This window comes from Apteryx mantelli, chromosome 1 (assembly GCF_036417845.1).
Source record: "Apteryx mantelli isolate bAptMan1 chromosome 1, bAptMan1.hap1, whole genome shotgun sequence".
Taxonomy (NCBI): Eukaryota; Metazoa; Chordata; class Aves; order Apterygiformes; family Apterygidae; genus Apteryx; species Apteryx mantelli.
The window spans coordinates 49,534,023-49,606,111 of record NC_089978.1 but is presented as its reverse complement, the minus strand read 5'-3'; the positions used below and the strand labels follow the sequence as shown (position 1 = coordinate 49,606,111).

Genomic DNA, 72,089 nt, shown 5'->3' with positions numbered 1-72,089 from the left:
GAGCAGAAGGAATCATCGTAGAAGGAGGAACAAGAAAGAGCACATTCCCATGAAAAACTGAAGTCTGCATTAAATAGAGAAGTGGATCAGGGTATCTTCTTCCCAGCTATAGAGAATAAAATAAGAACTCTGCCTTTGTGACAGGTCCCGTCCTTAAAGTATGCAAATGCTGGGATAATTTCCCCAGCTAGAATGCAATTTCACAATCTACTTTGTGTCACTAGATGAACAGAGGTGTGTGAGAGGGAAAGAGAGTGCAAACTTTAAACTTAGAGTTTACTCTAGTAGTTTAAACACCAGAGACAATTTTTGGTGAAAGCTGTTCAGAGGCTGATAATGGGAATCAGGCACCCACTGCCTTTACTTGTAGGAACATCTGTGTGAGATATGCACGTGTCTCCTGACACTAGTGACTGGAGGTAGTCAGCGTCACCTGGCTGGCACTGACAGCACTAGTGCCATGCTGCTAAGAGGGCAGAGGGAAAGACGTATAGACATGCTGTAAGGATATAAGAACCAGTCAATGAAATCTTAATATTCATACTTGCATAGCTGCAGACCTATGGACATAACATTTGTTTTTATTTCAATATAATTGCTATGTTCAATTTATTCGGATGTGTGAGACAAGAAAAAAAATCTCTCGGAGGTTTTTACCTCATAGTTAAATATAGTGGTGAAGCAGTTAACATAGTTATGTATCACCACATTGGCATGGGTTTTTTATCTTTTATTGGCACCATTTTATCCCTGGAGACAATAGGAGATTGTTCTTGCTGTGTGTAAAAAGATCTTGTTCTGGTAAGTAGGGTTTTCCCAGTCAACAAGTTTAAAATCCTTGGTAAGGGAGACATATGCCTTGTTGGAACGGGCCTGTTAAGCATCTCTTCACAGCAGCAATCATTTCACCATTAGCTATTCCAAAGGCAGCTACAAAACGGGAGCCCATGTATGCTGTCAAACAAGGCAGATAAGAAAGTGTACAAGTTGCCCCCTACTATACTATTATTACAAAGACTACGAAAAAAAGGTTGATTATTCTTCTCTAGACATAACCTATACTGTAACTGTTAGAAACTATATGGTGAGAGGAAATTCAACTCAAAACCGAATTTTAAGCATCTAGAAGACATTTCGTTTGCTAAAAATACAAAATCCATGTGAAAATAAGGGCTCTAATTCCCTGCGGCAGAAGTTTGTGTGTGTTATATACAGGACTTTCTTTTTAATTCATGTTTTCCTGATTGTATAAATAGTGCAATGCATAATTACAACAGTTGGAGACATTAGGAATAAGAAGGTATTTACATCAGAGATGTACATGCAAGATTATGTGTCCAGGGTAAATTTTTATCTCTGTCTTTAAATAAATATTATGTTTCATCCACACCCAAAGTTTTGAAAGAAAGCTGTTTCAGTGTAAACGATTAACTTCCTGGCCAATTGTTAAATTATTTGATGACTTGTTGCCGAGAAGTTCAGATTCTGCACTGTTGCATACACCTTACAAATTTTGATCAGACAGATAACCCGCCCTAGATTCATCCAGACATTGTGGCTTATTTGTAGCTGTATCACAGTGTTTGGCTGGCCTAGCATTTCAGTTGTTCTCATCTGCAGAGGCTATAAAGTGATTTGGATGCTACCAGATTTGTCAGCAATTAGAAACATGGGCATGAACGATGGCAGACCTTGCTGAGTATTATTTCATGAATGCCCACAGTTCAGCCCTCCTGCAAAATATGCTTTCAAATCTCAGATTACATTGAAAAATAAAGTCTCTAGCAGTTGGAGTTGCAGAGTTCACTTTTGAAATGTTTACTGAGCATAAGGCAATGCAACAGTGATTACAAGCTAATCAAACCAACAAATTCCTGGCTATATGAACTACCCAGAAGCTCATAGCTGAACTGTGATCCTATAGCCATGACTGCTGGTATTTTTCCAGATGCAATGAAATTCATCATTTTGCGGCAGACGGAAAATGAAACGTTGAAAAGCCTTGCCCTGCAGGGATCAGCCTGCAGCTGCATTTTCCTCTCTGTATTTTCTCTACAAGGCCCAGTTAGTTATAGATGCGTGAATAAATTGTTTTTTGTTTTACTTAAGCTGCGGAAGGAAACCATTGAAAAATTTAAAAAGGCATTTTTTTCCAAACCAGAAAGAGACCCAAGGAGAAGGATTCCTACTGATGTTAAAACAAAACAAAACAAAATAAAAAACCTGTTTCAGGTCAAACAAAATGTTTCTTTCCTAATTCTTCTAATGGCTAGGCTTGGGCATCATTTGTAACATGAAAGCAGCACTACCCACATGTAGGATTTGGGAGATATTCATTCAGTGTCTTTTCCTACTGGGATTTGAAATCCGCAACAGCCATGTCTCAGGAGAGGATCCTACCCCATGTCAAAGCAGCTGAGCTTTGCCAAGCTCTCTCTCTGGAGCTGATCCATCCCTTTGTATGAAGTAATTACTTAAATATACATTGAACAAAGAGAGAGGGAAATGACTTTCTGGCCTATCAGTTAGGGCACTCTACTGGGAGGTAAGACAAACCACTGATTAATTCATTAACGATGTGATTATTTCAGTAACCCAGTGATTTTTATTGAATAAGAAAAAGTTATCATGGGGAATTAGGAAAATAATAGCCCCCAGATACTCTATTACTTTTGGGGGAGATAAGTGTCATGGTTCAAATCCCTTTCAGGAGAAACCAAGTCTTGAAGCCTCCCCAGACAGGTGCTCTAGTGCCAGACTTGTTGGACAAAGTGGAAAGTGTTTTTCAGAGGCTTTTTAAATTCACATCTTAAATTATAAATACGGCAGAAGTGCAGAGATCTCAAGCTAATTGTTTTTAAAAGCACTTTATTTGCTTTATTCATGGGCTCTGGACTCTGGTGGGAGGTTACCTCCGGGTGTCCCTGACAGCCAGCCTCTCGCTGGAACCCAGATGCGGCTCCTTTGCTTCCTGCCACCTCCGCCCAGGAACAGCCGGAGGTACTGCCTGGCCAAATAGACTGCCGGAGAGCAATTTAGACACTGCAAAAATCAATAATCAACTCCCACATTTCCTGATATACATGAAAGGAAGAAGACTGAGATGCCTGAAAAAAACACATTACAGGCTCCAAGTCTTGCAGAACAAGGACAACTGGAGAATGTAGTTTAATGAACCAAGCATCAGCAGTAGTAGTGATTGTGACAATGTCACGAATTTTATAGCCATGATATTTTCAGCTTTAAGTCAGAGCCAAGTGAAGGGAGAGTGGCCCATTATAAAAGAGAAGTTATTGGGATAAAAAGCATGTTGCTGTAGAATTTAAACATTTCTGATGCGGAAAGAGGTTGCACTGTGCCATGAGGAGAACTCCTCATCCCACCTCCTCTGCCTCCTGGTCACGGGGAAGTCTAGCTCTGACTTTCAGAGCCTGAAAACTTTGCCATCTGTTCTCGCTTGAGGAAAATACTCATTGCATCTTTTCCATTTGTTTTAAGCTGCTTTTAAACAGGAGAGGCTCAAAATACAGACTGTGTGCAACAGCATATGACACAGTTAATTTCTCTCACCATCTAATGTTAACAACATATGGAGACCGGCCTGAATTGCCAAGGACATAAATCTATCCCTGTCTCTTGGTTTGCTCACTGAATCTCCACTTTTTATTACTATACATTCCTACATTGAATTTCACCAAAACACCTGGTGGGAACGTTCAAGAGGAATGAAGCTTGCTGCCCAGAAGAGAGTCCTCTTCCCCCCTCCTCAAAATCCCATCTCCCATGAATCTCCTTTCGTCTAAAACTAGCTTCACATTTCCATTGATAGAGCACATTTCAGTAATAAACTTGATTAATCTTTACAGTTGTAGACAAATGTCTACAATGTGCTGGGTGTTTCTTTAAAATTATTTGATTTGTGGATCACTTCAGAGTTCATTACAGCAAGGGACATTAGTATTGTTTAGAGTCAAACCAACTGTGGGCAGGTATTGTGCAAGTTTCCTCACCAATTTGCCAGCTGACCTCATTCTTGACCTGCAAATTCTCTGCTATTCCCTTCCAATGCCAAACTATGCAGTGGTTTTGAGATGCGCACAAATAAACTATCAAGCTTTTCCCAACATACTGAATTAACCAGTATTTGAACTCAAGCTTCAGGCTGAAGACATTTACACAAACCTTGGATTGCACTGAGACCAAAATTTGGCATTTCAAGGCCGCTTGTTCAAATGGATGTTAATCTTGTACCTTTTGTTAGTTTAGTTTAGTTAGTGTAAGAAAAATACAGGCATAATAATGGGAAGCAAATAATTACGAATTTTTTTACTGAGCTGCAAATGGGCCCACAGTGCAATTCACTGGAAACCACTGTAACAGAGCCACACTGGGGACTTGGAAATGAGCATTTTTCCTTCACTTTCTAAGTACAGACTCAAGACAAACGTGGATGCTTTTGTCCTTCCTATATATAGCATTAAACTATGCGCTTGTAAGCACTTGAGACCTGAAAGATGGACTCTCTGATTGCAATCAACACATAGACTTTATAAGAAACCAGATGCATATGAACCCTAAAATAGGAACAAAGTCCAATATGTGAAACCCACATCTCAGGTGAAACCAGATGCTAATCGTTGTGTTTATTCTGCTCTCTATGTATCCTGCCTCTTCACCATGTAGGTAATGCATAGATTTCATTTTCATCGTAGCCATATGAATATCTTTTAAGTCTGTCAGAGAGTAAGTCTGTCTGACTAAGCTGTCATCATATGAAATTCTTCGTGCTAAAATAAAAGTTACAGAATTAAAGTTCACTGGTGAGTTTTTTTTATGAAGTTTTAGCTAACTGTCTCTGGGACAAATCTGGATCAGAGTTCTCCATAGAAGTTAATTTAGGAATATTTTCATAAAAAACATCTGGCTGCATAACCTTGAGCAATAATGTTGTTTTTCAGTATTTATTGGCATATCATATGATGAGCTAGACTATTAATTAGAAACTTCTTTTGCTGTGTTGTCTCGCATAGCGTGAAGGCATCTGAGTTTCAAACAATGTATATCAGCACAACTTTTCCACTTTCAATGACTTTTTGTTAATTATTTAGACCATTTCAGGGGGTTTTTTTTAGTTCTAGTTCTTAATCCCCTTTTAGGGAATATATTAAGCCTCAAGACTATAAACACGCAATAAATATCATTTCAAGAAAGTGTCTTTTCTTTGTATGGAGAAATTAATCCAAAGTTGCCTATGTTTGGAGGAAAAAAAAACAAAAAACAAAACCCTCTGGCAGTCAGACGAGGAGGAGGAAGGAGTGAGCATTGTTATGCCCCATCCAGACAGACATTGAGATCTTTCCTTTTAAAGTACAACGTGCCAGATCCAAATTCATTGCTTTTTTGGAACTAGGAGTCATTACACCTTTCAAAAGCAGTGAAAGAAAGCACACTGTATGCTGCAAATGCTCTTTTATCGTTATGTCAACAATAACCCAGGCCTCAGCATTCAGCTTTAGAGCTATTTACTTTAGGCCTGAAAAGCCTCTCATCGGCTGAGGTGGACAGTACGCAACAGCCACTTTCAACACACGGTGCCTATTTTTTGGTGGCGTTACAGCAAGGTGCAGAAATGTTGTGTCCAGCTGTTGTCAACACTGCATTTCACCGCCGTGAAATTTACTTCAAGCTATTTCTGCCTTGGTCATGTTCCAGCTAGAGGGGACAGGGAGGAAAGGGAGGTTACGGCACAGGGAGCATGACAAGCTCCATATCAGCTCCATTTGCCAATCCGGAAAGGAGTTTTGCAAATAGGTCACTCATTAAAAGTTTATATAGCTGAATTCAGGAAGCCTCCTCTAAGTAGAACAACGGTAAAGAAAAAAAGGGTTTTATTGAGCCTTCTGGGTGGGCACAAGCATCAGGCAGAATCCAAAGCCTACATAAAGCGCTACCTTTCAGATACTTATCAAGCCCCTCAGTAAGTGGTCAGTTATTATTTACCCTTGTGTAAACAACTCAGTAATCAGTTTTGTACCTCTTTACAGAAACCCAAAGGAGGAAAATTTGACTACAGTATTAAACAAGTCACATTTGCTGTTTTTTTTTAACCAAAAAGATTAAGTGAGATAAAAAAAAGAAAAAAAAAAAACCCTAAAAATTAGTCCTACAAAAGAGGCCTCTCTTCTCAACTCCTCCTCTCTTTGAAAGCAAGGGGACTACTTACAAATGTAAAGTGAAGATTAGGTGCTAACGTTGGCAGGATTTGAGACCTTACAGCTTGTGAAACTATCTGAACTTGGTCTCTTTGGCTGGGCAGGGCAAGTGTATTCTGTAACACACCTTCCTTTCATAATTGTTCAGATCCAGGGATATTTTCACAGCTCGCTGCAACTCCCTTCCTTTGTACAGAAACCAACGTGCCAGAGGATGGGACGCAGAGCAAAATCAGAAGTTGGGAGGCAGTCCTACATCTTACAGTATGAAAAATTAAATATTAATATGCATCTCCCGCTACCTGCCTGGAATTCACACAGTTACAGCATTTTAACTTATATAATGGTGGGGAGAGCAAGTTTGAGCTTTTGAGTTATGGTAGACTTTCCAGTTCCCCACTGGCTGCAATTAAAGACTCCTCAACTCCTTCGGTTTGTCACAGTATGTTTTGGATCACTGCTCTTTTCATGCAGGAGATGAAAATGTTGAGACTTGACCTTTAAATTCACAAGCAAATCCTCCTTAGCTGTAACTGGATCAGTTTCCAGGAGCTGCAGGAGAGAATCTCTGCATTTTCTTAAGTTGTATAGAGACTTGTTCCAAATTTATCTGATTGAGCTCGCAGCTAAGTAAATTTGTGGGATAATGAAAATGGTTTTAAGGTTACGTCCATACTGCTAAATAAAAGAGTCAGGGATTGAATGTAAGCACCAAAGCCCTGATCTTCTGCACTGTTTAGTCATTAGGTCATTCCCTGGCATTTGGACTGCTCTAGCTAAGCTCTCCCCATGACCAAACTTGGATGCAGTTCTGGCAAGTATTTATTCCAGAAGAGGCTCCCAAAACACAACAAGACTGCACCAGGTTTGACTCTTTTTCCTCTACTACTAGCTCAGTCCTCCAGCACTCTCTCAGCAGCACTTGTACCCTTGAGCACTCCCACATATTGCAAACCGTCTGTTTCCTGCTAGAAAGGCATCACTGAGGAAATGCCACATAGCCCACATTTCAGATGCTTTCAATCACAACACAAACACAAGATAATAATTTTATCTTAGGACCAAACAAAAGCTAGGGCCAAGTGATGTGGATGTATGTAGTGTAGATGCAGCCAGTCTGCTCCAGGTCTGCTTGGTCTTAGTAGTATAAGAGGAAGCCACTCTGCACCATGACCTGAGGGCCAAGGATCCCTTTCTGCAACTGTAAAATTAGGTTAATTCATGACAAGCTGTGTAACTTCTGAGCCCTCTCTTGAAAGTGTTTTCTAATAGTTAATGGCTGTCTTGCAGTGGGGTTTGTTACTCTTCATGACATTAAGACTCAGAACTGGTAGAGCTCTTGGCTTCTTGGGAGGAACATGCAAGAATCAAAAGAGCCTGTAGATCTCTGAGTATGAGAGAATTCTCAAAATCTCAAAACCTGTCAATTAATCTTGAAATAACAACCAAAATGCGATTCATAAACTGGATAGACACACTGGGAACATGACAAATTTTGACTAGCAAATGGCCACTTTGAACTTTCAGCACACCATACCAGCCTTAGCATGAAAACATACATGGCCATTCACAAGCCATACTTGAAAGGGGCCTGGCCATGGAAATTTCTCTCCTTTCTCTGGTCTTTGCTAAGTAATTAGCCACTCTAATCACAACAATATACCAAAATACTGGGGAAAGGAGTCTCACAGCTCAATAACATGTTTTGTGAAAAAATTCCCCATCTGCATACTTGCTTCATTATGTTCCCCTCAGTTCTTGGAACAGAAGACAGTGAACAGCAGATCCATATTTACTTGTGAAACAAAGTCTGTAGGAAAACAGGATTTCACAAAGCCCAAACCATTTCATTTGAAACACCACAGACTGAAGTTTATTGCCAAATACAAGGCAGGATTCTGAGAGAGCCTGGGGGATTGGCAGCTCTGGAAGTTGTGGTATCAGCCACAGGACAGATGTGCCCTAAAGGCCAGGGACACTGGGAGCAGTGGCAAATTGCTCAACAGAATTTCAAAGAAGAAAAGTCAGTTCCTGTAAATGAGAAACTTTTCAGCAAGCACCAGTGTGACCAAAAGGTATCATTTTCTTAAGAACCTGCAGGGCACATTTTTAAAAGGTGCTTAAAGATGCAGTTTGCAGTCTAAGTACTTTTCAACACTGATTCAGTTGCCTCAATTTTGGATATACGTCTTTGGATGGAACGAGCATCTTTTGCAGATGCATCTCTTCTTATCTGACTACAGAGTGATCCTTGGTGACTATCTTAGACTAGATGACTACACTTTTAGGTAGATTAAATTAGATTACATGAATTCCACTCCAAGTGATTTAGATACTTAAACCTCAATTCATTTAAAAGCAATTTTTAAGTGAGGCCCAAACAGGACAGACATGCTTGGTGTTGTAATACCTAAAGTTAGTCTGAAACAGGATTCACAGGAGAATACCTAAATTCCCATGTATGGAGCAAGAGGCCTCCTGGTAGCGACAATGTTAGGAACCATTAAGAGAATTCACAGCATCCGGTGCTCTGAGTGCTTAAACAAGCTGGCAGAAAATAGTGGAAGAGGGCCTGACATCCTTTTTTAGGCTTGGAAACATATGCAGTTCATTAGGGATTGGATGTTCTTTCTCTCTCTAAACAAGAGAACTTAAAACACTTTCTCCCCCCTCTTCACTCAATAGTTGAGCAGTTTGCATTGCCACTTAGTAATTGAGACATCTCGGTTCCAGCCTTCCTCATGCCAAAGGCCTGGGATTCATGTGTCAGGAGAGAGTTCAGAGCTCCAGGGTACTGTGGAAGGAGCCACTGTGTACATCTTTTGTTGAAACTAGGTCATTGACAATCATGAATGAGGATAATTAAGCATTGAAACAAGTTGCCCAGAGAGGTTGTGGAATCTCTGCTCTTGGAGGTTTTCAAGACCCAACTAACAGTCCTAAGCAATGTGGTCTGAATTCAGCATTTGGCCCTGCGTTGAACAGAATTCTGCACTAAATGACCTCCTGTGGCCTCTTCCAACCTGAATGACTGACTCAGTGAATGCAGAAATCAATGGTCCAAAGAAAAGCAGGTGAGAGGACACCTAGCTATAGCACTCAAATAGGAGTTGGGATACTCAGAGGAGGAGATTGTATTTTCCTTTACTCTAAACATAGAAACAGCCCTGAGAGTGGGATCTCAATGTCTCCCTGTTGTATATCTGAACAGTACATCTAAGTTCCTGAACCTGGTATTAAATTGTGACATACAGAGCAGTTTGTTACTCTTTTGTCACTATCTCTCCCCCCCCTCCAAAAAAAAAAGAAATCTAATTAACACAGATACTTAAGATGTGCTAAACAGCATGATGCTGACACTCAGGGTGGCCCAAAAGGCATAAGCTTGAGTCTGACTGAACTTGGGTGACCTGAGCTGGAACCAGCCAAGTCAGACCCAAGCTGGTTCCACACTGAAATTTCTGAACGATATTTGCCAGAAGTCCAGATACCAGAGACATACCACAGGAAACCTAGGATGGCTCTGTATGCAGCTAGCTCAGGTACAGAGGGCTTATTAGCTCAGTATCATGACATACAGAGGCAGCTGTACCATTTCCAAACTCAAACCTAAATCAGTAGTCACTGCCACATAGTTGCCGTGACTAAACTGCTGAGTACAGAGCTGGCAGCCAAACAGGACTAGTGCAGGTATCTGTGGCATTCATTGATTCATAATGCAGATAATTCTCAATTATCCAGAGGTAGTTTAACTGCATGGTAATTTTCATTTGAAGGGCTAAACAATTTTGAACTAATTAGGAGCACTAATACTAACAGATTCCACTATATCTGTTTCATAAGCCCTCAATCTGGATAAAATCATATGCACTAGGTGCTTAATCGCTGCTGTAACACAGATATATAATTAGAAACTCTAAAAAAGATGTGGAGCTGGAATGTGCCAAGCACTGCGCAAGGGTTAACGCAGGCCTCAAAGAGACCAGAATAGAAAAAAAACCTGGAGAAATAAAGAAGCAAACATTACCATTCTCACTGCATCTTATACTTGACGGCTGAGAAACAGAAGTAGTAAATCATCTGCTGAAACTTCCCAAGCAAACAAAGCAAAACTTATCAGTTTTACCGTGTTTTAATGCATACCATCTTTCCTCTTGATGTCATTGCAGAAGTGTACGTAAAATAAATTAGTGTACGTAAAATACATTAGGTCACTTTATAGGTATGGGCCACAGATACAGATCAAATTCTATATACAGCACATATATAGCCAGACTATCATCATGAGAAAGAGTTTATAAAAGCCACGGGGAACTAACAACAAACATGCAGCAAATGTTTTGTGTAACATTTACTGACAGCAAACTAAGGAATTATTTCCAAGTTCTTTGAATCTGAAAGTAAAAAGCAAATGAAGAACAATATATCTGCTTTTGAATCAGTTTTCCATATTCTAAAATTATTCATTTTTACTTTATGCTACAGAGCATCAAGTCAAAGCCAAAGGTTCTTCTCTGCATTATGGCTCTTCAAAAGAATTGGGGAAAGCAAGAATTATGCATCAAGCACCACACAGACTTGGCTATGTTATCATATATACCCAGTCTTAAGAACTGCACCCACTTCACAACATCCATTTGTAGAGTCTGATCATGGAAAAAAAATGCAACTGAAGACATTCCTCAAAAAATGGCAGGTGCATAAAATTTCAAGTTACTTCTTTTCACAGGACAGGTACTTTCCTTGACCTACAAAATGATAAATTTTATATGTAGGCCAAATTTTATATGTAGGCTATAGATAGTTAGACAGATGGATAGATAGATAAAACAGATTATACATGTTATCTGTGGGAAGACTAAATACAAATTCATTTGCAAGACTGTGACTGGAAGCACACCCTCTTCTGCTGAGTTTTTATTAATGCTGATGATTTGCAAGGCAAGATCTTGCAGAACTAAAGTTAATTTTACAGGACTGGCTGTGTTGAAAGTCGAAAAGCTGAAAGAAAAATTTTTCTTTTACTTTGTTTAATTTTTTGGGTGTGCTCTCTGGATCAATATGATTCTTAAATTCCTGACAACTCACTGGTCATGAAACCTCCCTAAGTAATTTTTACATTCATAGTTCAAAGAAGCACAGCCTCCTAAGAGCAACCAAATTAAGTGACCAGCATTTAAGAATCCTAACATCCATCCTTTAGTCCTTTACAACCCCCAAAGAAAAAACTTCAAACAAATTAAATGTAAAAATCAAATGAAGTTAGAAGCAAGTGAACAACCACTCCAACAAGAAAAAGTTAACATGCTACTTGAAACTTTTCATTTGCTCAAGTCATGTACGATATTAGACACTATAGAACTGCTGAGTGTTCACACAGATACAGATAGATAATATTTCTAGTAAGCAGAAGTTTCTTTTACAAAGTGCAAATTCTGTAAGCAAAATAGTAGTTCCTAAGAATCCAGTCATGAATCACAGTGCCCCCTGTGTACCAGGTGGTACAGTGTCAGTAAGATCAGTAGCAAGTGTTCACAAATATACTGCACCAATTTACCGAACCTTAAAAACTATGCTGGGAACATGATGTTTGTCACTTTCTAAACTGAAGCTTGGGTAGCTACCAAACTGAGTAAGTTAGAGTAACAAAAACAGTAAGTTACCCAACATCACAAGATTTGTGACAAAAACATAGCTGACAACACTGATTTCTGTGTTAATGTAAACTTTGATATTGCAAGATTGAAGGGGCTGCATATGCCATGCAGACTGTATAATTGAAGACAGGGCTGAAAATTACATTCTGCCTGGCAGGGCAGGGAAACAGCCAGAAGCATTTCCCACAGGCCAGGCTGGGCTAACAACTGTTGGCCAAATGCCTCAGCAGGCAGCCATCTGGGACCTCCTTCTCTCTGTCAAAGTGGAGAAGAATTTGCTATTTCAGTAGTTGTCTCCAGAAGGCAAAAGTAATACTAAGGGCAATTTCCACAGAATAAGTATGTATGCAAAAGGGCTTGGGCACAGCCCATGTCAACTGGGGAGAAAGGGAATGATATACACAAACGTGCTCACATCATAGTGCCAGAAACACCTGCTAAATCAGCTGCTGCAAAAGCAGAGTTAAAGGTCCAAGCACTCTTCCTTCCCTTGTTTCTCTCACTTTCTTACTCCTATCAGTAAATCCATGCTTAACGTGCAGTAAAAGAACACAGAGCAATTTCGGTTTGATCCAATGATGGCATGTCTAGAACACACTGCATAGCAACACTCGTGATCCTTATTAAGCAAGGAGTCAAGTACAGACCTGAGCTAAGCAATATGTAACCTACGGAGTCCAACAAGTCACATCAACTTTCAGTCAGATTTCAGAAACATTAAATCTCTCCTGAATGTGTACGCTTAAAATTTTTAACCATGGGATTATACTAATAATATTTCTTGTGTTTAACATGTACCCATGTTACAATGAATACCAACAGAACTGGCATGTGTTCTGAGTTTCCTATTAAAAAAAAAAAACCCACCAACAACAGCAACAAAACTTGACTCCTCAGGAGAAAAATATCAGCACTTCAGAATTCAAAGAAAAGTAATATTATAATTGACTGACTGTAATTTATAAAAGAGATTCCATTTCAGGTAAATATAGCAGTATTTGACTTATCAATTTAATATGCAAAAGTCATTTCCAATGTTCTGCGTGAGATGATAAGGCTGTCTTCAGAAGTTCATTGCTGTTCTGAGAGGTACAGAGACAAAACTGATCTATCAAATACAATCCCTCATACTTTAAGACTAAAATCTGCCTACAGAGTTTCCAAGAAAGATGCAAGGAATATTGTCAAGTGCAGAAGTTAGCAATTAGAAATTGGTTAAAGAGACTTCAAAAAAGAGCTGACTAGCTGCGCAGTAATCCCAGTGGCACTCCTACTAACAGTTATACCATGACTAGCACTAGTGTTATTCCAATAACACCTCCAGGAAGATCTGCAGACTTCACTCAAACACCTAGTCAACACTAATGGAAAATACATGTAAAACTTCAGAATCTAGCAGTGAGTTCTCATCTGATGAGCTCTCATCTCAGTAGCAGCAGAAGTGGACTTATGATACATTAATGAAAAAAATAAAATATTTATTGAAGCCAGCAATGCAACTGCAATTATATTAAACTAAAATATTCATTTGAAGAACATGTGCAAGTGCAGTTTGCTATATAGTTATTTTACTAATAAACAAATTATGCCAGCAGCAGTCTGTTTCACATGAAACTGGGCATTTGGAACTCACAGTACTACACTAACCTAGCAAATTAAGAAGGATGGGCATCTGTCCGTGCAGGCATGCATAATGAAGAATAAATGAACAACTTGCTGAGTGCACAACAAGGACATAAAGAAAGAAGAAGGGATAATGAAAATGGAAAGGATATGGTAAGTGGAGAAGATACAGAAGGTAAAAGTATCCCGGGAAGTTCAGAGGAAAAAGATGATAATCACAAGAGGAACCTGGGGTGGGTGAAAAAAACACCACAGAACAAACACAATACATGGGACTGGACTGGTTTGTGGGTAGCTGTGCACATATTCTAATCACCTTTTAAGGTAAGTAGGAATTTTTCCCTTGTTGACAAATTGCTATATCCAAGACTAGAGATTAATCATACTCTTCAAAAGTACAAGCAGCAATGGTAAATTCATGTGATGAACTTGCAAGCAAACAATGTTAACAACTGCACAAGAGGACCTAATACAGAATATTATGGGAGAACACTCTCTAAATGTGGAACAGAGTTAAGAGTCTTCTTATGTTAGGATAGCACATTAATAAAACCACCTCCCCACCTGTTGCCATCATCCAATGGGAACGCAGTGGAATCCAGGAAGAGTGGAGTGCTGAAACAAGGTTAAAGGGTTTTACAGGATGAGGATTACATCCATACTCCAGGTGAGACAAAGCGAAGGTTGTCTCCAAGCTGTCTCTCCTCAAAAGAGTCATCTGCACGGGAAAAGTTAGTGATGGATCATTTCCAAAATGTGTTAGTAGAGCTGCAGACTACTTGAATCATATTCAAGATGTCTGTCTTCCTGTGGCGTTCACATCAATGAAAATAGACAAGGAAAACTACAGAATTCATGCAATACATTCAATTCATGCAAGTTACACAAATTAAATGGAATCACCCTCCACCATTTTGCTCCAAACTTCAAAGTTTTATTTGCATTCATACAAAATCTGTTTACAGTCAACTCCACTGTGATACTGGGGTGGGGTGGCGGTGAAGAAAAGGGTGTTTTGTTTTTTTTTCCTCCCCTTCCTCTCCAAGTAAGACACAAAGCAAAGCTGGCCAGGTGTCTCTAAACCACAGAGCCAGCTGCTCCTAACCAAGCTCACAGGAAATAGCAAGGAAAATATGAAGCATTTGACACATCTGGAATAGATTGCACAGTCTTTGAAAACAGTATCCCAATTCCCTTCCTTCTGCTGATGAGATTTCAGGCTACCAAACTGCTGCATCAACTATAGAGGATTAGATAACATGTAAATTTTTAACCCTACATATTCTTTCTGTCTGAAGGAGAATTCTTCCAAGCTAGCCCAGAAAAAAACAAATATCTGGATGAAGCACTCTGTAAAGTGTTAGTGAAGCAAATAGAAATAAATCAACCGAAGACTGCTAATTTGGGAAAAATTCATACAGTTGGAAAATAGTACTAGCTGACCTTGGTAAATATAGAAAAGGAAATCAATATTGCATGCCTGGCACACTTGTATTAACTCATTAAGAGAAATGTCCTTACAGTATGCTCCAATAAAACATGAGATGAAAAGGAAAAGAGAACAGAAGATTGGTTAGCATCCATTTCGCCAATTTGTTTGTAATTCCATGTTAACACAAATATTGCAGTGTGTAGTTTTCAATGCGAAGTGCAAAAAAACAAAAAGCAGAAGTCTTAATTAGCAAAACAAAGCAATGTTTTATTATTTGCTTCTTTTTCATAAGGACAATGAATGCAAAAGAACATAGAAAAAGAACAGGTAAGTACAGAGGGAAATTCCAATCAGATATTGAACATAATACTGAACTTTTTTTTCCCCCCATAAAAAGCTGAGAAGTGGAGGTGCCCCTTAAGTTAGTCTATAATCACTTTTAATATCTCTGAAAGATTAAGAAAATGAATAATGTGACCAGTTTATATATGCATTTTTAAACATTATAGATACAAAATTGAATACAGCACTAGCTTAATGACAACATAAACCTCATCATTTTTAATGTTAGTAATAAAAAAGCAGAATTCTAATATAAAAAGAAAAAAAACTGGAGGAAAGTATCTGCATCTTTTTCTTCCCCAAAGGTGCAACCAATAAGCAACGTATTTTGCAACTGAGATTCCAGTTGTACAAAGGATTGAGAGATGTATTCTCCTACCTAGGGAGAAGCATAAACTTCACAAACATTTAAGGAAATTCAATGTGCATGAACAGAAGAGAGTACCCCTTAAGAGATGATATTTTTAAGAAAGTAATGGTATAACTTAAATGAGTACAGGGAGAAGTGCAACACAATTTTTCCACTTTCAGAGTCTTAAAAATATGATTCCCCTCCCCATAGATTATTTCCAAAATTACCTTGAATTTAAACTGGTTTATTCTTATGAAATGACAATATATTTACCCTAAACAAACATTGTAAGATACCTGTATGAACTTTTTTTGAGACGACCCTCAAAGCGGATGTTGTGTTTGTACTGAACTCAAGACTTTTAAATAAAGCCAGTGTTTATAAACCAGGGAACGCATGTGCAATACTCTGTTTTAGGAACAAAGGTGAACCTAAAAGGATCCAACTGCAAAATCATGGATTAAGGATATACGGCTGCCCATCCCTGCTAACATGAATAAATATCATCTTTTAACAGGATTATGCATATGAATAAGGACATTCAGGCTCAGGCCAAAACCAGTTAATAGAAATTCATGTGAGCAAACTTAGGATGAGACAATTCAATGCCTTTACATCCAAAATTCTACTTAACAGTAACTATATCCCTAATAGCCATATCAACAACAACAAAAAATATAGGTAGCTCATATGAAGATTAAACATAATTTAGAGAATATGCTGTTACAAAATATATTTTGACTTATTTCCTAAGAAGCAATTTAAACAGTAATTTATGCAGAATTATTTACAGGGGACTCAAAGTGATGTATCAGTTTTAAGCAAACCAGTACATTGGTTTGAATTTGATAAAGTACTGATGAATATAAGTTTGTGATAAGAAGGAACTTCAGGTTTTAGTAAACTTAAGAGTTCTACATAATCATTAGATGAATCTAAATTATATAAAAAATTGTGTCTGATCTGGTTAATCTGAATCATTTGATGCATTCCATTTTTACTCAAACTTCAGCTCAATAAGTCAGTGGTACATACATGCTGTAAAACAAATTACCACATAAATCTTTCAGATATAACAAGCACAGATTAACCAAGTCTGACTATACTTAATCTATACTAACAGATGGTTTGTTCTTACTTCAATACTATCCTCAAAGCACATATGCAAATGTGCTGAAAGAAAAGGCAGTAATTATAAATATTTACTAGAATGACCAGAACTGGCACTTGACCATAAACCATCCTGTCATTCATTTCTGAAGCTGTATCTTCACTAATTTGTCTTCTGCTTTTAGTAGTCTTCTATCCTATTAACTTGGAGAGTTACAGATCATCTGGAAATTTCACACTGGTATAGGAAAGGAATGTCTGTTCGATGCAGTCTGGAGATAAAAAAAGAATTGTACTTCAGTTCATCGGAGTGATTAGCTATAAGCAACACTGCTAACTGAGATAAGAACTAGAAGCAGTAAAAAGCAGCTTCCCCTCCCCCTGACCCTGCTATGTCAGGATGGCAGAAGAAAGTGAATGCTGTATTATTATTTTCTCAAAGTTACATTCCGAAAGAACACTTGCGAATATTTTATAATTTTAGAGGTAACATTTGTTATTTCATAAAATTAATAGTCACTGGACAGGACTTATCTGTCTGCATAAAAACAAAGTCATTTAAGCTTGGTAGAAATTAATTTGAACTTCTTGTTTACATTTAATACTTAAGATACTTCAAATAATAATATTTAGGCATCCAGCTCTCTAAGGAGACTCCACAAATCTTGTCAGCCCATACAGCACAGGGATGAGAAATGCTTTAGCTAAAGGACCAATTCAGAAGCCACTGAAGTCAGATGGGACAACTCATTAACTTCAGTTGATACTGAATAAGGCATTAGCATCTTGTCCTAAAGCAGAATTTTAACTCCAAGAGATCAAAGAATCACAGACTGCATCATCATACATTCTCATTAATCTCTTCAAGCTTCAGTTTGCAAATACCAGTTAGTCCCAACAGTTATGTTTAAAGTCATATTTTTTTTTATTATACTGAAAGCTAACATTTAGATAAATACATATATGTTTTCATGCAGTCTCTACCAATTTCCTTATTCTGAAGAGGTCACTGTATTGCTAAGAAAATGAAAGCTATGTTACTGCTGTAAAAAGGAAATGCTGCAATGTAGACACCAGTTTAGGCTGATTACTAAAAGGCAACATAATTCTGTTATTTAACACTTGAACTTACTGCATAGTTTTGACAAAATGGCACAGAGTAAAAGCATATTACATTATAGTTATGTTCACTTAACAGTTTTATTCCATGATCAAAAACATTACAGTATAGCGCAAGTATTGAGTTTCCATATTTATCATTAGCCATTTGTTTAAACGTATATCACTGTCTTAAATAAAAGGAACCATCCTTTCTAGGTAAACACTGTCTCAGTTTTTTTCAAACTTCCAATAACGTGTTGCTGGTAACTTCGCATTGATCCTTTGGCCAATCTTGAAAAAAAAGAAGTTAAGAAAATTTGCTTTATTACAGTAAACATAGCTTCTCAGTTAAGCCAAATATATCATTTAAGCATTTTAAGTAAATTGCAGAGTAATGAAGATGCTACAGTACTCGTTTGTGGATTGAAATTTATCTAGTCATGCAGTAAGGTAAAAAAGCTTAATACTAACGAGACCGCTACTTTAAGTTACATAGTGAAGTCCAACAGATCCACCTAATGGATAAAAAGAATAAAAATAAATAAATAAATAAAGCGTGGATATGTGCCAGACTGATTAGTCAGCCTCCTGAAGGCTATATAAAGCACACTGTTGAATACGCAATAATCATCCTTGTACATGACTATCTTAAGACAGTCATGTAAAGAGAGGCAATACTTATCTATTGTTTGCATGTTGAGACCCATGTTAATCAGATTCAATATGCAGGCAGATCAGTGCTTCCTAACTTGCTGACAACATGCTGACTACTAAAGCCAGTTTCCCTACATAAAGGACAGTATCCAGACGGGCAGCAGATACTGTTTCTTGCTTAGGAAGAATAACAGGTTTTACTGCGTTTTCGTTTCTCAACTTTAGTTCCAGGGAGGACTGGGAGTAGCAATGAGGAAACAGGTTTACTTTCAACTGCACAATTTCAAGATATTCTAGGTATTTCCAAGCACATATAGAACATAGGCAACATTCATGACAGATCTTTGGAAACTATGCAACAGTAAGAAATTCTTGCTTCATGACTGAAGTTTGAAATTTTTTTGATATAAATATTTAATTTTGCTTCTCAGAGTTTTCCTGGGAGAGATAAGATTATCTCATCACTAAAAACTGCTTACCTTTAGTACAAGAAAAAAAATCTTGTCCTATGAGCAGCTGCCATACTTTCAGACATATTTCTGACTTTAAGATAATTGACAAATCCTCGAAAGAACAGGAGGAGTCCTGAAAATGTCAGAAATGCACAAAATGAAGTATATCAACATGTCAAAGTACACAATAAGCTAAATTAATTTTTATCAAAATAATTTTTAAAAGCCCGGTTATATAAAACACAGTCAGCAAGGCCTGTATGCATTATTCACAAACAAGTTCAAGAGGCAAGTGTTCTGCTTTTAGCTTATAGGTATGATAGATATATCCTTACGGAAGGCTTTTCAGAAATTTTACACTCATTCTGGGTTCAATTATCACCCACTAAAAGGATTACGTGAAAGATGTTTAAAAAAGAATACATGCTCTAAAAAATAAACGCATACTATTTTCAAGAATTTATTTCGAGAATTTTTAGAAGTTACTACTGTGTTAGAAGACTGCCTGAACCCCAAGTGTACTTCAGAAATGTTTAAGATCATAAATGTATTGCCAATGAAGGACAAAAAAAAGAAACAAGACAGTACTGAGTGTTCCAGCACCAAACCAGTAACAAATTATAGTAGCTGATGGCTTGAGATTTAGCCATCCAGTAAAATGCACTTGTCCTAATGGAGGAAAATCAGATGTTGAGTAATCTTATTTGAATCAACTAATGTTACGACTACATTTATTACGCTCACCTCCACATTTTAAGTGATTTTTAAATGTTTAAATTTAGCCATTTTTGAAAGAATATTTCAGCTCTAATAATTTACTGAACTACTATATGAACAAGAGATACAGAACTGTCACACAGAAGTTACAGTTGTAACAAAGGAAATCACTCACATATGTTGTCATCATCATTCTACCCACTGAGAGAATCACTGGACCTTTGAACAAAAACTGGGGAACGGGGGGCACTCCACATACCCCACAATGTTGCACAGTGGAGACAGCTCTTAGATCTATTCTTCTTTTCACAGAATCACAGAAGGATTGAGGTTGGAAGGGACCTCTGGAGATCATCTAGTCCAACACCCCTGCTCAAGCAGGGTCACCTAGAGCACGTTGCACAGGATTGCGTCCAGGCGGGTTTTGAATATCTCGAGAAGGAGACTCCACAACCTCTCTGGGCAACCTGTTCCAGTGCTCTGTCACCCTCATAGTGAAAAAGTTTTTCCTCATGTTCAAATGGAACTGTCTGTGTTTCAGTTTGTGCCCGTTACCTCGCGTCCTGTCGCTGGGCACTACTGAAAGGAGTCTGGTCCCATCCTCTTGACACCCTCCCTTCAGATACTTGTACGCATTGATAAGATCTCCTCTCAGCCTTCTCTTCTCCAGGCTAAACAGGCCAAGCTCTCTCAGCCTTTCCTCATAAGAGAGATGCTCCAGTCCCCTAATCATCTTTGTAGCCCTTCGCTGGACTTGCTCCAGTAGTGCCACATCCCTCTTGTATTGGGGAGCCCAGAACTGGACGCAGTACTCCAGATGTGGCCTCACCAGGGCTGAGTAGAGGGGGAGAATCACCTCCCTCGACCTGCTGGCAACACTCTTCCTGATGCAGCCCAGGATACCATTGGCCTTCTTGGCCACAAGGGCACATTGCTGCCTCATGCTTAACTTGGTGTCCACCAGCACTCCCAGGTCCTTCTCGGCAGAGCTGCTTTCCAGCAGGTCAGCCCACAACCTGTACTTTTGCTGAGTAAACTTCAGCAGATTATTCTACTTCTGTTGGTAGGGTTAATGTGCCCAGAAAGTTGGGTGTCTAAATCTGAATTTCACATATGTGGAAACAGAAGTCTAGAGGGACATTATTTTCACCCTAGAATAGGTAAGGAGCACTGCCCTCAGCAGGTCCTCTGCCCCCGCGGGTTAGTGAGGTCCTACTGCCAGTGTCTCAGGCATAGAAAATGAACTCTTACATCTTCAAGGCAGAGCAGAAGAATACACATTAGTTTCTCTCAAATTAGAAATATGCTATCCATTTGACAACTCATTTTTAATTCTGACATGCATCAGATAAGTACAGTAGGTTTAAAGTATTATTAAATGTTAAAAAAAAAAGAATGAATACAGCCCCTAACATTTAAAATTTTCAAACATTCAAGATTGATTTAGATGCTGGCACATTAAATCCTTGTACTTTCTAACAGCACATCTGTATGGTGCTTGCTCTTACAGAAAAGGAGACACCAGCTAAGATCAATCCTCAGTTTGATCCAGACTGGGAAAGCCTACATTTAAGTTAACTATATATCTTTAGGATCAGCTTTGCTTCTCCAAAAATGAAGTTAACCATTTATGAATCTGAGCCAGGTAGCTCAATACCAAGTGCATCATTACACAGAAATTAGATTCATCCTTTTTTTTTTTTTTTTTTTTTTAAAGGACATTGTAGGTGCTTTGAAGATACATACATGTATGCATGTGACAGATCCCAAAGGTTCAAATGAAAATCTAAACTAAAGCTTAACAAGATTAACAAAAGATTTCTTCATTTTCTCTTACATCCTAATAAACTCTCTCTCTCTGGTTACATAGATACTTTGCTATTTGATGCACTTTTTTTTCCCTGTTGTCCTTGCCAAGACCTTGTCCCCTGCCCCATGCTCATTTCTTATCCAAATGTTTTTTGTCATTTTTTTTTTCTTTTTTTAAATCAAAGCCTCATTAGGATACAAAAAGCCAGAGAATGATCCACTAATGGCTGGATCTTTGACTGAAGCCAAATACATTTTTGTGATTAAGGTGAATTCTGCATGGAGGAGAAAGTACTAAGATCTGGATTAGAAGTCTACTACAAAAGCTGCTAGACAGATATTACCAGAGAGAGTCCCAGGTTCAGCTGGAAAAGCAGCTGAAACAGCAAAAGGTAAGTAGGCAGCTTTCAAAATGCCTGAAAGCACTTTTTTTTTGCATTACACACATTGGAAAGCCAATCCAAGTTCAATCCATATTTTATATTTCTCCTTTGGGGGTGAGGAACTTTCCATTGTGCTCCTCAAAAAGAAACATTGGCTAACATTTAAATTAGAAAATTAGAATTGTCTTTCTCTTCAATTTGTTCACTGTACAGCTCTGGAAGTAGACCATTTCACTTTTCCATAGAGTGCGAACACATTTCTCCAGGCTCCAAAAGAGGAGAAGGGAGCAGAAGCAGACAGGTGAACACTACAAGGGAGAAAGGATGACAACAGGTGGGCTCAAGTATGTCAACAGACTATCCAAAGACAAAGAATCGAATTCAGTTTATTCATTTTTAAAGAAATACAGGATATACTACTTAGCGTATTCTAATTGGAAAGTTGTCTGAAACACTGAGATAAAGATCTGTTTGGCAGAATCGCCATGACTTGATAATGCTCTTTCTTTCATGTCCTACTAAGTAGTTCTACTGGGGTAAATTCTTCTGTAGCATTCTAGTAATCTCAGCGTATTCATTTCATCAGTTTAAAATTATCGATAGCATATTTCAGTCAAAACATTCCTAAGACAAGGGAATGTCACTTACTGGATATATATTGCATACCTCGTGATGCCTTTCATTTCAAGGTATATTATAAACTTTGTGACTTGACGTAAAAGAAAATCTTCAAAAGTCAAAGCTGAAAATAAAGCTTTCCTAAATATAAGTGGCCTAACTTCCGAATGAGCAAAGTGCCCCAGAAGACTAGTACAAAGAAGAACTACAAATGCACAGCTCTGACAGGGTGGAAGAAGATGTTAGGGGAAGAACATACTGCTTGTACACAAGTGAAAGTGTTAAACCCCAGTTTCAGGCACCACAAAAGGCTTGTTTTAATTAAAAGTTTATCTGGAGATGCTTGTATGTGTAAAGAGCCATTTCACTTGCTAGTTGAACAGTCACCTCAGAGTATGAGAGCATTCAAGGGGACTGGTTCTGTGAAGTGTTAAACATTTGCAGTTTCTGTATACTCCAAGCAACAAAGCGCACAAGAGTAGAGCAAGGTGAATATTAAAAAGTCTCTGACAAATGCCCTCAAGCATTATTAAAAAGAGGATGCAGAAATAGTCAGATAACTTTGCTATTTATCCCACAAGTAATGCCAGAAACCTTAGATAATCACAAACAAGATCTCAGTTTTTATAATTTACTTAACATTCATCCTAACATTTGCTCTTAGTCATTAGCTTACTTGACTCAAAGGAAAGACTGCCACCTACTGAATCAGCAGCAGTTCACTAAGTTTCCAGGGACAGAAAATAAAATGGATAGTAGCATTCATCACTGTAGTAAAAGTAAACTATTTCAGATTTCATATTCAAATTATAAAATCCACACTAGGAAAAAGGTATAACGGTTGAGGTTTTGTACATTATAATTAAAAACAGACAGAAGAACAGAATCAGAAGTGCATAAAACTTTGAACCTAGGCAGACAGACTTTTTAAAAGAGAACTGACGTCATGGAAGCACTGTGATCAGAAAGCATGAAGCCATTCTCTTGTCTGACTAACTACTAATGCAGTATGCATTTCAAAGGACTAGAAAAGGACATTTCATGACCTGTGTACAAGACAACAGATTCCACCTTCTTAGGATCAGTCACATTTCTTAAAATGTAAAATCTGACATACAACTTTACATATGTAAACATTTATCACTTACTTCCACTATTTTTTCCACATAAAGCCCAGAGGTTTCTTAAAACAGTTGTGTACAACTGTTTTACACAGTTTGTGTAGAAAAACACAAATTCCAAGTCTCAGATATGTGCATAATTATATGTGCAGAAAAAAATTCTGAGTTGAAGGTTAATCAAATAGTCTGCAGTTCACACAACAACATGATAGTAACCAATAACCTGGTCAACACTAAGGAAATAAAAGCAACATACAAAACTATCAATAGCTAAAGAAAAACACACAGCTAAATACATTATAGAACTCTACTTACAAGGACATGATTCATCTTTAAGTACTTCCACATAAAAACACAAATGTTTGCAATTGCCACTTACCAAGTACAAGAAATATCCACCAAAGCCAGTACTGTCCATTGAAATATCCAGTAAAGTAATCTGAGAACTGAAATACATTCACAAGACTTAACTTCAGTAAGATAGGTGACTAAGACATATTTAATGCCTATTTAAATACAGAAAGGATAGAGGAAAAAGCAAATTTGAATAAAAATAATATATCAGGGTAAAATACAAAACTGTTATTTGTGCAGCAATGGACTACACCCGATACTGGAAGCATTATTTGTATTCTTCAGCAAAGTTATTTCAAATCCTCTAAAAACCACTTAGTATTACTTGCTGGAATCATCTGACGTTTTCTGTTACAATGAATCACCATTGTCAATTTTTTTCCCAATGCCTGCCATCCCAAACACATTACAGCAGCCTGCTGCTTTAGATATTAACACCAGAAGCCACATTAGTTTAATCTTATCAGACAGGGATGTTCTGCTGACCCCTCAAAAGAAGAGCTTTTGACCTGCTGTATACCCCCTACTGTTAATCGCTGCCAAGAATACCAGCCCCATAAAGACCCCCAACTCATTAAAGTCTTTTCATTTTCAAACCAGTATTCAGTTCCCAGCAGTGAGCTGAACGCAGCTAAATGAACCTTGAAGTGGCATTTCAACTGTTCCTGTTAGTGACCATGGTAGACAGTTTTGTCCTTTCTGTGATGTGGGAGGCAGCTGGAGGGCAGGGCGTGATGGTATTGGAGACAGGTATCCTTGCCTTTACCAGACTCCAGACTGCACGCTCCACTGATAAAAAGGCTAATCAAATGTCTCCAAAGTTCACATTGGAAATAGGAATAGAGATGTGTGAAAAGTTACCAGAAGGAATAAAATAACCTATTTAGTAGCAGCAATACTGCCCATCCTGCTATCATGTATCTTGCCACAGTACCTGCCCATTTGGCATTTCTAGCACATTTCAGTAGTGTCAACCAGGAGACTAATTCAGACATTGCTTACTCTAAAAAGAGGATACTGGGCCACAACTTCAACCAGATAAACATCACTCTCATTTAATAAATTTCGGATGAAAACAGAGCATAATTCATCCTTTTCCCCTCAAGTGACTGTCTATGAAGAGCCACAGATATTTTCTCTATAATAAAGCCAGATCATATGCATTCTTTAAAGGCCTAATCCTGTAGTCATATTCATTTCTATGAAAAATGCATGGAAAATAAAATAAAAATCAAGCAATAGAATTGCTAAATTGAATTAAAATAATAAGTACTTATATTACCCCCACATAAATACTAGTATTTCTATCATCGAGCAGAGAAAGCATTTTGTATGTTGATGGTTCATTAAAATAACAGATGAATACTTGATTCCCAGGAATTTCAAAGCATTACTAAAATCCTATCTCACATTATAGTCAATACTTTAAATTCTCTAAACACATCTACCAATCCATTTTCTTTGAAATTTATAATTCCATTTAATTGGGAAGAAAATGTATTAAAACCAGCAATCAAGCACTGGCCTATATGTGTTACTCTCACACTTTCTTTAGGCAAAAGAAATCATTGTTGCAGAATTTCCCCAAAAGCAAAACTGTATTTTTATCAGTTTTTACTAGAAGGGAGAAAAAAAAAAAATCAGCTAACAGAGAACATACATGAACTAGGATAGTTTAGACACTGTTGCATTGCATACCACTGACCCTAAGTGAGAAAGGGTGACAAAAGCCTTCTGAAGTTTGAAACAAAGGAACAGCACAATATCATGCATGTCCACACCTGCGCATCACCAATAAGACAGCATTGTCAATATATACCCAATGAACTTTTTGGGTTATTTTCTCTTTGCAAAGGGGGACAACACAGGGAGATGATAATCTTCGCTACAAAAAAAGCAGCCCTGAGGTCTTGAATCGGTCAGCTCTAGTATTTTAAATCGGCAACAGGTTATATATTAGAATTTAAATATCAGCTACAACACAGTAATTCTTCAAGGAAGTTTAGTAGATACTAATTTGGGGGTTTGTTATAAGAAAAGAGCACATTCCTGTCTGCTTGACAATAATAAAACTGTCACAATGATTAAGTTCTGCTCTCTGCTTAGTATGCCTCAAGGAAAGTTGAGAATAACCCCAACAGATACATAGTAGAAAAATTCACATCTTCTCCCCCATTAAGACAAATTCCATCCCAAACCCTGAATTCCAACTAAATACACCAGAATCACCTCTGGTCCAGGAGAATTCCTCTGCCCTGGGGAACCAAAAAACCCACCCTCAGCTGTAACAAGGATGCAGGGCATATCCAGGAAGGACCAATCTCTTTTCTACAGTCTCTATTTGATTTTGACATGATTTAGTACATATGTATCTTATAGGGAGAAAATACCAGATCCTCCAAGGGAGGATAGTTTAGCAAAACACTTCTGAAATGTTCTTCTGATAGGCAGAGCCATTTATAGTTGTTCTTATAGGGCAGAATTTCTGAATAGTACCAAAACCTTTTTGGTACTCTCTCCATTTTTTCCTGTATGTTTTTTAATATTTGTTCAAAGAATGAGTCACTCCACATTTATTCTAGTGAAAACAGGAATCTAAAATGATAAATCTAAATCAGATAAAAATGGTCTAAGCTTCATTAGTAACGTACAGAAAGAAAATTCTCTAATAAAATGGAAAGTCAGAACAAGTTCTAGGCATTTTTAAGTTTTTTTTAATATACTAGCATTTTTAAATATACTGTGTTTTTTTAATTCCATTATTATCTATTTTTAAATAAGTTTCTATGCTTTCGGTCTACAGACAAAAAAACCCATATAGTGTAAATCAAGAAACATACCCGTACAATGAGAATCCATTTGATCAGTGAGAGACCAAATCCACAGATCGCACCATACCTTCCAGCTATGGTATTTGTTATACAGAAGGATAAACAAAATCCAATCCAGTTGAAAATAAATGCCACTATAAAATAAAAGAAACAGTAGCTTCTGTTAATCTGCATAGCTAGGCAAACACTTGACATTAGTTTCACTTATAAACTAATAAGGATATGCTTACATAGTCAGAAGTTCCCTGCTAATAATTCAAGCTTTTAGAAATTTAGCTTGAATCCAGACATTCCCAATGGTGTATTCATTTAAAAATAAAGCAAATCACAAATAGGTTGGAATCTACTGCTTTAAATGAGAACATTCAAAAAATAAAGTATTACATTGCTACTGAAATCTGACTAGATGAAACTAGACAAGAAGGGTAATGTAAACAAAGGACTGCAACACACAAGATTTGGCTTAAAACAAAGAAAAAACCTTGCTACACTTTTATAGCCAAGAATATAGTTATTATGCACACATATGTTCATATATCAAGGCTGCATATGCAGCTTTACCCAGTTTGGATAGAACAGAATGAAAGTATCTGATCTTGTTCTGTACACACATTATAGAAATGAAGATAAGTTGAGAAGCTGATGTTTCATTGGTTACTGTCTTTTCTTTTACAAGATCTATATCCAAACACCTGGTATCAGAAATCTTAGACATTTTGCACAAAAGCATAAGAAATCAAGCAAAGGACTTTGTGTATAACTACTTCTGCTACCTCATTAATGATCTTACACAACTCATAGTTTTACAATTTAAATTTTCATATCTGCACATGTAGTTGGCAAACAACAATAATATCTGTATTGACTGCAGTTTCAGTAGATTAGGTCAAAGCATGGGAATTCTGATTAGGTGATGTTCCAGTCAGAATAAGTGAGGGCAACTTAAAATGAAAAAAAAGGTATACGCTGGGGGGGAAGATAGCTATTCTATTAATAAGAATATTTTAATCTGTACATTCAGATATCTCTCCAAAATAGAGAAAAAGTATTTATATTTGAGAAAGATTGGATAAATTGTTCTGAAGGTAGGATTTCCTTTTGTCTTTTTAAGCAAGCTCTCTAAACTCACCCTACTGTTAGTTTTTACAAACTTCAGTAGCTAGTTCTTTAATGCATCTCTGCTCCTGACTCAGCACAACAGTTTACTGCTCTCCCTTTCTCCCTGCTACTCAGGCTAGAGTGACTTTGATAATGGCTCCAGTAATAGGTATGCTAAAAAGGTGAGAAGACGGACATGTTTCTAATGGACTATACATACTAGAGGAATTCCTAGGATACTTAAAATTTTAAAGGTTATATAAAAAAAATTAAGGATTTGTATACAACCTGAACTCAGTTGTGTATCATTCAAAATTTATATTTACTCCCTATATCATAAGACATAGGGGGGAAAAATGAGTTCTTATATTCAAACTTGAACACAATGACAGTTTTACCCTCCTTTCCATTTTCTCTAAAGGAATATTCAAAATAAATCCAAAGTCACCGGATGAGAATTAGGTGGATATTTAATACCTATTTATTTGCCCAACTCCTGAAAGACAAGAAAACAGTATGTTCTGATACTGTTCACAACAGCTTTCTTCCCTTAAATCAGTGTGCTGGTCCAGCAAGTTTTAGGCAGACAATGAAAGTGAGAAAGAAAAAGCATCAACTGCAAAGTTGTAAACTGCAAGTTCACACATCTCAATAAAACTGAGCCTTAAACAGAAGAAAAATCTCACTACTTAAGTTTCTATTTGTATCTATCCACTAGAAGAATTGCGCTGTGGGTACCTGATCAAAGTTCAGCAATGAGGAACTTCCTACTTCCGTCTCTCTCAATCTTAATCATCATCTTAGGAAGCTTCTCCAACATTTGCTTGATGTCACATGAACTTAATATGGTCAACATCAAACTCTTCTCTTCATTCTTTCCCCGTTGCTTCTGGCTCATCTCCTCAGTATCCTACTGCTGTTCCTCAGATCATCTTAATTGTCTCACTGTGGTAACAAAATTCTTTCTTTCCTGTCACAAATGCATCTCCAGCTTCTGAGCTGACTGCATCAAATGAGATTTTTATCTATATCCCAACTGTTTTCCTCTACCTAAAGACTAGCCTTATCTATCTGTCTGTATCTTTTTCCATCAGGATTTCATGTCCAGGAATATGCTGTCAGTCACCCAAGTTCCCTGAGCTTTGTGGCCCACACCGCATCTGGTAAGAATAACCAAAAATAATTGGTGCAATTCCTGTCTGCCATAAGCCTTGAGACAGTATGGCAATAAAAGGTGTCCATAATTTTCATCCCTATATTGCTTTAGAGAAGCCATAGCACAAGTTTCTTCCCAAAGTTGAAGGAAAAAAAAAAGAGAGTGGGGAGGGCAGGGAAGAAACTAGTAAAATGAAATATGCATCTACTACGCAGAAACAACTTAGTTGTGAGAGTTTCCTGCTGCTACCAATGAAGCCCTTCACTTTTGGCCTGCATCCACTCAAAATTTAAATGATGCTGTTCAGCTATTAAGGAGACTATCTTTTCCTTCATACCACTTACACTTTCCAAGGCATTCTCATACAGACAATATTCCCGATCAGACACTAATACAGGTTATCATTAAAGACGACTGTCATTCTCAAAAATGAGATAAAGTCTGATGAGCTGCTGCAATCACATCTCTGTTTTAATTTAAAAAGTATTCTGTACTTCTGTTTGCTCACCCTCTTTACACAATCAGATCTTACATTCATTTTTTTAGACTCTTGCTGTAAGACTCAACATTTTGCAACAAGAACTGTTTTCTGTCCCAGAGATCACTAGCCTTTGTGCTCATATTTGATGTAACAACTTTTAACTATTGTCCTTTTTCCTTTAATAAATCAAGACATTTAGTTGAAACTCACACTGAGTGCAATGGAACCATTACTTGACTCTACTTCTTTACTACTCTAACAATATGCAGACAAGAGGGACTGATAAAAGTAGGCCTTTCAGTTTTATACATTCCTGAAGCGATGACAAGAGGAGGAAATGAGATGGAAGGAACAGTTTACAATTTAGCCTAGAACTGTTCTCCTTAAAGTGTTAAATGTGGTTTTCTGCTTTTTTTTTTTTTTTTAAAAGAATACACATGCATAAATGTATATTAATGTAATTCACATAAAGAGAACGCAGCCAGTAAGATTGCTTCCTAACCACAACAGAACTCATAACGAACATGGAGGAAGAAGTTGCTTGGTGATGGGGGTGGGAGGGAATAGACTGAAGGAATCTTTATTAAAAAACTCTTGATATCTGATGTAGTGGTCACAATAATTTTGTTGGACTTTTATTTCTCTTTACAGTTTGCAATAAAATAATCCCAGCTGAAACATAAAAACACAATATTCCAAACATTACAAGTCTAATATGCTTATAATCTGTCCATGGAAATAAGGCTACCCATGAGCTATTTCCACATCCAAAACTCTTCTGAGAGGCAGTGCTCAGCATAGGCCTTTTTTTTGATATCAGAAATCAAAGTTTGAAATCAAAAATCTTTTATCCATCTGCAATTCCAAATTAGTTGGAGTAAAATAATTGTAACTGGCAAACAAGCTTGTATTTGTTGCCATTCTCCATTCTCTAACTACAGGGAAAGGCAAAGATTACGTATGAAGCTGTACTTTGTCATTACTAGTTTATTAACACCTGTTAACGTTGCTTCTTTCCAAAAAAGCATTCGTAACACTTGACAGAAAACAAACCTGTGCTTGCTTTTTGTCAATGCTCATTAAGTTGCAAAGCAATATTGATGCATCTTTTTACTCTATTCCCACAATTTACAGTAAACAAAGGAAAACCTAGTTTATGTTAAACTGTTATATGCATGCATTTTTTTTAATGTACTGCTGTACATTGGAAGATGCAACAATAATTACAAACATACTAGAATTAATCTATTTCTTCCTCAATGGTTATTTCATTTCACTTGCTGATTTTTTTTTTTTTGGGGGGGGGGGGGACTTAAGTTTTCTACAGCTACACATCAATCACTTGTTTTAAGTTTATACGCAGTACCATGAAAACCTGCTAGTAAAACTGGTCTGAAGATCTGTGCTGGTTTCAAATTCTAGCAACAGCTCAAGCCTGTGCAAAGATTCTAATGGCAACTAGATAAACAAAATCCAACCATGACCACTTACATCCTTTATTCCCCGACTTGTCTGTCCCATGACTTTTTTTTTTAATATTGAGAAAACACCAGAGAATTTCACACCTGGCATAAGCATACTGCAATAAATAATACTTTTCAATCTTCATACACTACCAGAAGTTATTCTCCCTACTGCTGTGTAGAATTTATTCCATTCTTGAACTGGGATACATTTTTCCTCCTTTCTGAAGGCTTCACTTCAAGTCTGCTGATGATCAATAGGATGCTATGAAGTTCAACAGACAGCTTTTGATCAGATTCCAAATACATTTCTTATTCCAGCAGTAAAATTACTATAAAAATACCAGGCACTTAAATCTTAGGTACTTGGTTTCAAACCTCTGTGGTATATTGTGTTATCTTCTAAACAGAGTCTAAAATCCAAACTAGCAGAAAGATTTAGAAAGAATCCCTTTAACATGCATGTTTGGAGTAGAAATTGCATGCAAGAACATGCATCCACATACATATGGGAGAAAGGAGGGAGAAACAGAAGACACAGTGATGTCTGTAAAGTAGACAGCTGTTTAACTAAACTTTTTCCATCAGAAATACCCACCTTATGGATCTGACATTTTCACAGGAAAAAAAACTTAAAGTGTTTTGAATCTCAAAAGAAACTCAAGCTATTTGCTTTCAGTCACAGAAAGCACAATTTATCTTTTCTGAAAGGAAGAGAATATCTCAGGAAACACCATGCTTCTTTCCAAAATCATATGCCATTAACAGTGTATTAAAAAGCTGGATATGAAATGCTGCAATTTCCTTCCATTCACCTACTTTGTATACATCAGCCTTTGAACAGTAACTTTCTGCATGTCTCTGACTATTCTTAAATTGAATGAAAAATTTCAGTAGCTATGATTTTTTCTTTTTAAAATACCTTCAAGCAGTTTAATAAAAAGTTCTCACTGGAAAAAAGATATGTTTAATAAGGCTATGGTGATACAGCAAGACCGAATTAAGGGGGGGGGGGGACACTTGAGTCAGAGAAAATGGCTGAAAGGAGTCCACAAGAAGTCATATATCTCATTTCACTGTTTGAAAACAGGATCAGCTATACCTGTGCTACTCCTAAGAGTGTCTACTTTGTTTTTCTACTCAGCAATGAGTGTTCCAAAACTTCCCTAAGCATTTTACTTCTAGTGCTTCGTTACCCTTGTTGAGAATTTCTTTTTTTCCTTAAAGCCCAATTAGAGCTTCCTTGTTCCAATTATTTTTGATTGCATCCAACACGCACAGAGAAATTCAATTTCTCTCTGCAAAAAGCAAGAAGTTGGGTGACTGCATATGAAGGTCAGCCAGGCTCCCCTGATAATCAGGGGGAAACAGGCATTCCCAAAATGGTTCCTCTATCTCCTTCCAAAAAAGGCAATTTCATTCAAACGACTTCCCCTCAACTCCTCTTGCATGACTAAGGGAAACCTGTGTAACGATCATACTGCAGACATCTAGAAGGCAGGTTTTCTAAATCCACGGGAAATTTAGAGCATGCCTACATAGTATTTTTCAGGAAGCACACAATAGGAGGCTGTGCTCACCCTGAGCGTGCACTAAAACTCTGCCTCTCAACTTCAAGTAGATATATATTGATATAGATATAGATATTTTTTAAACTTCAAGTAGATACCCTAGTTTGTACACACTTTGTTGACTGAAGTGTCTACTAGCTTTGAAAACAGTGTGAACATTAGCTTGCAGATTTTGCTCTGGATATTATCTGTTCCAATATAGCATCTGGAGTACATTAACTTTTCTCCACATTGTGAATTTTTTTGGTGTGAATTGTAGTTACAAAGTTTAAATTGCCAAGATATCAATTCAAAAAGAACAAATCAGATCTCCAGATGAGAACTTAAACTACAGCTGACTGATCAAAAAGTTTTCTCCCTTCTTTTCTCCATACTCTGAAGCGATGATTAACTCTTTTGAGAGATTCAAATTAATATTCAGTTTTTCTAGGGTATGGGGAGAAATCTTAGTTTTGTACAGCCCAAACTACATGTTGTTTCAAAAATCCAGAAGAGCTCTGCAATCCTTCTGGGGTCCACAGGGGAAAAGGATGGTTTATATTCTAATGCAGTCATTATATATAAGATAAAATCATATAAGCCTTTTACCACTGCCCAAAACTACCTCCTTTCCATAAAGAAGAAGTATGAGCCAATCATTAGTTGAACAAATAGCAATCAGACATGATTTGAAAATATCTGTTACGGGCACACTAAAAACAAAAAAACCTCCAAACCCATTTGGGCATGACAGTTACTTGCTGTATCACCATTAAAGCTGTATACAAAAAAAAAAAAAAAAAAAAGAAAAGCTCAGAATTTCCTCCTTTTCTGTTGTGTAGACAAAAAGTCACTCCTTCTGAGAAAGTTATCTACTAAGTGCTTCCTATTGCATTCTGAAAAGTTTATACTGTGCTGTATATGGTACATCTGACTTTAAATTCATAACAGACAAATTAAGTGGTCTGATAATTTGCTACCTTTGATCTAATATATTCATTTACGTTAGAAGTTGACAAACACCAGATTCTTCACACACCAACACAGCCAAAGATTTCAAAAGCAAGACCAATTTCTGAAAGTATATGATTTTACTACACATTAGAGATAAAATAGATACTTTCTTTATACTTAATTGGTTTCCAGATTTTTCCACCGTTTCCGAATCAAACAAAGCAAAAAACCCACAAAATTCAAAGTCATTTTGCAAACACAAAGACATTAAAAACATCTGTTCACGTGAAGGGCTTTTCTTCTTTTGACTGTAGCGACTCACTCTCTCCAGTTAGGCTAATCACAATAGTACTTTACAATCTAGTTCATACCTAGATAGGAAACAAGTTCAAGAGCTTGGTGCATACAAGCTATATTTGTAACTGCACAACTAGAGAGCATTTTTTTTTCTTGAAAAAACAAAACAAAAAAACAAAAAAACCCAACACATAAACACCCTCCCCCAACAACCAAAAAAATCCACAGACCTGGCCACCAGATGGCCTGCAAGACAGCAATTTTATGCAATTTAGGCAGCTACCACTAGATGGTAGGTAATGATAATTAGTCGATTGCAATGAGCAGAACAGTAAAAAGTTTCTTTTGATTATATTTCAGTTGAATTAACATAAAAAAGTTAACTGCACTGTTTTATATTTAAAACTGTGGCAAAAAAAAACCCTCCAAGGTGCCTCCCTCCCTCATTAGCTTTATAGTCTTTCTCCAAATGCTGTACATTAACAGTCAGAGGAGGAGGTGGGAGAGTGAGTTTAGAACAGCTCATTCTTTTCATGACCCTCTCACTAAAACACAGCTCCTGACAGTGTTTTCCTGCAATTTAATTACACAAGAGAACTTATTGTAGGTTCTCAGTGATCAACCACCTCTACGTACAGCATTTAAATACCCTCACACACAAGTGAAAGACACCCATTTTTTAACTTCATTTTAATTTCTTACTCCCTTAAATAGAATTGGGACTACACACACACTCCCACTGAAGATTGGTCCTTGTTAAGTTAAACTAATTTTTCATTTAGTTCTCTAATTTCCCAAGAAAAAAATTCTCAGAGTATTATAGGTCTATACTTCCTACAGGTTTCTGTACATTAGTCATAATACGAACACAAATGACCAGTAAGCTATTTAAATTTCCATATGTAACTGGTTTCCATAACAGTCACCACAGACACTAATTAAGCACATGCTTGCATTAATATCTTGTAATATGTTTTACATTTGAAAGCTTACTCAAAGTATTTCATTCAAAGGAGAGCAAAGTTGGATAGTCATATAGTCTCAGAATAATCAAGAAAAATTTTGATCTACAGAGAGTTTTTGACAAATATATAAAAAATGCTCTGCGCAATCAGTCTCAGCTAACTGACTAAACTAAAAAGAAAACTGCCAGTTTATCCAAGTAAACCTCTCCATTCTTGAAGGTGGGCACAAAGGCTTTGGACATGCAGTTTTGGCCAAACATATTTGTATGTAATTAGAGCCTTCACTTTCCTTAATTCAGCTTCTGCATAGAATGATTTTTATAACTTGTCTGCTCCTAAATGCAAGCTAACAAGACTGTTTTCAGCTGAGATTAAGATCTTAAACATAGCAGAATCAAAGATCTTTGTCTGAATTTTCACTGCCGACAACCTGTCTCTTTGTCCTCCAAGTGCAGTGCAAATGAAGGCCTGAAGCAGGCTCTAGAAGCATGAACAAGTTCACACAATACAGAACCCACACTGGGTGGATACAAAAGGTTGTAGCAAATGGGCCGAGGAAGAAAAGGAAAGAGACCAATTAAGCCAAACCCTCCTTTTCCTGCCCACAAGAACATACCCTTTTTATGTTCCAACTACAGAAAGATCAGACTACAAACTCGCTCTCTCTATATATGTATTTGCTATAAAAGGTAGCCACATACTTTTGTACCCCAAGATGGAAACCCCAAATTGTCCAAGTATGTTGTAGCAACAAGAAAATTGAAAGTTCTATATTCTACATCCACAACAATTAAATAAAGACTGTAAAGACAAGAAGAACTCGAACTAAGATGAAATCTAAGCTGAAAGACATAAAGGGGACTTTACTGGGTATCAATCGCCTTTCATCCTGATGAATGTTAAAAAGAACAGTTGCATCTCCAACAGCAAATTTTCATATAGGTTGCAAAATACAGTTTTATTTTGGAAAGGAGAAACATCCTCAGAAATTAAAAATAAATATACAACTGGGAAAGCAGAGGCAGATTCCTTCTAGAAGTAACTTATAGTGGATATATCCAACTTTGCTCAATGCGGTACTTAAGTTACAAGATAAGATGTGCACAGCACACACAGTGCCTTGAGTAAGTGCTAAAGTAGTGCTGGTGACAATAAGAGATCACCTGAAGACTGTATATTTTGTATTTATATATGCTAGTGGTTAGTTCCACCTGAAAATAAATAAGTATGGCTGAATTTGCTCCACAAATCCACCCACAGCTATTTAATTCAGTACACTAACAAAAGCAACTTTTATATGGCACATCGTCTCTCTCTCAAATTCTTTCTACTTAAAAATTGATTGTCAGTTTCTAATCCAGCCTTTAATTAAAGTTGGTAGTCCTACAGGTAACTGAATTTCCCAAATCACAATTTACAATCTTGCTATGCTTCAGAACACTTACTGTGATCTTGTTTTGCTCCCTTATCTGTGATAGGCATCTGACAACTGGAAAAAAAAAAAGTGCAACGTACTTGCTACTTCTGGAACAAGAAGTGTTTATATCTGTGTACAGGTAAAAATAATCCATTTGTTACAGTAAATTATTGCAGTTTATCACAGCTGTCTTTTATATTCCATAGAAATAAGGTACAATTAAGATATACCTCAATAGGTCTGGGATATAAGATAACTTACTGAAAAATGCCAACATGAAGATGCCATCATTGCCCACTCTAAGCTGATCTGCATCACTGAAATCATCCCGTGGTGGATACTCTTCTTCCTGGATTTACAGGTTAGTGATAATTTAGTGAAAAGTTTATTTTAAGCGTAACTATCTGTAGGTTTTAAGTATTAATTATGTTTCTAAAGCTAGGAGAGAATTGACATTTCTGTAACAGGTCCACACAAGGGAATTTTAAAAGAAAAATAATTCATACCTATACAACAAGTCTTGCTTATACTGACAGAGCTCAGATTTAACTGAAAACTTTCTGTAGAAGTAAAGATATGTACATATTGTATACTCATCTTAAATGAGACTAGAAATTCATCTTAAATGAAACCAGAAATTATTTCAGACATGAGTATTTTTTACAATCAAAACCAGCAGAAATCTCTATCGTTACTATATCTCTCATATCTTACTATGGAGCTAAGCAATTACATATTTTTTAGAAAGAATGATTTCACTTTTTTTTTCCTGAAAGAAAGCCTTTTTATTGCTTCCCAAACTACAGGATAAAATTTTAGAATAAGGTTAGTATCTTAAGACAAGTTGCTGATGCAACAACACACTAACCAATTCTACTGTCCTCTAATCCACTGCAGAACCCATACAAAACAAAGAGTCTCTAGGGACACTAGAGGGCGCAAGCACATCAAAAGTGTTTACACGTCCTCTAAACTCAAAAATCACAATGCTTTGTTAAGTCAAACAAAACTGGATAGATGTCAGTCAAAACAATCTAAATGTTTCTCCAGTCATGTCAAAATATTAGATCTTAAAACACTGAAAGTATGGATTTATTTTGTTTCTCAATACTCGATTTTCAACAGGACTTGACAGATATTGCAAATAGTTCTGTGCAGAACTAAGACATCACCACAATCGTAGCCTGGGAAAAACAAATTTTCATGATGAGAGCACTTACTAAAGACAGCCTGATGAAAACTGTAAAACCAATTAAAAACATCAATTCTTACAGTTAAGTGAACAACAGCAAAACAACACAGGATGATTCAATAGCACAGTCAGTAACAGTAGTAATACGGTATAGATAAAAGCATGAGTAACATTCATTTTTCCTATAAATTTTTTCTCCATTTAATCATAATGGGTTAGAATTGAGATAAGATGTGCTGTATAAAAAACATATAATTCAAGGGAGAGTCTTCAAAATGAGATTTATTTAGCTGTTTTTCCCACAGCAAACAATTGCTACTGAAATAGCATACTTCTGATTTTATCACGTTATTTAGTTGCTGTATCAAATGTTATTTTGTATACTAAGTTCATAACTAAAAGGACCTTAAAACAGGTCACAACCATCTGCCATGTGATTGACATGTTTGCTCACCTTTGTGAGCATAATAGAACAATTTACCAGGGGACAGTGATGACAGCTAAATACGTGCTAGAACAAACTGTGCCAAACTCAAGGTGGCTAGCACTACCTTTCAGAACATGCACATGAAATTCCAGCTGCTCTCTTTCATTTCAGATTAATAATCCAAGACTCTGTATCAGTTCGATTACTTTAAACACATTGCCATTCACACAAAAAAATGGCTGTAGCAATCTTAAGAAGCTGTAATTCAACTCTACATAATTCCAGATATCCCTAAATGGTGATCTTAGGTGACTCTGAAAGCATTAGTTTATTTAGCATAACTTTGCTGCAGCTATAATACTGATGGGGAAGGGGAAGTAAAGGCTGAAAATGCATTAAACGAAAGGCTAATTTGAATGCGCTTATCTCTGAAATGTATACCTCCAGTTCCTTTTTTCAAGTTAGGACCACAAAAAAAATATTTTCAATTCAAATTTCAGAAGGACTATAAAACCTCTTAAATTGAACAAAATTTTCCACGCTTTTGAACTGTCTGGTAACTACTGTACTTCATACTGGCATTTCTGTATCAATTAGGGAGCTACTCTCTACACAAAATGTTTCTTCAGAAAAACAAAATTTAGCTCAACTAAAATAACAAGTTTAACAGGTTTCTCTATGTGCACATTGCTAAGGCTTACACATGTAAGAAATACAAGTCGATATATAACCCTGGAACATGTGAGCAAACATTTGCAAGTAGGCACTTTCATAGTAAGTGTAAACAACCTATAATTTATCATACTCCATGTCAAAGGGGAGTTATATTAAACCAAGTCCCACTTACTGTCTTCAAACACTGGCATATTTGATTTATCAGAATCTTTAAGAATGATGAAATAGGGTTTTCTACCTTTAAATCATATTCAAATTAAATTTCCAGGTACATCCACCATTTAGTCCTATATGGTTTAATGATCACGGTCCTGCGGATGGAAGATACCAGTGGGCCACCGGTCATGCCCCACAAGTGCAGGCTGTCCTTCACAAGACAATGTTCTTGCTTGAGCAAATTACTATCAGCTGTCCCATTTTTTTCTTCAAATATAATTGTTTGCCACCTTTTTGGCCACATTTTAAGGAGCTATGTGAAATGACTCTGTCCTCTCAGCTCCTGCTCAGATCTAAACATAACTTCATAGTAATAATTCTATTAGATATTAATGACATTGTTCTCAATTAGAATAATTATTTGAATGCACACACATGGAAATTGGTAAAATATGTAATATTGTATCAATATCTTATATTGATTTTTGAGAGTTAGCCATGTTAAGGATTGTGGACAATTCTATCTGCTAAATGTGTTATGAAATCTGTGTACTTACTCTTCCTATGACCAGAGAAACAGCTAAACAGCAAAATACATTATCAACCTAAACGCATGTCACTCCTCCGAGCAAAATAACATCAAACTGCACACAGCATGTATTGAAGTTGAACCTATTAACTTCTCTGGAACTACAGTTCTGTAGCTCTTCTATGAAGAGAGGGTCGTTTTCTTCCCCAAGGCTCTGCAAGTTTCTTCAAACTGAAACCTAGCATGGCCTATAGTGAGATGACCACCTTTAATCAAAGAAAGGATCAGAGTCTTCAGAAACCCCTTGGATAACTAAGCTGGTATAATGCTGTGCAATATAGATGATTTACACAGAAATGCTTCCCTAGGAAAAGGGTCAAATTAGTTAATAAAACTCATTAATGATACTTTCAGTGCATAAAACAATATTGAGAAGTCAATGGCTGGAGGAGAGGAAAAAAAAAAAAAGAAAAAAAAAGCATGAAAAACCCCAGGAGCATTTGTTTGCCAGCAGGAAAATTCATAGTTAAAGTCTAAACTAGAGAGAACTATACCATACCTCTGGAGGACTGAGGAATATTTCATCAAACAGACTCCTAGACTCCCTAAACTGGGCGTGCTAAGCATGTAAAAACAGAAAAATATAAGACAAATGCAACTAAAGAGCAGCATTAAGTAAAAGCCATTTATTACAACATACAAACAAATCATATAACTGTTAAAAATAATTTTGTCCATTTAAATAACCTTTCAAAACTGACCTTGAGAATTTGAAAATATCAAAAGCCAGGTAACTAATGCTATCACTACTGATGACAAAGGTTTGTTACAATTTCTTTGATATGTTGAACTTACTGGGAGCCTTTGAAAGAAATACATGTTTACACTCAATCTATTGTTTTAAGACAAACTTCGCAAAGGACTACAGTCAAGCACTGAAAAATATCAGTAAATGCTAAGCTTAAATTGCTCATAACATCTGTGGATGCAAGGACTATGACAGAGTAATAAGATCACACTAAAATTTTTCTTAAGATTCCTACCTTATGCAGAAAAAGAAAAGGATGAAAGTGGTTCAAAATGTGCTATTGTTTTATACATTTTTCCTCTCCTTTGCTCAATGAATAGCTTTTTTGTGTGCTTTACCACACACTTCAGAATATACCAAGAAACAATTTTCAGCTTCTTCATGGATTGCTCAGTGTAACCTAAGGACATTTAATTTTTTGCAACTGTTAATGCTATTGCAGTGAAGGAGAAATACTACCCTTAGTTTACATGCAAGAAGTTAAAGGCATAGGTCAAAGCAGAGTTCACATACATACCATCACAACATTAATTTTGTAAGACTGAAAACTCAAAAACTACATGCTATGTACAGTATGTGTATGCTTTGAAAACTGTGTAAAACAACTCTGACACTATCTGCAGCTGTCACTGCTTGTGGTCTCAAACACAATGAAAGTGAGAAAACAATTAGAGAGTAGTAGTACAAAGTTTAAGTGATTTATCTGTTCTTCCACAGGTATTCAGAGGTAAGGGTCACAATCCTTCCCTTCAGAATGGCAAACCACCACTTTAACTACAAAATGACCTTTTTTCTTCTTCCAGTTATCTGCCAGACAGTCTTATTATACAGCCTTAGCTGACCCCAGTGTATGCTCTATCACAGGTACTAAATAACATAGGGATTCTGTGGAAATATCATGTGGTCAGGTAATTAAAATAGCATCAATTAAAACTGCACTGGCACATAAGACTAATATCATCTACAAAACAAAAACTTGGCTTTGGCTTATCCTACTTTTTTCCAAAGCTTAATTTTGCAAGCTTAATATCGTTTCTTTAATATAGCTTGGGGGGCAGGTCTTTATTTTCTTTCTTTTTTTTTTTTTTGAACAAAAGCAAGGTGAGCAAAAATTCTATCAAACTTGAGACTCCTAGCAGTCAGCAGAAGGACTGTTACTTTTAGATACACTGAGTAGACTTCTGCCACTAACTTAATGCTAACTTAAGTCTACAACCTTAGGGAACACCTGCAATTTTGGGGAATGATGTTTGTTCCCATTGATTTTTCAGAAGTAGGTTGTTTTTGTGGTGTCAGCACCTAGTTACTGAATTTTGAGTTCTACTGTATGTTTTCGAAAAGCATGTATATGGACAGACTTTACGCGAACATTTGTTTACCACTTTGCCACCATATCCTACTCTCCTACTTCCTCATTGCAGATTCCTTTTCCTTGCCTCCATTTTATTCCTAGTTTTCCTGTTTGCATTCTTCCTTGACCAATTGACTATTGAAGTTTTACTCAATCATTTGGCTTTTGACTCTTCTCATGTTGCATAATTCCCAACTAGCAGTTATTTTCTTTCCTCAGCTCCACAAGTGTCTTCTCTCACATCCTGACCCACTCTTAGCACTGTATTTCCTCCCTCCCTACGCTCAACATTTTCTTACACACCCGCTTCAACTCCTTTTCCAATACCACATTTTGTCCCCATTTGAGTTCCTTTCTCAGCCAGTTCCAGCTTATCCTTCCCCCTCTTGCTCCTAATTAAAATAGCTTAATATATTCCTCCCTCCAAACCAGTGCTTAGCATACACCCTTGCCATTTCTCATTTTGACTGTTAGGCCCATCCTCCCTCACCCAGTCTTTCTCTCCTCACTTTAAGGCAGTTACCTCTTAGCCAAAACAAAAACAGATTTCTCTTCCCACAGTACTTAAGCTTCAGTCACAGACTCAAATTCCTCATCCCTTGTCCTTTTTCCCTCCACCTACCTACATTGATGCCCTAACATTTGAATCAAGTGGCTTTCCTCTTCCTTATGGACCAAAGACCAAGAACAGTAAAACTACTTTAGGGCACAGGAGAAATTCCTCTTTCTCAGTTCCAGTGCTTTCACTAAAAGTAGCCAAGAGCCGCCATAAGGTATATCTACTTTTAGATTTATAATCCCATTCTGATACAGAACATCTGAAAATGTTCTCTGTGGACAGGACATCTGCAGTCCCATTCTCTTCACAGCTGTGAGCAGTCTAAACTTGTTCAAGGAGACAAATTCCACAGATTTACCAAATTTAAAGCTGTATGTACAAACTGTGGAAAGTCATTTTTCAAAAGCTTATAATTTGGCCAAAACCAGGCAGATTTTCTAAGGAAGGCAAAAGACACTTCTGACACAGTGACCAGAGCATGTGAGTGTTAAAGTTCTCCAAAACAAAAACCTTAAGAACATTAGCAAAACTAGTGGGTTTTGGTTAGTTTTTTTCTTGGAATTAGCTGAAGCATAACCTGAGATTTTCCCTGAGAAATTCAGCTCGAAGACGACTGCCTGTATGTCTAAAACTTTCACCCTACAGCGGTCAAGATTTGCAAAGTTAAAAGTAACAAGAGTCGTGCAAGAGTTGCATATGCCCCATCTGAAGTGCCACAGGATTGGCAATGCTAAAGGTTAAGGTTCAGGGCACTGAAGTTCCAAATAAGTTTAAAGGTTCATAATTTCAAATTGGGAATTCAGACCAATATTTCAGCAAAAGTTTTGCTTATGTGAAAAGCAGTAATAACACAGTACAATCTGTGCTCCTGCTAAAGCAGTTAAAAAAGTTACAATCCTTCAACTGGAGATCATCCCTTCATAGCAGAAACTTGGCAACTGACTACGCAAATGTTCCTGATGAACTGCCACATTTAATAAAACAGATTTGTGCAACACCTGCACTGGTAATGTTACACAAATCCATTTTAACTTTAGTTGTTTATACCTTGAAGAAACTGTTGTGCATGTGATTGTTGCATGGGAGTCAAGGAAGTAATAACCTCAGTCTGGGTTAGCAGATTTTTTTTTTTTTTTTTTTTTGGTCACAAAGACTCCTCTGAGCACACTGTGACTGACAGGTATAATCCAGTCAGTCAGATTATAAATATATCTCAACTGCAATCACATACAATTTCAACATGGGGTGTTTTAGTGAAAGCAGTGGACACCTAACTTGAGAATAGTATGTTACGGCTAAACACATCATGTACTAGAAGTTCCACCTTTCATAATTTGGATGAGAAAGAACAAAATCATCAACTGTTTACAAAACAAAACTAACATTTAATACTAACTGTAGATATTAATTTTCTACTTTGAAGACTGTATTCTTTAGAATGTTAATTCTTACAAAACTATAAGCACTGTATATATACACCTATTAGTTAGATTACTATTTACCATGACTTAAGTATTTGGAACATCATTTCTTCAAAATTCAGTATTGAAGTTTTCATGAAACAAATAACAGGGACCTTTCCTTCTAAAAGATCTACAGTATTTGGGGTTTTGCCCCTTCCAGATTGTTGGAATTTCCTTCTTTGGTTATTACTTTATCACCATCTGAAACACTCAAAATGAGCACTAACTCTAAAAAGTAAAATTAGTAGGGGTTCTTAATTAAAAGATGACACCATATGGGATGGGCTATCAAAACAAGGCACAATTTGGCTTTTAAAGTTTTTTAGCAAAGCTGTCGTGCCTCAGAAGGAAGTGAATACTCTACGCTTTTTACAGTACTTTACAACTAACTTGCACAATCTACGAAGGACTAAAAATTCAAAATATTTAAAATCACTAACACACCATTATTTTAATAAATAGGTCATCACATGGTTCAAGTTATTATAAATAATTAAAATTAGCCTTACAGATGTCACAAATTTGAAATAAAGGAGAACTGTGTCACTTACTCGTTGGGCAACTTCTGCTGCAGCAGCTGCCATTGCTGCAGCTTTGGCCTTCTCTGCTTCATCATAAGTAGGAAGAGAGGTAGCTATGCTGTATGGAGGTGGTACAGGATAAAATTCATTCTGTGTTTCTGTTCAAAATAAAGAGGTTTATGGATTTTTAAACAAGAAATGTCAAAAATAGTAAATATTAAATACATGGAACTATTGAGCTTTAAAGTACCTATCAAGTTCAGCCTCTGTTAAAAATATTTGTACTTCAAATTCTTACAAACTTTAAAAAAATAAATATATATATTTTTATAAAATAAAATAGTGAACAATTTAAGGATGCTTGTAGTTTCTGCTCAAGGCAGAAACCTTAACCTAGATGTTGAAGAGCTAATACGTTTAGGAACAAAGACTGTACTTGCTGAGTTACATATCTAGATATTCTAACCAAAAAGTTGCTTTATTAAATCACACAAAAGACACGCAAAGAAAAACCCTAAAAAGGGCTGTTAATTATCAATACTGATTAAGTCCTGTCATTATCATGCTATATTTTTATTAGCAGGGCCTTGTTACTAATTCCACTTGGTTCATGGAAATCAATTGTTCCAAGATTTCAATTTTCCCACGTTCTTTGAAAAAAACATTCCTTATATTAAAACGGACAGACTTCATTTATATATATTGAAACAGTAAAGTGTCATCGTAAAATCATTAAAATCATAAAAAAGTAAAAAGTATTTTAAACACACTGAGTTTCCTCCCACAGCCAGCAGTAGTTTGCAACAAGATTCCTTCCATATGGTAAAGATTTGTCAGCACAGGCGCCAATATCACAAAGACACAGGATAATTCTGCATGGCTATGTGTTATACTCTTAAAGACATCTTTCTGAAAGAACAGGGGTAGGAAATTACTTCCTCAATCAATTAAAAACAGGCTACAGATTAATTCTGAAACACTTACTCTGTGCACGGAAGATGCAAATTCAAGCAACTCTGCTTACAGCAAGCAACACCCAAGTCCTTGTTCAAGTCTCCCAAACCCCAAAGGAAAGTAACAACCTCATGAGAAAGGGAGGAGTGAATAAAGGGAGAAAAAAAAACACTTCTAATTTTCCACAAGAAATTTTATCAAGAGCTTTTAAAACAAAATGCATCTTTTCATGGCAATATTTTCCACTAAATACGCCATGTTCCTTTAAGAAGTTTTAGTTTGATAAATCGTTTTTTTCTTATAAAAAGGCATCAAAATTGCTAATGAGGTCTATTACAGAGCACTGCTTTAAGATGCAAAGATTAAATGCGGAACTGAACTAACATGCAGACTTAAATAAAACCTAAGTATCACACTAATTAATGAATATTCTTTTAGTCTAGTAATTTGGAACAATCAGTGTGATTTAAAAGTGTGCTGCTTCTGAACATACCGGACAAAGACCTGTGCATGAAAGCTCACCTTTTTACTCTAAGTGTCTGCATGGAAAAAACAAACAAACAAACAAGAAAACCTGCAGCATTGTACCACTTTGAACCAAGTGCTGATTCATACACACCATTCTCTAACAAGCTGTAAGAAGAAAAATACCTGAGGCTGCAGCTGCTTCTACAGCTATGCTACAGTAAGGTGGAGGGGAAGTATCTGCTTCCGATACAGCTGCTGTCTGAGGAGTCTGCGTAGGCTCTGTAGAAGTGGAAGGTTGCTCAGCTGCTGAAGACTCTGGAGGGTCATCCTCATTGTGAAGCTTAAAATAAATAAATACATACATACATTTCAGATGCATTCAAGGAATTTTTTTACGTGGCAATCCAATACTTGAAGAATCCTTTTCAAACTTTGAACAAATATTCCTCTTCAACAAAAATTATAAAATAGCACTTGACTACTGTAAATAGTCCAACTAAATCAGATAAGCTTAACCATGGATTTTTTTCAGAAACGGATTACTTCTGATCATTTATGTCAATAAAAGCTTAAAACTCTGCCTTTCAATGTTTTCTAAATGGAAAAACGTTAAGTTTAAAATACTTTCTATTAGATGAATATTTTAAAAATATTCAAAACTTTTTTTCTTAAATACATTCATGAAATATATTAACCCACTTTAAAACAACAGGTGAACAACAATATCTTTTATTGTATTAATCTATAAGAAATCAAAAACTAAGATTCATATTTCCATTTGTATAACAGATTTTTATATTCACATATCTTGTCAGATAGCTTCTGCACTCAAATTCTGAGCCTTTCAAAGCATTCCACTTTTGCTTACATTCTGCAAGGAATCTTTTCCCTATATACCTTTAAGTTCTTGTGTTTTCTTCTTTTAAATGCAGTTTTAAGAGGACACTTCCAGTTAAGCATATAGAAAAATAGGAATTAGAATAAGCAAGCATGTTGATTAAAACGCAAGAATTCAAATCTGGTAACTAGTTTTTTTTTTTTTTTACTGGTTCTGATTGTTTTAGCCATATGAATAGTTTTTAGAAAACAGAAATCAAATTTTGTTAAGAAGAAAGTGTTAACTTTAGACAAAGTGTGCCTAGAGGGTGTCTACTGAAGCACCCATAGTCTACAAATTCAGATGAATAAACTGAACATACCTGAAACAAGAATTCTATAACTTTAATTTACAAGCTTTCAAAAAGATTCTACAGAATAATATTGTTTTCCTATTTGTAACAAGAATACTAAGGATACATCTACATTAATTTTGTATTAGGCAAAGTATAATCAGGCTATTAAAAAAAAAAAAGAATACTTTCAGAAGAGAGGGTGCTAAATAAGTTTTACTAAATAATGTTATGTTCCCACAAAAAATTGTTTTTTGTCCAGAGTATATCGAAACTCCGCAGGTTACAAATTCTGTGATTATCTTTCTAACAATAAACTAAGGATAATAGCAGGAATAACAAGAAAATAAGACATTTCAGTAGTAGGCAGGCAAGTTGAAAAGATAGTTCAAGAGAAAATATGAAATATTTCACAAAAAATTAGCACAACAGAACAACTTTATACAATTTTCCTATAGTTTCTCACATATTATCTCTCTTTTAATACGTCAAATTAGAAAAGTGACAAAATCATTTACTTTCTAAGTTTTGATTTTAAGTTAATCATTAACTTTTGCAAGCATGTTTAAAGCATTTTTCAAAAGTCCCTCCAAATATTGCATTCAAAGAACTGTAGCCCAAAAATAAAGGTTTTATCTATATATAAATATTTAAATATGTATGTGTGTGCATGTACACACACACAATTAAGCAGAGATCACTTTCTGGGTAATGAAAGGGAGTATTGAGGGTGCAGGGAAACTGAGCAATCAGGTTATTTTATGTCTCATCAATGACCCAGAAAAAGTAGCAAACAGCTGAGAAATATGCATAGCTATTTAGAGTGGTTAACGCCAGAAAAACAAAACCACTTCGAAATAACCTAATATGTTTAGGGATAGAGAAAGCAAGTAAGCCGACAAATAAAATCCTGATTTTGAAAAGGTCAGGTAGGTCAGAAAAATAGTTTGACTGCGAGCTGTAAATGTTACAATTCTAAATTAAGTACAATCATTCACAAGAAAAATCTGGTGTTGAAATGGATATAGCTAAAATACAACTTTTTTTTAAAATAAAAGTGTTATTTTATTAGGAACGAGATGAGCAATAACAGAAAATTACTGGCATACTTTTACATTAATGGCTGGTACACCCTCATCTGGAATGTGTGGGTAGTTCTGATTATCTCACTGCAACAGCTTGGTCTATGAGCAGTGGAAGAAATTAAGTCTAGTTAAGGGATTTGTCTGTTATCTCCATTCTTCCTCACCTTTTGCCCCCCCCCTTCAGTGAGCAACTTTTTCTTCTACCAAAAAATAGTACATATAAACAGACTGACAACAGCTCCTTGGTCAAAGAACATGCAGCTGCTCAATACCCACTCTTCCATTACCAAGGGAATTAATTTTGTGTGTTCTATCTGCTTGCTTAAAAACTATTTTCATTAAAATTATTTGAAAGCTAGTAACAGTTACAAATGATGGAAGTGACAAGAGGATGGGAAGAGAACATTCACATAAGACTTTTCTCCTTCAGAAAAAGCTAACAAGGCAACCACCTGTAACAGCAACTGCATGTAGGGAACAGAACAATTCCCTACTACAGACTCCAAAGGAGTCCTTTATGCCCTTCAATCAAGTGCATTCAAAAGACACAGTCCTGGTCATTGTTTTGAATGATTTATATTAAGGGAAAGCATTTCTATTTATCTTGTCTCTTACTATACAGATCTTTCAGAAATTCTGAAAGGCATCACAGTTATACTGCTGCAGCAACTTAAAGAAAGTCACAACACTCCTTACAGAATCCCCCATTATGGGGGGGGGGGGACAAAAAAAACCCCACAAACACACACAAGAAGCAGATTAAGAAGCCCAAATATTTACAGCTGCAATGAAAAAGGACAATTTGTTCCATGAGCAGATCGTAGCTTTTATTAGTTCTGCTGCAAGGGTCTTGTCTCCTACATTCTCCTCAAGGCAGTAACTTCAGGTCCTCTCACAGCCTTTCAGCAGGCTCTGCTGGGGCAGGGGGACTCACTCCAGCAAGCTGCAAGTTCTGCCTCTCCCAGCTGGGAAGGCAGTTGCTACCAGACAAAATGGTAGGACCTCTCCTACTTTGTCTTCACAGGACACTGATTCGTCTCTGCACACATCCGTTTTCTTGAAACCTCTAGGAACCCAGCTACCTTCAAGCCTCCCTCCTTCCTGCTTCAATTTGGCTGATACTGGCTGGTAAATTTTAAAGTTATTTTCGGAGATAGGGGAAGCAGAGGTCTGACAGACAGCATAAGTTTCATTTCCATAGAAACCAAGCTAAAAACACTCAGATGGGAATACAAAATGTCTGTTTCAAGGCATTACTTAAATGCTACCTTTTCAGGATTTAACATTAAAAGTTAACAAAGTTTATCTAAAATTCTTTTTCAATAGTAAGATTATTCTGCCCACTTTTTTAATTGAAGGAGTGGGAAGAACCCACAGTTCAGTTTCCCCTCACAACAAATGAACCATTATATAACTGGAAGCAATACAGTTGCTTTTGCCAAGATTATGGTCAAAATAATTGCTAGGACCTCTTAAACAACTACAGGCAACTGTAAATTACCACCTTCCCCTGCTCCCCACCACACTATTTTAAGAGCAGGACTCAAAGGCATTTTTTTTCTGTTGGTTCCATGTCAAATGTTCTTTTCAATAAGGGTTTTTCTGCAACTAGTTCAGTTTGCCATCTCTAGCAATAGTCAGCTTTCTAAAAATCAATTTTTAGATAATCCAAAACAGATTACCTCACGCATCAGTCTGAGTATCATGTATGTAGTCGACTATATAGAGCTTTAAAATTAAAAACAGGACATACTTCAGTATATTTAGATTCTAAACCGTTTGCATGAGTATTTAATTTCCTGCTTTCCCAGCCCTATAACTACAGTGCATTACAGGTTCAAGAGCCATAGTGCTTAGACTTGCAAGTTACATCTAAGTTAGGGCACTTTTAAAGTTTTAAAGTTCAAACTTAGATGTAGAAGCAACGGTTCTTCTAACATCAATGGAGACTACCAGAAAATATACAACACAGGAGAAAAATATTTATTTCCTTCACATTTTTTTTTTACTTTATACTTTCTCCAGCTGATATCCCAAACAAGATCTCTAAAGCAGTAATTCAATATTCTATCCCAGAAGATGAAAAGTGTCTATGCATTAACATCTTCAGCTCTTTCAACATCAAAATATTATGAAAAATAGATAATACAGCCACTTTTCTTTTAGCATTTCATTTTTATTGTAAATCACTTCTTTAAGGAAATAAATAACAGGGGGAGATCTAATCAAGTCCTCTATTTTATTTGTGCAATTAATAATTTCCAAAGCAAGCAGATGTGGTGGCTGAAATCAGCTGACATCATAGAACATGAACCAGAAGAAAGTGTTTAGCAGCACAGAATCCCTCTACTGAGGGAATGGCTGTGGATGGTTTTACTCTTTAAGCTTTTCAGAAATAAAAACTTAAAGTGGGAGGAAGATGTCATTCTCTGCTTACGCTTTTCATTTACCTCCAGATTCTGATTTTGTGTGAACTACGCATGTCTGCTTACTTCTAAAAACTGAGTTTGCGTCTTTTCTGATATATTAACTGATGGTAGAAGAGTGGCAATATAGGCAAACTATTAAATTATGTCATATTTATAAGAGAGCAGAGGAAAAGGATATACTATGATGATATCTAGTGTCAGCTGTATCATGCTTCCACAAGATTAGACAGACATTTTCTGATCGAGTGGATTAAAGCTGCACGTTATCTCTTATCATCCTGACAGTGTATCCTACAAAAATGATATACACACACTCAGCCTATTTCTGTTACCCAATTTTATGCACATTCTTTTAAAAGTTGCTGTATTTTCCATTTTCTAAAATGTGATTTACAGAAATTCAGTATCATTTAAATAAGTATTACAACATAATTTCAACAATGCATTATAAGCACTATATAGACCTTCTTTAAAAAAAATAAGCTGTTTCCACATTGCATCTTATTTAGTGCAGCAGAAAATTATGCAGAAGATACTACCATTTAGAAAAAAGGCATCTAGCTTTCCTTCTCTATTTTCATTTATACCTGTACTACAAGATCATCTTGACAAAGACCGACTTAGGTAAGCTTTTATATGAATTTTAGTGGTGATGGTTCTGCCTTGGCCAAAGAACTTCACAGCATTGTCACTAGAAATCTTAAATTACAAGCACTTTTAATTTGTCCTCCTTTCTAGCCTTTCAAATGATAGTACAGTCACACTTTAGGAAGTTTGTCCCCTCCAGTTTCGACCTCATACCAATCAGTTCATGAGTTTATTCAAACTGTATTAAAATCAATACAATGCATGGAAACTCCATAATCATGGACCTAAAACCATTCTTTAAGTAAAAAGGTGGAACTAACATAAGTAGATCATGCTTTAATCCAAATAACATTGTCCCAACAGTCTTCACTGTGATATAGACTACTCATGTATTTTTAGAAAGGCCCATAAAAAATATATATATAAACACAGAAGCACAGTTACACTTGGGTAAAAATTACAAGATCATAAGCGATAAATAAATCCTCCTATGGAAAAAGAAATGCTGCAAGTTTCTTGCTCATCAGTAGAGGGGGAAAAAACAAACAAAAAACCTATTCACATTGGCCTTTGAGAAAACAGATGACTTTAACGATCTTGTAAAAATAAACATTTATAAGAAAAAAATGCACAGAAACAATATAGAATTTTAACTTTATAGCTTTCTTCTCTATCAAAGCATTGATTTACAACAACATCATGCTTTTGTCTACAAATTCCTGTTGTAATGTCAACCTACCAGGAACCCATGCAGACCAAAATTTTAACTTCCTATCTACTGAAAGCTATTCATCAGTAGTTCATCAAGTGCACTCTCTTCTAAAATACACAGTACTGGCCACAGTCAGAGATCCCCCCCAAAATTTAACTCTCTAAAGATGTTAGACCGAGAGCCTTTAAGGAAATAAATACTATATTAAAGTACAAAGTAACGAAGTTACATGAGGTACTTTGGTACATTCAGGTAAAACGCAAACGCCCAGCAAATTTTAGCAACTTTTGCTTTTAACCCTTTGGTTTACACCTAAAACATCAACTGGTCAAAGCTGATCAGCGTACCAGAGCGCACAGAGCAGATCTACATAATTTTTCCTCCACCATCCCATCACTTCACAAGTGTTAACCATTACAAATATCCAGATCTACTACTACTCCTTAGTGACAGTGGGGTGTTTTTTTGATACATCTCTGCAAAAAGTTTTCAACAGTAGTCAATATGTTATAAGGTCACAGATATAAAATCTGCACTAGAAGCAGGAAAGCAGAAGAGAGGGCCATTGCTGCCATTCCACAGCTGTGTAGAAATACCAAATGTGTCTGCTAAATAAGGATTAGGTACCATGGAAACCACAACCTCTGGAGGCAAATTTCTACTGAAGAGAATCCAAAGAGATTTATACTGAATGTTGTTGAAAAATATGTTGCAACAGAATGGTTCTTCTGCCAAAGTTGGACTCTTCATATAAAAATAAAGTGATCCATGGCAACTGAAAGTGTTTTATATGCACTTCTTTATTAAAAAAAAAAAAAAAGACACTCATTCACATTAATGTAAACAGTGAAATCATTTCAGTCAGTGCTCTTATATCAGAGGGCTAGCCTATGGACTTTTCAAGTTTTTTTTTTTTTTTTTTTAAAGAAGCATATAAGCATTTACAGAAAAAATACAAACAGCGATCAGGACTTCCTGGGGGGAAAAAATATATATATATATATCCTAAAGGCTACTACACGTATAAAATGTGACTATTTCATATCTCATGGATTGTAATCCAGATTTAAACAATTAATTACACATTTAACAACAACACAGTATATGCATTTGTATTCATTTCCTTTTGCTTCCAAGATAGCTATTTCTTCCCATCCCCCACATCAATAGCAAACACAGAGCTATCCTTAGTAAAGGACTGTCAATAACATACCATGTGTTAATATTAGAACAAACTCTTTTCTAGAAGTATTCTGAGACTAACACTAACTAAAAGGGTTTTCCTTCAAAATAGTTCTGTTTCTTTCTACTTTATTCTTTAGGGTTTTTTTTTCCTCTAATACAGAAATATTCAGAGATAATTCTGAATACTGGAATTCTGATGGGACCAAAACAGATATGTTTGATTTTTATCATAAAATTATAAATAGGACATAGCTTCCAAGAGTTTTTCCCTATTGTATGGTTATAGGAATTAATTGTGACAGTTGCCACTAAAAAAGAACTGATATCTCTAAAAAAAATTATTTGTACTGGCATTTTTCAAACCTTAGAGCATCAGTATAAAAATGGTTCTAGAAAATAGGTGGTAAAAAACCTCAGTAAAGTTTGCGCACAATAAGGTATGGTAATTCTGAGTTATTCTAAATCTAAAAGTTATTAAAGAGATCACCATGTACCATGCAGCCTTCTGTTGGTCAAATGATCACTCAAGAACAGTTTGAGGAACTAGTCTAAATCCTATAAGCAAAATACAGGATGAAGCTTCTCCTCCTTGAAGACTTTCTAGTTAGAACTAAGAATGTTTAATACAGATCCATTAATATAAAAGTACGTTACTTAGAACAGTGGTCAGTCTGCGGCAGTGTTTTGTCTTCAACTACACAAGGAAAGGCCACAAGCCTGGTCACTATTTGCCCATTTTTCTCAAACCTCCCAAAAGTTGGCAAGCGTTACATTATGGATGCTATACCTCTGCCTATTCCATTTAGTTACTGTTATGGACTTGTCCATGAATTTGCCTTTTTGAATCTGCTAATACTATTTGCCTCTCCTGTATTAACAAGTTGTTCACTTCTCACTGTGTAGTTATTTTTGTGTGATTTAAACCAAAGTTTTAGTGTGTGCTCTCTAATTCTAATATTGTATGATTTGGTGAATAACAGCTCCACAATCACTTCATCCACGGCCTTGATGACTTTGCTGTAAACTTTGATCATTCCCAGCACCCAACTACCCATTTTACTCTCTGCTTTTAAAGCAGCTGCTTCAGCCCCTTAGCTGTTCTTCCATTTGCCTTCTCTCGCTCCACTATGCTCTTCTTGTGAGAGACCAAAACTGCATACAATACTCAAAATGTCATTGGTACTAAGGTTTCATACAATGACAAAACCAGACTTCCTGTTCATACTCAATACCTTTCCTGGTAGTGGACCATGTTTTGTCTGGGTTTGTTGGCAGTTGTCATTAACCAACAGCTTCAGCAAAGCATCAGTGACAACTCCAAGAATCCCCAATCAAAAGGTCACTTTTTCTTTGCTTAAAAGCACCTGCATGAAACCAGTACATCAAGTAAGTCCTGATCATTCTAAAGTAACTCAGCACAAACAAAACATGTAAAATGTACAAATAATGGGCATATGAAAACCTGTAAAATTGGGAAATGGGCAGAACTGTCACCAATAACAAACTCATCATTTAACAATTAGTTCCAGCTTCCATTCTAACCTACATTCATCTGGGCTAAAAATTTCAATGTTGATACAAAAAGCTAAGTATTTCTGTAAATATTATTCATGTTTCACTTAAAGGCTAAAGTACAACAGGAAGGTTCATGCACATAGCTTCCTAATGAGGACAATGAGGGAGGATGCTAAAAATGGCAAATTCAGTTTGTAGGGAGAGGAAGACAAGGAGGTCTTTCTAGAGAAGTATTATAGTAACTGAACTGCAGAAGGGGTATCTTAAGTCCCTGATTTGAGAGAGGTAAGAAAAAAAGGACTTGAGTTTGTGTCTCCTGTATCACAACTGAATTGCCCTTGAAAATTCTGGAGTAAAACCCTAAGAAAATCTTAGATAACATTATTGACAGTGCAGGGGTTTTTCTCTTGTGTATCTGAATAAAGCTAGTTAAGCAGGAACAGTTTCCCACTCAACAGTACTAAATAGCTCCAATTAAAATCACTGGATTAAATAATACATAAATCAGAGGAGTAAGTCAATAAAAACAAACCTTCTTTATTCTTATTAACAGGTCAATCCTTACATGGCTTTTTATGCATATCTCATTTCTTAGCAACTGAAAAATGGAGTACTCAAGCTTCTCAATTTAAGATATCAGCAAATCAGATAATTAGAGAGATGATGCACACAGAAATTCCAACAACTTAAAAAACAAAGACCCATATACATGATCTGATCACACTTTTTTTTTTTTCTTCATGCAGTATATGCAAAAGGATAGGCCTTATCGAAGATACTCTTGTTTTGAGTTGTGGATTTTTCTCCTCTATCCACTACGGGACTCTCAGCTTTAATAAATTTAGTGACAAAGACAAACACAACCCAGAGAACAGCAACAAACTTTAAAAGCCCTCTCTTTAAAGAATGTGTTTTGTGTCTCAACCGATAGTATAGGGTTTTTTTGTTTTGTTTTTTTTTAACGCCCTGATATTATGGCCAAAGAGCGCTGACTAAGCATTTTAAAGCAAGCAAACATAGTATGCGTTCCAACGGGCAATTTTCTGGATCTGTCAATGGTGAGAGGTATGATGCAGAGGTCTAGAAGCCAGCACTTCCCAACAGGTCAAGTTTTCTGACTATTAGTCAAACAAACAAAAAACACATTGTAGCTGACCAGGAAGCTTGACTGTTCAGATGGGAGGAAGCAGAGGACCAAATTAGTGCTACCTAGTGACCTTGGAAAGTCAAAGAAAGGGAAGGTAGCAGACACCAGGATAAGAGAGAGACTGATGAACTGTTAATTAACTATGCTGACCATTACCAAGCCATGCTTAATGTTAACTTGTACCTTACCACACAAAAAATATTTTATTTCCTGCAGTAGCAAGATACATGCCATTGCAAATATCCTCTTGTCAATAACTTTTCCTCAAAGCTGATCTACATAACCGTTTCAGGTTAATCAGGGAAAAGCAAAAACATGTTCAACAGTAAGCTATGCGTACAGCTTTACCAAGGACATGATTCTGACCTTTATTACAACAATAATCCATCTGTCAATATTAATAGAATTGCTGTCAAAAAGTAAAATACTATTCAAAACTAAAGTGGACAAACTTATGTTTGTCAATATGTTAAGTTACAATACAATAGTTAGAGATTAAGATTTTTTTATTATTATTTTTACTGAAAACACATGTTTTATAAGAAATAAGATGACACATCTCTGCCAAGCATCCTGAACAACTGAATAAGAAGAGGATTACAAACAGAAATACAACAGAATTAGTAATATACAGGATATTGATCATGTTTTGTTATGTCTACAAAGTTTGAAGAGTTTTTTTTTCCTAAATCATTCTGTTCATTCTAAACACAGATGAGGCACAGCTGGGGGTGTTTGGGGATGACCCAGTATCTAATGGTTAGGGTACAGAGTGATTGAAAAGTAAGTTAGACTGCATCAGTTTCAGCCTACTCTTAGCCTCTGATAATGGAAACAATGTTTAAGTGGAATAAACAGTTAAATGTTAAAATGGAAATATATTTTCCACTTTCATTCTAAGTCTCAAGGCTGTAAGGCATCCACATCCTGAAATGTGCTGAGAGTCCAGGCAATGCAAGACTTCAGCACAGAACAGAAGTTGTTAGTCATTTTCATTAAAAACACAGCCGGCAAAGGGGGTACCCATTTTACTAAAATAGGCTAGCTGCTACAGTACTTGTCCAGGAAGTGGGAGACCTAAGCCTGAGGCAGCTCAAACCCACATTCTTGGCTGTACAACAGCTCAGTTTCAGTAGGAAGAGTTGCCAGTGCCCCTCCAACCTAATAAGCTTCCAAGTTTTTTTTATTTTTTCTTTGCCCATAATCTCCTAGGATTAATTTCTTTCTCAAATTGAGAATGGCTTGCCTAATATGGGTGTATTGGTGTATAGTTCATTTGTTCATGCTCCTGTCCAAAGCAGCCTAAGCACCTCTAGTCCGGAAGCAGGTTTTAAGCTATGAAACTGAACACAGCAATCCCACCTAGGATTGTGAACTCCATTCTAGGACTGAGGTCCCAAAAAGCTAGGTATCATGACAGTACCAGTTGCCACATGTTCATTCTTTTGTGGATATTGTCTTTAGGAAGACTGTTTCAAAAATAGGCTAAAGTTAGGCATTTGTCCTGTGTGCCTCAATTTCCCCATCTGGAAGACTGCTACCAACATTTTGTATTAACAGTGATTTTTAAGCATGGGATTTCTGAGACTGTTCTATTGTGGTTCCTACCTCATTTTTCAGATATGAACATGCTCAAACAGTGCTTAGAGTTTCTTTAAGCAGCATGATAGGAAGAGATCTAGCTTAGCAAAAGTCATCTGTGACGTGGCCAAGAACCCTGTTATTCAAAAACATTTTATTCTTGTTACGGAACATTCCCCCCTCTCCTTTTTTTAATAGGATAGCCAGACTTACTAAAAGTGGCCTATGTGTGCATAACCTAGTCTGAAGCTGCCCTTTTCCATTACATGACTTAGTGTCACTGCTCAGAGCAGGTACACCTTTCTTTTGCATTTGTGCATCTTTGAGGAACTTAAAAATTCAGGAGTACAATTTCACAAGATGGGCTCAGCCAAGCCAACAGCTTGCTGCTACCAAAGAGGACAGTACTTTTCCCACTCTTTCCTCCCTGCAATTCCCTGTGCAAACGCATCATTTAATCTTAAATTTAGGCCTACCAAGAATTATTTCCTAGAACTGAATAATATAAAAAATAGTACAAAATAACCAACCATAAGAGACAGAACAAAATGAGAGTAGCAACTTAATAGGTATGAATAAGAACTGCAGGCATTTTCTGTTTAATTTAACTTTACTTAGTTATACATTTATGTTTAGTTAAACATTAGAATATTATGGTCAGAAATTATTGGAAGGGAAGAAGATTCAGAAGACAAAAATAAGTCCAAACTTTTTACAAAGTTTAGAAAGCCAGCTTTGTCACAAATCAGTCGGCAGATAAGGTATATGGATATTACCTTTTGCAGATGTGGTTATTACTACTACAGCATTTTTTAATCTACAGGAGATAAAGATTGATTTTTTTTATAGATACAATATTCCTCTACCTTGAAAACTTCCATTTATGTGGAGACTCCTGTCTACAGTTTTTCCAGAGACTGCTCTAAGGGTTAGATGAGGTTTTCTTCCCTAAATGCAGACACCTAAGCGCATTCTTTGAAGTGAACTTGAGTTTCAAATTTGAATATCTGTATTTTTCCTTTTGGGCTTATATCTGTAATATCTGGAAAAAAAATTACAAGCTGCTCATACGCCATAATAGTCTAGTATTGAGGTTTTAGGTTATGTCTAAATTATCCTTTACTATGAGAACCCAGTTCTCTTCGTGAGACTGTGACCAACCAAGGTCAACATGTCTCAATGCTTTTCTGCCAGTTTGGTAGACTGTATCACCTCACTGAGGGGTGAGACAAGAAGCCAAAGTTCTGTTTACTCTGCAGTGACTTTTGACAGTAACAAGTTCTTGTATGAAAAGGAAAATGAACAATGGGAGTATGTGATGTCTAGAAAAGTTCCCATGAATTTTTGGAGAAAAGTTTGTAAGAGTGAAGTAACTCAGGTACATTTTACTGGCTTTTACTGCTGATTTTATTCTGTTCAGCATGGTAAAACTGGTGTCCTATATAACTGATCCAGTTTGTAAGCACGGCTGATTAAAACAAACAAAACACTGCTGTTCTTCTTCCCCAGTAAACATACACTCCAAAGACCAGAAACTGCCCAAATGCCACAACCTGTGCCCACATTTAAAAAAAAAAAAAAAAAAAAAAGCTATTAGTAAGCTATGGTAACTGCTATTACTCCTGTTCTATCAGTGAGACAGTGCTTCCTCCTGTGAAGCAGATCCTTAGCTAGGTACAAAATTTGTGGCCCACAGAGAGAGATCCAAAAACCAGATGGTCATGACAACACACAAAGGTAGATTACCCTGTTTTAGATTTACAAAGGGGAAGAGAGAGAAAAGATTGTACCTATCTGGTACCTCAGCACCTTGACCTGTAAGGAACACACAGAGAAATTAGAGATTTATTTCCTTCTTCCATATGAAACACGGAAGTGTTTTAAAAGCCTACCTAAAAAGTAAAAAAGACACACAGCCTGACTACTGTATTTGCAAATATACCACAACATTTATAATAATTTTTCATCTTCATTTATTGGGGATTTTTTAAAGCAAAAAATGGGGAAAAATGTTTATAAAAACATTAAATTGTTCTTTAAATAAAAATACATTATATTCCATTTAATATAATTTGCTATTAGTAAAAAATATGTTGAAAAACTAGTAAATTACAAATTTAAAATGTTTACTATTAAATTCTAAAAATAATTAAGGTATAAGCACAGTCCAGTCTTTGAAAGTTCAACTTACCTCATTTGAGAGGACCCTTATAAGCCCTTCTAAACTATTAAAAGCTTAAAGTGCAAAATGCCAGTGCATTGAAAAATTTTTTATCTTCAATGGTTAAGAGTTTTGTATCACTAAATGTGTCAGCTTAACTGTCATAAGCACAGTCAAGCAACAGCAAAGCTTAACACTTAACATATCTTTACTCAGTATTCTTCTGCACTATAAACACAGAAGTCTCCTGAAAGCAACAGTTTACCTTCCAGTTATGACTTCACAACCAGACATACTGAAAGCAATGGAATTTCCCTAACGTAAGCTAGCTTGATCTGTTCAGTAACACCAATTCTCCAAAGACGAAAAATACTATACCATATTCTAGATGTAGGCTATGATTCTTATATGAAAAATGCAAAATAAATAATACTCGGGTAAAATTTTTATTTATTTGCCAATCACTATTAGACTCAGTCCCATGAAAAGAAACAAAAGAGGAAGAAATTTTTCTTCTGTTCACATTTCCTGTGTAGGTTGACTTTCATGTGTGTTTGAGACATACAAAGATAACTTGGCTTTGATTCAGGTTAAAAAGATAACATTATGACCATAAGAAGTCAATGATAATGGAGTCAAGAAATACAGAATATTAAGGGTTCATTGTAATTGTACAACTCTTCACAACATGTATCATTACATAGGCAAAGTGTTTATAGAATCAATTTCCATCACTTAATTCTGTTTCTAAACAATGTACACAACTTGACACACAAAATTCATCAACTTTAAAAAAAGAAACAAACAAAAAAATCATGATAAATAGCAGGCTGGAGTCTTGGAGTTCTTCATCATTCATTACTTAGAAACCAAAGCAGCATTTCCAACACCCCACTCAACTCCAGGTGCCACAGTGGTATGATGAGTTCAGTGACAGCTTAAGTGACATCTGGTCACTGACCTTTGGTTTCATCCATCCTGGTTTGCTACTTACCTACTTTACCCCTTAACACTTAAGCTACCCTATAGTACAAGACAATCAACTACCTGACCAAAGATTATTAAAAGATTATTAATCAAAAGCCTTAATGAAGTAACATGGGGAGGGGATTGATTATAATTCTTAAGCAATTTACATATGTGGCTTTCAATGGGATGTACGTGCCTATATCATTCATACACTTGTGAAAAAGTCTCCCTCATTACTCAGTTACTTGGAAAATCATGTTTCACAGAAAAAGGCAATCCCAAGCTCTAACATTCAGTTGTTCACCCATTTTTACATACTGCAGAAGACTGCTGAATTTCTTTTTCTTAGCTTCAGTACAGATTCATAAAGCATCATTCAAATCACCTTTTCTGTGAACAAGCTTGGACCAGAAGCAGACATTTCAGGCAATGAGATAGTAATGCACAATTTAGGGACAGATGACAAAGAGCTAGAAAGTAAAAGGATACAGAAAAATTATCACTGAACAATTTACTATTATATTTTACTAAGTTGATGCCTCAGTCCCCCGGTCCAACAAAAGCAGAACAGAAAGAAAAAAAAAAAAAGCCAACACGCAGGAAAGGACACATTTACCAACAAGATTGCAGTATGCAAGTGACTAAGGAAAGAAAAAGGAAGGAACGCAAGACAGCAAAGATTGGCTAATTTATTTCTGATGTCATACTCCTGCACGGAAGCATGACAAATTCTCACCCATCAATTAGTTGTCTTTTCTGCCCTATGAAGAAGGACAGAAAAGGAGGGGTAGAAGGCAGTAAAATCTCACATGCCTGAAGCAGATAAAGTTACGTAATGTTGATTCACTGCCTGCTCTTAGTTTACAACACTTACTGTGCTGTACTTCCAAGTAGCAGCTTTTTAACAGTTGCATCATTTTAGTATTTTTAAACTTAAAAAAAAAAAAACACACACAGATACAAAAAAAAGGAACAGAACAAAGCTTTAATACTGTTTCTGACAGAGGAAAAAAACAAGAGAAACCAACATTTAAATTGTATGCTCAGACACTTTCTGTTCCTTAACAAGTCATAAAATTGGCTAGTTGTCTTAAAGCATTAAGAATGGCAGGTACTTTAAGTCTTTTAGTTTAACTCACTTAAAGAAACCACAAACAAAAAGGGGCAGCAGTGAGATAGATTCTTCAACTTCACTGAAGTGCTAGTAATTACTGTCACTGCTATGAACTGACTGTAAGCCAATAATTCTTTTTATTTTGTTTAGAAGAAAACTTGCCCTGGATAGAGCAAAAAAGGTCAATCAGAAGTAAAGGTAGAATGGGTGGAATGGGGAAAAATTTTTTTTGCTATTTATTAAAAAAAAAAAAAAAAAAAACACAAAAAGTGAACAGCACTGGTCAGATTTCATGAGCTTAGCAATAGGGAGTGAGAGGCTCACAAAACTAATGCCATGTTAGCCACATATTTCTCCTCTATATTTTGCCCCTAAAAATTAGGATATGACAACAAAACGGACATTTTCAAAAGCTGAAATAATCTATTGCTTATTATCTGTCACAGTCATTATGTAAGCAAATACATCATAACTCTTTAATAATCAGGTGCTAATTAAGTGTATCTGCAATTGTCTTGTTCTTCCATCCTCTGACCCAGCACAGTAAGTAAATAACATTTTGAAAGTCTCAATGTCAAGCAGTCAGATGTACTGCATAGTAAAAGAAAAAAAGCAATATGGTCCTTCCTAAAAGGTAGCAATCAGTAAGATCTTGTTTTTAACTCTGGAGTGCATCAAAGTTTAAAACAGCACTTTCATTGTTCTATTGAATTTGTAGTCAGTTATTTAATGTGCTGTAATTGCAAAGGCTTCAGGGAACACTTCCATAACAAAATTCAGTTATATAAATTGGCCACAAAGTTTAATATACACGGGGAATTGATTGGACTCTTACTGTACTACATCAATATTGGCCCTTTTAGAACTCCACACCGAAAAGCATTTATTCAAAGCTGGGCACCAGCACCATAGCTGGAAGTTTCAAATCAGATAAAACATGAAAAAATATTAGAGGCAAATTATTTCTTCATTCCACCTTACCATGCTTTTTCTACTCCTTTCTCTGAGTAACAGAATTAAATGTTCCATTATATTTATCTGACCTTTAATAGCATATACTTTTAAGGCCTTTTAAAACATACCTTGGTTACTTCAGACCTCAGGGAGCCTATAGTGTTTGAAGGCTCTTCAGAAAATGCTCTGCCAGCATTTTCATTTGCCTTTGTAAAGAAGAGCCAATGACTTCAGGACCTCTGCTGATTCTAAATTATGGTAATATGGCACAGGAAGAGAAGCATGTTAGAAGGCTAGTTAGAAGGCTAGGTTTAGTTAGAACTAAACTGTATAGTGCACTGGGACCTGCTATTGTCCTAAAAGTACACATCATTCCTGAGAAGATGCAGACTGCTGGATACGTTCTTCGAGTATATGACTATTCCACAATATAATCACTCCAGAGCAAACAGAAGTCTCCCATACTGTTGGTAGCACTATCAAAATGAGTATTCGCATAACAAAGGTTTTCTTATTACTTATTTTAGAGCATAACCTAGGAACAATCTGAATACAGATTTCTGTATTTATTTTAACATAAGTTCACTCTTATGAGTTCTTTGCCTGCAACCCAGAAGAACCATTTACATCCAGAAAACTGTGTAATGTCACCAGACCAAGAAATACAAGATAACGGATCAAACAAAAGTAAACATGACCACTTTTGTGATCATTGTTTTCGCTGTTCAAGCTGTAAAACACAAACAGTAAGATAAACAATTCGGGCTTTAGATGGAGAATTGTAGAAGAGATCTAAATTACAATCAGTAGCAAAGATTTCAGATTTTTATGGTATCTCCTTACATATGTAGCAAAGCCATGAAGTACATGGAACTAAAGGTTAAAATTGAAACTTTTGAAGAGGCTGACTACACTTAAGTCATTTTTGTGACTAATAACCAGAAAAGTTTACACCTTTTAATTGATACTAAACTAACAACTGAATGAAACAAGCAGTACAACCATCTCAGGCTGGAAGAAGAGCTTAGTATCCTAAATTACTGTTTCAGTAATGAAGTTTAGAAGGAAGAAAAGAAAGGGCACTTAAATTAGATGCAATGAACTGTAAAGTACCGAAGACCAATCTTCAGTAAACCACTGTCCTTGGTGTATGTGTGTGTGCGCACGTGTGTGTGTATACACATATACATAGATACACACACAGACTTACAGACCTGTCTTCAGTGTTTTACACTACACTGAATCTAATTTTTAGTAAGCCACTGTACACGTGTGTGTGCGTGCATCTACATATGTATGATGGCTTACTGAAGATTAGACTACACAGGCATTAAGATCTATCCCTGTGCTAGATAGCTAAGAACTACTTAAAAAGTCTTTAGAATAGAAATGGCACTTCATTCTCCAGCATGTGTATTAACTAGAGATATTCCCCTATTCTTAACTTCACAGCTAGACAGCATAAAACACTGTTGTTCTTCAAATAAACTTTTGTCAGGACAACAGCTTGAACGATCAGTTAAATACCCAAACAAAGCCCACCTCTACGAATCTCCCCTGAACATCGCAGAAGGAACAAGCTACACGGAGGAGTCCAGCTACTTCTTATCTAAGAGGAAAGCACGAGCCACTCGGCTAGGGCAGAGAAGATCGACACCGCCACCACGCAGCTCGCCACCAGACGAGGAAAACATCCCACCCGCCAAGAGGAGCGGGGACCGCTCAGCCCTCGGCAGCCCCCGCACCGTCGCCGACCGCCCCGAGGCGGCCGAGGGCAGGCCAAGCGCCGCCGGCCCGCGGAGGAGGAGCGCGAATGGCACCGCGATCTTCCGCCGGCACGAGCAGCTCGGGGGGCCCGGCCGATGCCAACCGCCCCGCGGGAGGGAAGGGACGGGGACGGGGTCAGGCCCGGGCCCACAGCGGCGCTGGAGCAGCGCGGGGAGGCCCCTCTCAGACCCCGGAGCCGCGCAGGCCCGAGAAAAGAGGAGAAAAAAAGGGGTAAAAAAAAGGGTGAAAGGGCTCCCGCCCGCCGCCTCCCCGCCACGGACCGACCCCGCGGCCGGGCCTGGCCGCGGCCGGCCGCACTCACCACTTGGTAGCGGCTGGCGGGCTGGTGGTGCTCCATCCCGGCCACCCGCCCGCCGACACACGCAGAGGCGCGGCCGCCGCACAGCCCTTCCTCCTCCTCGCCCGCTCAACCGGAGCCGGAGCCGGAGCCGCCGCCGCCGCCGCCGCCCTTCCCCCCGCCCACTCCAGCGGCGGAGCCGGCAGCCCCTCCCCCCCCCGCCGCCGCCGCCAGGGGCGGGGCCGCGCCACCCAGCACCGCCTCGCTTCCTGCTGCTGGGCGGGGGGGAGGGGAGCGCGCCGCGGCCCCGCCCCCGCCCTCTGTGACGCGCCGAGCCGCGCGTGCTCCGCCGCGCGTTGGCCTCCGCCGCAGCAGCCCAACCGCTGCCGGCGGCGGGCGCGCGCCTGCGCGCAGGGGCGGCGCCCCTCCCAGGCTGTTGGGCGGTGGGAGGAAGCCTGGCCGTTTTTATGTGGGTGCGCGTGTGCCTGCCCTTACGGGAAGAACGGGCTACGCGTACGGCATGTGCCCCCTTCCTTAAACACGCCCCAGCTCACGTGTGTGACCTTGACGTCGCTCCTCTCTGTGTAGTTCCTTCTGTTTTTTCGAGCCCCTAGTCTAGCCTGGAGCCTTCTCCATCTTTGCTGCCATTGCTGAAGTCACAGAGGTTTGCTCCTCCATGTTGTTACCCCCGGAGCTGCTCGGGAGGTTGAGCTGATGGCGTTGCTGGTGCTGGCAGTGCGGCAGCCCTGTGGGCTGTGCTGAGTGCCCTGCCAGCTCACCTTCGCAGCTCCTCTTGGGGTGGTCACGTATGCTCGGCACCCGGCCCGCAGTGGGGTTTGTGCATTGCTGCCCTTTCCCCCTCTTTTCTGCGGCATTTCTCCTCCTCCTCCGGTATTGGCAAGGCTATTCTGTCCCCAAAGCTCATGTAGCTTAGGAGCTTATCCCCATCTGGCAAGAATAAATAGGTATGGCATAAAGAAGACATCCTTGAGGCCTAGAGAATGATCTTGAATAGGTATTTTTCTCTACTAATTTAAGTCAAGAACCTATTTGTTGTCCTCTGTTCCTTTAAAAATTCAAGGCAAAGCACCATTCTCTGACAGGAAGAGAAGAAAAATGTTGTGATTTTCTCCTTCTCTTGTCTTCCTAAAACTGTTAATGTCTCTTCCTCTTAAAATGGTAAATGCTTATGTATTTATGTAATGTTAATGACCTCCTGGGGTAAAAGCAGTGAAAACTTTCTTCCTGGTGGCATATCAGGTCAGTATGACTCACTCCTAGGTTCCCAAATTGTCAGATACGTGGTCGTAGTTTAAAACAATTTCCAAATAGCTGCACATACAGCTCCTAGCTGTCATAGAAGGGAGTGTTTGTATAGTGGAGTATAACTGATCCATAGGAAAAATACTCTCATGAAAGCAGTTGCTTGCCATCAGCGATGGCTTGTGGCAGAACTTTATCCCATGAAGCCCAGATCACTGCCTTTATCCAGGCAGCCTGCGTATTCAGAGGCTGACCCGAGCTGCAGAGTAAGCGTTTTCATGCAGGCAGGCAGTCATTACTGATAAGCTGGATAAGGACTTGCGAGAGTGGTGTTTAAGCCCTAGTATGTGTGCGTGGGAGGGCAGAGATGCGGAGAGCTCTGGGCTGGGAGTGAAGGTGCACGGCAGGATTATGAGGGAGGAGGTGGTGGGAGCATGATGTGCCCAGGGCCTCACTTGAAGCCAGCATCTGGCGGCTGCAACAGTTATTAATCCCCAAGCAAACCAAGTTTGGGGAACTTAGGGTCTACTCTGTTGTTTGTTGCATTTCTTATGTTCCTCATTCAAGAACTCTGTTGCACATAAAAAGCCCTAACAGTCTAGAAACAAAGTTGGCAGAGAAATATAGGTTAGAAATGGATTCATATTATTATTTTCCTAGCAGGATTTCCTCCCTTTTCCTCTTTACCTCTATACATAATGAAAGTTTCTGTGTTTAATTATTCTGTCTTAAAAGGAAGATTTATTAGTACAGGTCATGTTGAGTTTAAGAATAGTGTGTACAGAGTACTGTACTGTGCTTCTGTTGCCAAATACAAGGAAATCTCTTAATTATATTACCAGATTTCATGAGAATGGGAATTTAGACCATTCATATAATAGCTTTAGCTTCTAGTGTCTTCTATACTGTTAGAAACAAATTTCCCCAAAGTAAACTGTTTTTAAAGTGTTCAGCATCACATCTCAGCCCAGGAAGACGTTTTCTGGAAAGTATTGTAGTAATCAGAAATGGAGTTTTGAAGTAAAATTTTGAAAATGTCTGACTCCACATTTTTTTCTATTTCTGTGGAAATATGGAATATCCAGCTCTATGGAATAAAGAGGCCTAGAAACTCCAAGTTGGACTCCAGATAAGCTCTGCTAATAGCTTCCAAAGATTATTTCACTCTGTAAATATTTAAACAGAGTACAAACACACACAACACAACTCACAAACAGAGTTTGTGAGTGCAACTGAATAAGCATTTAATAAGAAGTAACTTGTAATTTTTAATTTTAAAAATATATATCTTTTTTAAGGGAAGAAAAGACAGCAGATAGGAACCAGAATGTCTTTAATATGGAAATTAGAAAATATTCCACAGAAGCTTGCAAAAAGAACCAGTAGAGGAATATCATGTGTGTGATATTCAGGAATATCATGGAGCTGCACACTTAAGGATGAACTCTGGATGGGTGATACAGCCTAAGAGATATATAGCGACCCAACTTCTTGTTCTTTAGCAGTATTATCAATGCATCCTTAAACAGACGTTATGGCTTTTGGTTCTGAGTATGTCCATCTTTCAGTTCTTGCTCTTTCTGGAATGCTGTAACTCTTCTTTTTAAAGTCATGTAACTGGGTGGGTGGCTATGTTATTGCACTGATAGAAGGCTAAAATGGAAGGTCATACATTTCTGTCAGGTCTTTTTATTTTCAAAATAGTGTTATCTGTATATTTTAACTGTCTGGTTCTAGAGATTCTGTTTAAGGCAGAATATTAATCTATAGTACAAAGTAATCAGCAAGCACTAAGGCACCAGTAAATATATATTGAACATGAGAAATGTGTATTTCAGAATGGTTAGAACTTTATTACCTAGATAACCAAATCATGTTGATTAAAATATTTGAATAATACTAGTTTTAATATTTACTTTTCTGTGTTTGACCTCCTTAAACCAAGGTATACAGTGACAGTAATGGTTATCACTGTTTTCTGGATCATGTAGTAATTTGTTTATTGTAAAAGAGCTGTATTTATGGAAAGTGCTCAGCATGTAAAGAAAATAATGTCAAAATGACATTTAAAAGAAAGCGTTTTAGATTTGTTTTAGGAAAGAAGAAACTTATTTGCTTTTAGTCAGCACGTTTACAACAGTTTAAATTTTGCTCTAACATGCAAATGAGCCAACAAAGTAATCTTCTTGGTAGTAATAACTGTTGCAAGCTTGATACTGTGAAAAGTTAACTTGGAAGATGGGATCTGAATTCAGACACATCTAACTTAATTACACAACTGCAAGCAGCACAAGATTGTTAACAGTTTTAAACTTCTTTTTTCATTCATTGTTCTGTCAATGGTCAGCAAATAAGGAAGTGCTATATTTATCTTTATGTATAAGTCTATTCACATTTTTAATGTTTCTGATGGAACAGAAACATTACACAATAGGTAAGCATCAGAACTAGGTCAATTTTATTTTAATAAACATACATAAAGCGATATTGCATTTTTGTACTATTTTACTGTTTTATACTATTTTAAGTCAATATTATGCTTACTGTTTGACTTACTATACTATGTAAAAAACCTAGAGAGAATAAAAGCTGTTCATTTATATCCAAAAAAATGAAGAAAAAAATTAAAATCTCATTTTTTGTAACTTAATTTTGCATCTTGAGCCTTGGTTTTCAAGTCTATAATACAAACAATGTCACTGAGAAATAAATAGATTTTTCCAAAGGTAAATTTAAAGAAATGAATGTACTTACCTAATTTACTCATGGACTGACCTGAAATCAGGTCATGGATTTACTGGTTGTATTTGTTTTCTTCACTGTTTGCAAACTATGCTTATAAATTATTTAGTTTTAATTCTGTGTTCTTGGTTACGCAAACTGCATAAAATTTCTGATCTCTGTATGGATTTTGATAGCTACTCTAAGAAGGAAGTTGGCTAAAAGAAACCACTGGGACTGGATTTCTCAGAAAGAAACAGCAGGAGGTTGGCTTGGTTTTCTTCATCTTTTCTTCTCCTTTTCTAGGCAGCAGTGGTAATGCCAGAGCCATCATTAACAGGAACACTAGGCTACTTTTAAGATTTCTTAGCTGAATAAAGAGTTTCAATTACATTATCATCGTCTTTGTTCAGTGTGTATATACATATGTATAGTCTCGCAAATCACATCCAATATCACACAGATAAATCTGAACCAGCTTTAAATATGTGTACTGCGGCACAGAGCTCAGGGTGGGAAACATCTCAAATATTTGCCTTGGTCTAGGCTGGATTTTGCAGTCTACACTGATCTGTATGCTGCCACAGCTATTTCCTGTTAGTCATAGAGACAGTTTAAAATTAGTTCAGGTATATCCAGAGAAGCTTGTCACAAGTCTGCAAATTATACTTTGTCCAAATCTGTAGTGCCTCTGTGTCTCTGTTGTCCTCCTTATAACTTACACTCATTACCTTTACTGGACAAGTACACAAGTACAGTTAAAAAAACAGAGCACAGAAGCATGGTAAGGAAAAATATCTGCCAAACAGATATGGCTATGCTTCAAACAAATTCAAAGAGCCAACTCTCACATTAGAATCAGTATATAGCTTCAGTATAGCTTGGTGTTTTTCACAAAAAAAGAACGTAATGGGTTGCACTGAGATACGATCTGCTTAGCCAGTTTTGTGGAATAAGCTTCAGAGGAAGTGGTACTGAATGCATAAGTAAAGGCTGATGCAGATGATGTGAGTATGTTCTTAAAAAGCCGCATTTCCACAGAATGTGACATAGACTAGATGTTACTACGAAGAATGAATGGAAAAGCTAACGCAGTTTCACACAGGTCACAGAGGTTCTAATAATGAACAAGAAGGATCTGCTAAATTTCCACTTCATCAGAGAGGTATGTGTTCTTTGAAAGAAATTAGTACAAGGCAAAAGAATTGTACTAGTAAATTGAGTGTTTGCCAGTTTAAAATTGTTATCTTAAAAATTCTAGTTTATCGGTTTAAAATCTATGGGTTTCTAACTATTTTTGTTGAAAATACCTTGTAATAAAAGATAATAATTTAAATATTTGTGTGGACACTGCTGGAAAACAAAACAAAACAAAACAAAACAAAAAAACTTAATTAATTACAATTTTAAAATAAGCTTTATGTGATATAGTTTTTCAGTATTTTTTCAGGTATAGACCTGATGTTAAACACCTTGCCTTCACAATACCCAACATGTGGTGTTATGGAAATAAACAAAATGTTTAAAAAAAAAAAAGTCCCCATATGGCTTTGAAGTTTCCATTTAGCAAATGGAGTTGAATGGAATGTGCAGAAGTCAGACAGAGTCAATAAAACTGATGAGAGTAATGTAGAAATACAGTTTAAAACATGTAAATACACACCAAAATATGAAGGAATGTGGGAAATACATGAGAAAATATATCCAGTTAGAAAATGAAGAACAAAAAAAATCCCAAACCACTTGAAATATGATGGGAAAACATGGAGGAAATGATAGAAAATGCAGCATGCTTGTGCAGTGAAAGTCGATACAGATTGATGCTGCAAGAAGAAATCCATTGGTATTATGAAGCCCTATTTGGACAAGATATTTCCACTCTAATCTTGGCAACACCTGTATTTTTTGTACTACCAACGAAGTATGATTAAGTAGAAAATAGTTTTAATGTGTATTCCTTAGGAAACAGATTATTCAAATATTTGTTCACCCATTAATCAGAAAGTTAATTTTTTCAAACCGCCTCTCAGTCTTCTGTGAATGATGTAAACATTGTCACCATGTAGAAACACTGTGAATGAAAGTACTTGAGAACTTTTCCTTAATGAAGCAGGTACACAAATAAACCTAAACAATAAAGGGCTGGATGTTATCTGGAAATCGTTTTGTTATTCAACAAGAGGAGAAAAGACCAATAGATATACAAGTAAGTCCATACTCTTATAGCACCAATGTTGCCTTAAAATATTAACTGCAATGCATGATCTCTGTCCTATCAAGGGAAACTGTATGTGTATTCACAGTAAGTTTAATGTATTGGCATTTCTCCTAATACTTATAACACAATATAAGAATCTATTTTAAGACACTATAAAATGAAAATTCCATCCCTCATTATCCAAGTTAGATGTAATATAGATTAACTATAAAATAAAGCTCTGCATAAATTATAAATCTCTTGGATTAGGAACCATCTTTTTTGTTTTGTGTTTGTAATACAAATGCATTAAAAACAATGCAATGCTGCACTGCTTCCTTCCACTGTTACAGTGGCTCCATGTAATGCTAGCATAGTTTCCTTTGGAAGAAAGTCAGAATATAAACAAAAATATAATATTACGATATCATTAACTAAGGTATCATCAAGGAAATCTAGCCACTTGCAACACTAAATCACTCTAAAATCCAGCCAAAGCCCTGTGCCCTAAGTTTTCTGTTGAGAGACCATAAGCATTCTATATTTTTTAAAGCCTTTCAAATGACTTTGAGAGGACATCTTATGTAAATAATTGTCCTCGTTTAGAGATGGAAAGCTTGTATGGAGTTAGAGCTATCTGAATATGACCTCTTATTTCAACAGGTAACTTGTTAAACAAAGAAAAATATTCTTTTACACTGGAATAGCACATTAACACTCAACATATATTACATGAACAGAATACACTGTACTATTTCAGCGAAATAGTGGCAGCCACCCAAGTTTTATGGAGACACAACTTTGGAACTTGTAATGCACAAACACATAACCACAACTGTAATTAGAACTGCTCAAGTGTTTCCCTGCTCTTGTTTTCAAAAGCACGTAGCTTTCTGGAAAAAATGCCTAATATGCTGAAACTGAATGGAAGTACCTTTCAACATTTGAACTGATCTAGCACTGAAGTGGCAGAAAGTTAAACTGAAATTTGAGAAATAATCTTCAGTTACAATTTTCACTGAAGTGAGCTTCTCTTTTGTTGTGTGGGGCATGTATGTAACTTCAGGAATAATATTTCAGCATTCATATCAGTTTCAAGGCAAAAAAGACAGTGCTGCACTTCGATAGCTAAATGCATGTATTTAATGTACAGAATGTATAGAATGTACAGAAGTGCTCTAAACTCAGAAGTTCCGTAAAGGTTTGATCCTGCACAGTGTTGGGTGAGTTCAGCTAGGAAGGAGGAACACTTATCTTGAAATTCTTGTTAGCTGTATTGTCCAGATTTATTCCACTCGTGAAAATTTATCTCATCTAAATTTAGATGTTTCTATTGCAGAGGTCTACATCTGATCTAGATATCTAGACTTTATTTATAGTCAATGGAGAAGAACAGGCACTTTCAGAATGCAATTCATTCTGAGAAAAATGCATAAAGTAAGTCTGAAGAATTGCTCTTTCTAAGTGTCTATTTCTCTCCTTTTACTACAAAGGGATCCTAGGATGACTAGCTCAGTTGTAGATGTCTAAAGAATAGACATAGGGATTTAAGTGAAATTAGTCTTACCTTAGTGCCCATGCACTGAGATCAGAGTATGTTGGCTATCAGTATCCAGTGAGGATATGACCACTTAGGGTTTTTTTGCTTCTTGCCAAAGTTATAAACATTGAATTGAGCAGTCCATAAGTAAATAGACCAAAATAGTATCTTAATTTACAAGACTTCATAATAATGTATATAAATAAATCATAGAATACATACAGATCTCTACTATTAGACAACTCCTGGCCATCAGAAAGGACAGTCTGCATCTCATCCCCACCAGTAAAAAACAAAAATCTCGGATAACCAGTTACTTTAAAATAAATAAATAATTATTCCTTGAAGGGCTGGCTCCTATATGCTGATCTTTTTGATTCACAAGCAGTGACCTTAGCTGAGGACCATGGCATTGTTCTGCCAACAGAAGCATCAACTCTGC

At 36.8% G+C, this 72,089-nt stretch overlaps 1 protein-coding gene across 7 annotated transcripts; it reads right to left on the bottom strand.

Annotated features, from left to right (window-relative positions):
• Positions 1–15,170: 15,170 nt before the first annotated feature.
• On the bottom strand, positions 15,171–64,133 carry NDFIP2 (Nedd4 family interacting protein 2). Of its 7 annotated transcripts, none has more exons than XM_067293173.1 (10): positions 63,951–64,132; positions 45,436–45,592; positions 43,861–43,988; positions 39,688–39,747; positions 36,411–36,498; positions 26,778–26,902; positions 23,963–24,029; positions 18,963–19,068; positions 18,301–18,344; positions 15,171–18,120 (listed from the first exon to the last, which is right to left on the bottom strand). In XM_067293173.1, the coding sequence occupies exons 1-8, from the start codon at positions 63,984–63,986 to the stop codon at positions 18,965–18,967; spliced, it is 765 nt and encodes a 254-aa protein (XP_067149274.1). In that variant the 5' UTR covers positions 63,987–64,132; the 3' UTR covers positions 15,171–18,120; positions 18,301–18,344; positions 18,963–18,964. The 7 variants fall into 7 exon arrangements, with proteins under 7 accessions (XP_067149274.1, XP_067149262.1, XP_067149293.1 ...); XM_067293180.1 differs by having other exon boundaries at positions 16,918–17,000; XM_067293161.1 differs by lacking the exon at positions 18,301–18,344.
• Between the last annotated feature and the right edge of the window lie 7,956 nt (positions 64,134–72,089).

Coding starts and splice junctions, on each gene's coding strand:
- NDFIP2 (XM_067293173.1), bottom strand. CDS start 63,986: ATGGAGCACCACCAGCCCGCCAGCCGCTACCAAGTG. Junction 26,903..36,410: donor CTTCATGTTGGCATTTTTCA/GTAAGTTATCTT, acceptor TTTATTTTATAG/TGGCATTTATTTTCAACTGG. Junction 24,030..26,777: donor AATGGATTCTCATTGTACGG/GTATGTTTCTTG, acceptor AATGTATTTCAG/TTCTCAGATTACTTTACTGG.